At 36.0% G+C, this 72,089-nt stretch overlaps 2 protein-coding genes and 1 non-coding gene across 7 annotated transcripts; 1 reads left to right on the top strand and 2 right to left on the bottom strand.

Annotated features, from left to right (window-relative positions):
• Nucleotides 1-20,620: 20,620 nt before the first annotated feature.
• Nucleotides 20,621-34,410, bottom strand: LOC114261897 (uncharacterized). The gene is made up of 11 exons (XR_014348896.1): nt 33,797-34,410; nt 32,481-32,556; nt 32,199-32,309; nt 31,400-31,516; nt 29,929-30,288; nt 28,270-28,598; nt 26,199-26,298; nt 26,057-26,116; nt 25,299-25,385; nt 24,861-25,001; nt 20,621-21,086 (listed from the first exon to the last, which is right to left on the bottom strand). It is a non-coding gene; the product is annotated as an uncharacterized LOC114261897 (transcript).
• Nucleotides 34,411-50,012: 15,602 nt separating this feature from the next.
• LOC114313724 (auxin canalization protein (DUF828)) lies at nt 50,013-53,637 on the top strand. 2 transcript variants are annotated; one of them, XM_028260128.2, is made up of 7 exons: nt 50,013-50,610; nt 50,970-51,336; nt 51,654-52,026; nt 52,325-52,507; nt 52,922-52,971; nt 53,072-53,129; nt 53,281-53,637. In XM_028260128.2, exons 2-7 carry the CDS (start codon nt 51,085-51,087, stop codon nt 53,520-53,522), a joined length of 1,158 nt encoding a protein of 385 aa, XP_028115929.1. In that variant the 5' UTR covers nt 50,013-50,610; nt 50,970-51,084; the 3' UTR covers nt 53,523-53,637. The 2 variants fall into 2 exon arrangements, with proteins under 2 accessions (XP_028115929.1, XP_028115930.1); XM_028260129.2 differs by having other exon boundaries at nt 50,039-50,610; nt 51,080-51,336.
• LOC114313725 (Formyl transferase) lies at nt 51,452-63,634 on the bottom strand. Of its 4 annotated transcripts, none has more exons than XM_028260130.2 (9): nt 63,102-63,634; nt 62,756-62,868; nt 59,896-60,046; nt 58,823-58,896; nt 58,575-58,734; nt 56,718-56,828; nt 56,547-56,633; nt 54,554-54,740; nt 51,452-52,017 (listed from the first exon to the last, which is right to left on the bottom strand). In XM_028260130.2, the coding sequence occupies exons 1-8, from the start codon at nt 63,249-63,251 to the stop codon at nt 54,594-54,596; spliced, it is 993 nt and encodes a 330-aa protein (XP_028115931.1). In that variant the 5' UTR covers nt 63,252-63,634; the 3' UTR covers nt 51,452-52,017; nt 54,554-54,593. The 4 variants fall into 4 exon arrangements, 3 of the variants coding, with proteins under 3 accessions (XP_028115931.1, XP_028115932.1, XP_082758435.1); XM_028260131.2 differs by having other exon boundaries at nt 56,718-56,816; XR_014348895.1 differs by lacking the exon at nt 51,452-52,017 and adding an exon at nt 56,306-56,449 and having other exon boundaries at nt 54,458-54,740; nt 56,718-56,816.
• Between the last annotated feature and the right edge of the window lie 8,455 nt (nt 63,635-72,089).

Below are 72,089 nucleotides of genomic sequence, written 5' to 3'. Positions count from 1 at the left end.
CCCGATTTCTATGTGTATTATGAATTGTGTAGGGTCAGCTACAAGGGCGAACCAGGCATCTGAATACTGTGAGTAGTAACTTTGTAAAGCTATATTGAGTTTTAAGTATTTTCTGAATGATATAAGATGATCTACTTTTGAAATATTAGTTTTTGTATAAATGAATGGTTGTTTAATGTTTTCGATATGTATGCGGGGCATTCTTAACTTTAAATGACATCTGTTATCTGTTTTGTTACATTCCATTATGGGTCAACTGTATGCCTTTATGGCCGTCCCTTTATGGGTCAACTGTATGCCTATATGGCCGTCTCTTTATGGGTCAACTGTATGCCGTTATGGCCGTCCCTTTATGGGTCAACTGTAAGCCTTTATGGCCGTTCCTTTATGGGTCAACTGTATGCCGTTATGGCCGTCCCTTTATAGGTCAACTGTAAGCCTTTATGGCCGTTCCTTTATGGGTCAACTGTATACCTTTATGGTTGTCCCTTTATGGGTCAACTGTATGCCTTTATGGCCGTCCCTTTATTGGTTAACTATAAGCCTTTATGGTCATCCCTTTATGGATCAACTGTATACCTTTATGGCCGTCCCTTTATAGGTCAACTGCATGCCTTTGTGACTGTCCCTTTATGGGTCAACTATATGCCTTTATGGCCGTCCCTTTATGGGTCAACTGTATGCCTTGTGGCCGTCCCTTTATGGGGCAACTATATGCCTTATTTCTGTCCCTTTATGGGTCAACTGATGTGTAAATATGTATATAAAAGTTTTAAATTTTTCTATCTCATTTAAGTCTGCACAGCTCAATGGATGTTGTATATTTGTTATTTGCTTCCGCCAGCCCCTATTGTTAAATTAAACTGTCTCAAAGGCCTTCGGTAATCTCAAGATTACTGGCCGGTTACGATGCTAAACCCATAGAGACGGGTTTGGGTCTTGACACCATCAGATCGCTATATAGGAACCGGACCAGGAGTTCACGTCATTTACAACAGCCAGAGGACTATACTATTACAAGGTCATGCCCTTTGGCCTAAAGGACGCAGGGGCTACATTCCAACGGATGGTCACTAAAATGTTTGAACTATTATTAGGCAGAACAATAGAAGCTTACATAAATGACATGGTGGTCAAAAGCAGAGATGAGAAGGACTATCTCGGGGACTTAGATGAAATGTTTCAAATTTTGAAGTCCCACAAGTTGCGTTTAAATGCATCTAAGTGCGCATTTGGTGTAGGGTCAGGCAAATTCCTAGGTTTTCTAGTAACCAAACGAGGTATAGAAGCTGATCTCTCTCAGATCAAAGTCATCCAAGATCTTGAAAGGCCCAACACAGTCAAAGAAGTACAACATCTCACTGGCCTAGCAGCCACGCTTAAACGGTTCATAAGTCGGTCGTCAGACAGGTGTCGACCATTCTTCTAAGCAGTGAAGGCCAAATTGAGTGGGGTGATGAGTGTGACCGCACCCTAGAAAGCTTGAAAGTCTACATGACATCTTTTCCATTGTTAGTAACCTCGGTACCAGGAGAAGAGCTCTTTTTGTACTTAGTAGTTTCACAGCATGCAGTCAACGCAGTGTTGGTCAGAACGGATGGAATACAACACCTGCCTATCTTTTATGTTAGCATGACCTTGCTGGGCGCTGAAACAAGGTACCTACTGTTGGAAAAGCTGGCCTTAGCTTTGATGATGACTTCAAGAAAGTTGTCACACTATTTCCATGCCCACACCGTGATTATCCTCTAACGGTTTTCCCCTTAAAAGCCTTGTTTGAGAGGGTAAATTTTTCTAGACGAATCTTGAAATGGGCAGTGGAGTTGGGGTAATTCGATATCAAGTTTCAACCAAGAACCGCAAGAAAAGCCCAAGCTTTGGCAGATTTTGTGGCCGAGTTCACGCCAGGAAGTCATCATGTCTGCCCGATCGATTTGACCGGGGCAACCGAAAGAAAGTGGGAAAGTGCCGTGGGAACTGCACAACCCCCAAAGCAGGACGCCCAGTTGCATAGCAAGCCATACAGGTTTGAGGATAGGGAAGAAGGAACAGATTATGCTATTCTCAGCAGGGACTCACCAAAAAGTAAAGACTTGAGGCAGTCAGACAGTGAAGATCAAACTCCGATAGCGGACATCGACCTGGAAGAAAACATCAGCAACACCCCTGATCCCAAGACATCATCTGATCCCTCTACTTGCTGGAAGCTATTCGTCAGAGAGATGTGGAAACTCTTCGTGGATAGAGCATCCAACAGGCACAGTGCAGGACTTGGCATAGTCTTCATCTCACCAAATGGCCTAACAATTGAACAGGCAGTCAACCTTGGCTTCCCAGCATCCATTAACATAGCAGAGTATGAATCATTGCTAGTAGGTTTAAAATCAGCACTTCACATGAAGGCCACTGAGCTAATGGTGTACAGTGACTCCCAGTTGGTAGTCAACCAGATTTCAGGCTACTATGAGGCAAAAGATGATAGGATAGTTAAGTACCAAGAGTTGGTCAGAAAAGAGATAATGAAGTTCGGAGTAATCCAAATAGAGCAAATCGCCCGAGAGGAAAATAATAGAGCAAACGAGCTGGCCGATTTTGCATCAATGGCAAATACATTTATTCCACACCCATTACTGATCGACTTCCTACCCAGACCAAGTATTGAAGAACCTGAAGCAGCCGAGGCATGTTGTGCCGAACTAGGCCCTTCCTAGATAGACCCCATCATAGAATTTTTAAAAGATGGCATCTTGCCTGAAGAAAAGAAAGAAGCCAACAAAATTAGTGCAAAATCACAGTGATTTTGGCTCTCTCCATCAGTAACATTGTACAAAAAAATCATTCACAAGACCTTACCTAAAGTGTGTCCATCCCAGTAAGGTCGATGCATTTTTGTTTGAAATACATGAAGGCGTCTGTGGAAGCCACCAAGGGGGAAAATCATTGGCCTACAGAGCAATTTCATAAGGATAAGTGCAAGCAAATTCAGAAAAATATGCCAAGAAGTGCGAGAAATGTCAGGAGTTCGCACACCAAATACATCAACCAGCCAGAGAACTTCTACCATTGACCAGCCCGTGGCCCTTTGCAATGGGACCATTTCTAACTACGCCCGGCAACAGAAAGTTCTTTCTCACAACAACAAATTATTTCATAAAGTGGGTAAAGGTAGAAGCACTCGTATCTATAAAAGAGAAAGACGTTAAGAAGTTCGTTTGGCAGAACATCATAACTCAATTCGGCATACCCAAAGCTCTAATATCTGACAACGACACTCAGTTCGATGGAAAAATCTTCAGGGGCTTTTGCGAATAATACAAGATAGAATTCTACTACTCTACACTGACATACCCTTAAACGAATGGCTAGGCTGAAGCTTTCAACAAAGTCGTCTTAGACGGATTGAAGAAGAGGTTGGAAAAAGCAAAAGGCAAGTGGGCTGAGGAGCTTCCTCATGTTTTATGGGCTTAGCGTACCACACCACGGCGATCAACTGGAGAAACGCCTTTTTTCTTGGCCTATGGCATGGAGGCAGTAATCCCGCTAGAAGTAGGTCTCCCCACTATTAGAAGCGAAAATTTTGACCCAAACTTGAATGGTGAGGCCATAACCTTGGAACTCAACCTTGCAGAAGAAAGAAGAGAAAGGGCACTAGTTCACATTGCCTCAAACCAACAAGAGTTATCCAGGAAATATAAAATACAGTGCACCCAAGGCAATTCAAGATTGAAGATTGGGTACTGTGCAAAGTAATGGGCAAAACTTTAGTACCTGGAGATGGCAAGTTAGGACCTAATTGGAAAGGACCATAAATGGGCATATCGCTTGGAAGATATGGACAACAAAACTATTCCCAGGCCATGGAACACGACAAATCTCAAACTATTTTATTTTTAGCTTTTCCTTAAAACACTTGTAATTTATTTTTATTTTTCAAATAAAACAAGTAGGTAGCGTTTGGTAGAGTTTTGTAAATGTGATTTGAGAGTATGAGTTGTATTTTAAGTTTGTGAGTTGTGGAATTATTATTTGAGTGTATAAAATTTATTTGGTTATGGTTTTTAAATAGAGTGTTGAAATGTGTTTTGAAGATGTATTTTGAATTAAGTTTTAAAAGTTTGATGTGACATGTGAAATAAGAAAATTTGTTTGGTGATGTGTTTTGAAAATATTTTTCAAAACTTAATTCAATCTATAATTTATAATCAAGCACACAACTCATATATCGATATCCGTATTTTTTATCAACAGTAATAACCAAACTATTTTTAAAATACTGAAATTAAAAATTGATTTTTTTTCAATTAATTTTTTTTCAGTAATTTTTTTGAATAATTTTTTTTTTCAATTTTTTTTTTTCATTTAAAAATAAATCTATGTCAATTATTTTGTGTCAATTAATTTTTTTATCAATTCATTTTTTACGCCTGTACAAACATCTTGTACAATACGTTTTTTATTTTTTTCTAAAATTTTGTTAGAGTCAACAACTGTTGAGAATACATATTAATAAAAATTAACATAAATACACTAAGCTTAACATTTTAAAATACAAATTATAACGTAAACCTTACAAAACATTATCAATTTTTTTCTCATTTATTACACGTTATTAATTTAGTAATAAAGTCGTAACAGATTGACCATGCATTATTGTACTTCCATAATCAGCACCCGTGAAGCTCATATAATTTGGGTGAATTGGCATGCAAAATGACTATTTTGTCCCTCTTGATTTAAATGAGAAGTTGTTACATAAGAACAAAATGAAAAGGGTAATATAATAATTTCACTTATCTACTACCTACCACCTATTGTATCATAGTTGTGTGTTCAACACTGGGCTAAAGAAAAAGGGACACGATGCAGACGGTGCAGCTGTGTGTTCAGCATACGGATGGACTATTATTAAAAAAATTATTAATATTATAAAAAAATAATAGATAAGAAATAAAAAGTAAAAAATAAAAATAAAAAACAACCCGAACCTTCTGAACCTCAGCCTTTCTATAAAATCAGAATCCTCATTCCTTTAACCACACCATCTTCACCATCTCAGCTCTATCACAAAAGAACATTAATTAAATTCAGTGTATCCGTGTGAAGGAAGAAGGAAGATTTCAATTATAGGTTAGTTTCATCCCAGTTCATATTAGCTTCACATTTCATATTTTATTCACAGTAGCTTCAGATAGTCGAAGATCAGAGTAGCTTCAGATAGTCGAAGATAGTCGGACCAGGACAACCGGGCGGTCATTCGGCCAGTCATCCCATCTCACACCAATTCGCACTCAGTTTCCTATCTGTTGCCGATCAGTTTTCTATCTGTTGCCGATCTGTTCCTGTTTTTCATATCTGTTTCATTTTTCACACCAACATCATATTGTTTTTGATATATTTTCCATACATTTTTCTTAACTCATATGTTTTAATATATATTTTTCATACATTTTTCTTTCACTCTTGCAGTCATCATGCCAAGAACAAAACGAACCAGACCCGAATGTGGTGAATCCTCAAACCCTGTACAACATCAACCACAGCAACAACATTATAACAATCCAAATAATGATTTTTTAACCTATCATCATGAACAAGCCTATTCATATTTTATTAATCGACCAATTGTTACGGGGAGAAATGTAAAACTAGCTTCTCAATATGATCCGCTTTTACTTGGTAAATTAGATACAATGGGATGGTTACCTTTAACTAATTTACCAAATAAGGTATATCCCCGTCTTGTACAATTATTTTATGTTTACTTGACACCTGATGACCAACAAAATGAACCATTCAGTTTGACCTCTTATGTGAAGGGGAAAAGAATCACACTTAGTCTCCGTTCAGTAATAACACAACATAATTTTAATATAACAAAAAATACTTAAAAGTTCAACAAAAAAAAAACATACGAAGATAGAAAAGGAAAGAGGATATCATGGAATGAAAAAAAAGAATAAAAACCAAATAAGGAATAATGAAATCATCAAACAGTTCAGCTAAGGAGATTTGCTAACACAAGCAAAACAGAACTTCTCACTTCACTGCAAAGCGAGGATCATAGCTAGGCGCAAATGGGTAGGAGTGCGCATAAAAAACCTTCGCCATTCCTTATCCTTGAACAGTGTCAGTGCCCTAACATACTGCAACGGTGGTATGTCCCCAAGCTCTAGCAATGCATCTTGACATGGATAAAGGGAATAATCATCACCATCTGCACTTATAGCCTCTATCTCATTTTCTCGTACATGTGAATGTCCTGTTTTTGCTTGTACATAGGATGTGAAAGCTGCGCACACATCATCAAATCCACTTGACCGTGACTTTTTGGAACGACCACTGTCAGTCTGGCTGGTTGTAGGGCCCCTTTTGTGACTTTTGCCCTTTGATGGATCCATGTACTCATCCCCGAATAAGTCAACAAGAATGGCCTCATCAGCATTACTCCCACTAACATCAGGGTTTCAAAATTTATTTAACATGTCATCTTCTTCTTCTGAGTCAAGGGCTCCTTATGTGGATGCACGAGACAAGGCCCCTGTGGCACAACAATTTTCAACAATTTCTGTCATTTCTTGAAAATATTCAAATCCTTTTGTCCTAAACTTCTTCACATTTCTACTAGCCTACAACAATTACAATTAAAGAATTAAGCACTGTATGTATCATGAAATATTTAAAATAAATTTCCAAAATAGTACAGATTAATGAAAACCTTATCCCAAAATTCATCGGGTGCAACAACAGTGCCTATAATGGGATCCCATCCCAGACCAGTCTGTGCCTGGAGTCGCTTAAATGTCTGATAATCAGCTTTCAATCGCTGATATTTTTGGCGCACCTGAATTCCTGTATACCGAAATCCATACATGTTGTGCAACTGATTTGTATAATGGTTCCAATGCCTAATTATCCACGAAGTAGTACGGCCCGTTGTTTGATTTTTTCTAACCTCATCTCTCAACATATTTATTAATTTCGTTTCAATTCTGGGCGTCCACATTTTTGTATCTTGATTGTCATTGGAATTATTTCCATCCATCTATAAACATAATAAATTATATTTAAACTAGTCCGGGGTGCATATACAAGAATAACAGAGCAAAATGGTTTGAAGGAGAACACAGATAAAAAATAAAAAGCAGATGATTTTATTTCAAGGAAAACAATACGTAACAGATTAGTTGAATTTAAATAATAGAAATATAACCACAAGTAATAAAAAAAATCAGGTAACATTGTCTTGAAATAGTTAAAAAAAAAAAACCAGTAGAAGAAGAAGTAAGGAAGAAATAAAGGAAGAAAAGGAAAAGTAGAAGAAGCTGGGGACGAAGGGGAGGATGTGTAGGTCGACCGGCCGGATGACCCAGGGGACGACTGGCCGAGTGTTCCAGGTACTGCCGGCTCAAATTCTCTTCGTGGCAAAGGGTTCAAATAGTTTAGAATTTAAAATACCAACAGATCTGAAATAAAAAATACTCGTCTACAAATTCTGAGAAATCATTGGGAACTGATTTCCACTTCTCTGAAATCATTTGTACATAACAGATGAAGATTTATTTACCAAATTGGTTGAAACAGTTCAGAAAAATCACAAAACATCTAAAACTAAAAAAATACTCGGTTACACTTCTCAGAAAACATTTGAGAACTGATTTCGACTCGTCTGAAATCATTTGTACATAACAGATGAAGAATTTATTTACCAGAATAGTGAGAGTTGAACAGTTATCGCCGGTGATGGAATGTGTATACTGACTGAATGTGCCACTCTTTGCTTGTCGGATTCGACAATAGATTTGATAAATTTGACCTGAAAAAAAAAAATAAAAATAAAATTAGGGATGAATTTTTCAAATCATTTCTCTATAACAAAATATCAACAAATTTGTGAGTTATTTCACATCGCACTCGTCGTTGTTTGGTTGCTCGCAATAAGAATCTTCCACAATGCACAAATTGTAAGGCAGTCGATTTGTGAAAGATGATACGAGTAGGGAGCGCGGGTTGGGTGGATTCATTATTTATCAAATGAGTCTGACTTCTCTGTGAAGCTTACCCGTAAAGAATCTTGAGTACTGATGTTTGATACAGATAAAGAAATATGAGGTTCACGTGAAATTTTCAGAGACGATAAAGAAGGACATAGAAGCTTTTCAGATCAAAGAGAGAAAGAAAGATGTGGTTCACGTGAAATTTTCAAAGACGATGGAGAAGAACATGGAAGCTTTTCAGATCAAAGAGAAAGAAGGCAGAAACGTTGAAAGTGGAGAAGTGAAGTACAAGCTGCTAAACGAGTTTTCAAACTGCAATTTGAATTAACACGCGGAATTGTATTTTGAACTACCTATCCAAACATGAAGCGGGAGTTCACGTGTTGAAACTTAATTTGAAAACACAAACAAACAGAGCCGTAGTTTTTTCCAGCACTATTATTTCTACTGTAAAAGTTGTTCATAGTCATTGCCAACTAGGGGCAATCAACAAATTTGGCAGGTTTGACCAACACTTTTTCTTTCTTTAGCCAAGATAAAGATCTAGGCTGAAAGAAGTTTGGCAGGTTTGACCAAACATCTTTTGTTCTTCAGCCGAGATAAGGATCTAGGCTGAAGGAAGTTTAGCAGGTTTGACCAAACATCTTTTGTTCTTCAGCCGAGATAAGGATCTAGGCTAAAGAAGGTTGGCAGGTTTGACCAAACATCTTTTATTCTTCAGCCGAGATAAAGATCTAGGCTAAAGAAGTTTGGCAGGTTTGACCAACATTTTTCTTGCTTCAGCCGAGATAAGGATCTAGGCTAAAGGAAGTTTGGCAAGTTTGACCAAACATCTTTTGTTCTTCAACCAAGATAAGGATCTAGGCTGAAGAAAGTTTGACAGGTTTGACCAAACATCTTTTGTTCTTCAGCCGAGATAAGGATCTAGGCTGAAAGTTGGCAGGTTTGACCAACACTTTTTCTTTCTTCAGCCAATATAAGGATCTAGGCTGAAGGAAGTTTGGCAGGTTTGACCAAACATTTTTTGTTCTTCAGCCGAGATAAGGATCTAGGCTGAAGGTTGGCAGGCTTGACCAACACTTGGTTAAATACCTGAGGTTATTGTATGGCCGAGATTCTTATATCGGCCAAACAAGGTGGGTAGGATAAGTGAAGGCCTTGTTTGGCCGAGCCAAGATAGGCCTACTAGGCTTAAAGTTAGTGCATTCACCAAACAAAAAGATGAAGGAAGTTAGTGCATTAACCGAACAGAAAGATGTGAAAACAGGAAAGTTTTATTTCAAGTTTCATTTCATTAATAAATAAGTACAAGAGGGGCTTATAGCCCGATTATATTTTCTTAAAAAGAAAAATACAAAGAGAAATCAAGCAAAAAGATCATCAAAGTCAGCATCCAGATCAACCCGAGCTTCGCCACTCGGTAGGCCGGTTTCAGCGAGTGCTCCTAAGGGTAGGTCGGTCACAGGCACCCCCTCAACCGTGCTTGGCACCGGTTGGCTGAGTGGCTCCATCTGAGCTGTCTGAAGACTCTGGAGACCGTGATCACTGATTATAGACAGGGCATTGTTTGGATCAGGGGATTCTTCCTTCTTCCCCCCTTTTGGAAAAGCTTCTGTTGAATAGCATTGGCGTAGTCCGCTATGTAACTTGGAATGAAGTGAGGGGAAGGGTTTTGGAAGATCTCAGTGTCTTGCCCCTGACCGAGCTTCAGAACAGCCACCTTCCATCCACATTTGAAGAAGATGTCTTTAACAACTTCACATTGCAAGACATAGGTGGCCTCTCCTTCTTTGTAGCCGCGGTCGTCAGCATCTTCCATTTTCTTTTTCAACTCGGTGAGCTCAGCATCTTTCTTGTTTTCTAGCTTGGCCAGTTCGCGTAGGTAGCGGTTTTTCCTTTCGGCTAGCGCCTTTTGTTTGTCGACTTCCGCCGTGTTGACTAGCGTGGTAAGTGGTGCATTTTCGGATTCGAGCTCGGCCATTCTTTGCTTGGCCTTATTTAGCTTGGCCGACTTAGCGCTGGCATCCGCCATGGCCGACCGCACTATTTTGTGAAGCTCCAGTACGGGCTTATAGGCAATGTGGTTTTTCTGTAAGGCCTACAGAAGAAGAGGTAGTGATTATGTTAAAACCGAGCAAACAGATGGTTAAAAAATGGAAACAAAGAGAGGGTAGCACTTACAAGCACCATCGACATGGTTACCGAGCGGATGGCCTTTAGCTCGATTAAGTGGTCATGGTGCTCCATATCTGGTGGCAGATACACACTTTTGAAGAGGTTGAAGGCAAGCGTGTGGTCCTTGTCAACAACCACCGAGTCCGTGGTGGGTATAGCACGGTTCTTAGAAGTTATTGTTGGTGCCCATTCTGAAAGGCTTGCTCGGTCGGAGTGCACGGACTCTGGGCTCAGCAGCGTAGCCTCAGGAAGCACAGTGTCTTTCTCGTCAACCAGGCGCTGCGGTTCGGTCAATGAGGTGCGTGCACGCTTGCTCCGCCAAGATGTGGTGACCCTGGCAGTTGGAAGGGCAACCACGGTTTCACGTTGTTGACCGGATGACTCTAGCCCAGTTGGCACTTCACCGGAGGTCTGCTCGGTGATGAGTGCTCGCACAGCCTTCCTTTTTTTCATTTATTGTTCTTCTGTAAGTGGGATTAAGTTGATTTGGGAAAGTGTAGGATCTGGCTCGGGGGAAGGCTCCAAAAGGAAGTCGGTGACTCTTGTTTTCCTCCTTCCACTGTATCGGTAGGTCGATTCGAAAGTTTAAAAGCTTAGCCCAATTATGTTTGTAGTATCGGAATGCGGCGCGAAGGGCGTCCTGATTGGCGTAAGTATAGTGTGATTTGAGTTGCATTAAATCTGCAAACAAGAAAAGCAAGAAACAGGTTAGCACAAGAATAAATAAACTGAAGTGTTCTTACCAGTAGTTTCTTTATTGCAGTTTATATTGTAGCCCGGTATCTGGGTTTCCTGGTCTTCAAAATTACCAGAAACCCAAAGGAAATCCGGTGTGTTTTTTATAATTTTTTCTCGGCCTCTCTTTACTCGAAGGTAGTACACCCAACCATCGTCATTTTGGCCGAGCGAATATTGATGAAATAACTCGGCCAATCCGAGGTTGAGGTCGAGCATGCGGTTTAGCTCGGCGATGCCGTTTATTATTCTGTAAGTATTTGTGGAAAGTTGGGTTGGACACAATCTTGTCTGGCGAAGGAATTCACATACAAGGGGCTGTATGGGGAACCGAAGCCCAGCTTCTACAATTGATATTACTGTGAAAGGGTCAAAGCCCGGTTTGTCCCAAGGCGTGGTGTCTAGCTCGGTTAATGAGAGGTGGACGTCCTCAAGAATATGGTAGTCTCTACGGAATTCAGCCATGGCTCCAGGCGAGTCTACTAGGAGTCGGTATTTACCCATGGAAACTTAAAGAAAGATTTTGTTAAAATGGAAGCGACAGCCTAGCTCGGCATAGGTGTGACTTATGATAGCTCAGTTAAGCAAAAAAGCCCAGTGGCAGAGTGCTAAAGGTGTGTCTGGCCAACCTAGTTGAGTCTACAAAGTGAAAATAAAGTTTTATGCCCAGATAACTAGACCGGGCTAAGTAAACAGGCAGAGTAAAATAAACCTAGCTCGGCTACATCTGGGCTACGGTCAGTTTTCAGCTCGACCGAGAAACGGGACCGACTCAAGGTTTATAACTCGGTCAGAAACAAGCCTAAAAGTCACTAAACAAGTACCTAGTTTGGTTACAGCACGACTTTGGATCAAATATCATGTTTTTCAAATCTAGTTGGTGAGCTTTTAAGCCTGAGTATGAGGTTTTTGGGTTGATGGTATTTGTTCAAACATGATAGTGCATATAAACACACATGTATGGAGATTAAACGCTGAAGGTATAGAAATAAAATACAAATGAACATAAAAAAGAGGTATTAAACAAACTTATGAGTTTGAGCGAGAAAGAAAAATCCAACCAGCAAGAGAGCAAGTGAAGCGGAAGGGACTGGAGCACAGGGGGCATAGAAGCAGGTCTCAGAAGCGCAGAAGGGAAGATGATGAACAGTGAGGGTGTGATTCAAGAAATGGGTTTTGAATAGGCACGAAAACGACGGAACTTTTCAAACGTTTTTTTGATAAATGTGGGATGACTGTCACAGTTTGAAAAATCAATAGACATGTGCCACGTGTCACAACAGGACATGATGTCAGGTACGTGAAGCGACGGGCTGTGACAGGCACAGTACTGAAGACCGAGCTAACCCAGCTCGGTGGGGGTTGAATATATTAATCTCGGTGGTGTTGCTCGTTTTAGTTCGGTTGGCTTGTATGTTTTAGCTCGGTTAGAGAATAATAATCCTAAATCATGCTTTGCAGATAGAATTAAGAGGCAATTGAGAAGGTAATTTATGTGTAAACTTGGGCCGAACTAAGACCAGATGGAAAGTGGACCGAGCTATGGGCCGAGGTAATGGCCTGCATAGCTTTGTCCTTGATCCCGTCAGTTCGGTCAAGGATGTCTGCTAGTAGCCTGGTCTGGGTGCTCTGGACTGAGATATAGGTGGAAGGAGAACTGAACTGGAAGGTGCTCTGGACCAAGGTAACACCGAGCTAAGTAAGCGCGGTTAAAACTGTTGCAAGGCAAGGCAGTGTTAGCTCGATTGTGCTACTACCAGACCGTAGTGGAGCCATCTTACTTGGTTAAGTAGTGAGGAGGGTGTAAAAAGATAAGTATTATCTTTGTGATTCCTAGGAGGACTCTACTAAAGAGAGTTGAAGTTTTACTAGGATTGTGCCAGGCGGAATATATAAAAGCTCATGGCAGGATCTATGTACAGGTATTACAATTTTTACTCTTCAATACACAGAACTTATTGTCAATTGTCTAGTTGCTGACTTAGGCATCGGAGGGGTTTTCGGCACACACCCGCCGACTAGCTCACGTTTGTGTTTTCAGGTAGTAAAGCGACGACGTTTGGAATAGTGCAAACTTGATTAATAGGATTATACGAGAAGATTAAATCGTACTCGTACAGTATGTAAATCATCATTCTCCTGACTTTTTATAAGCCTTATTTGTATTTCAAATTGAAAGTGGATAACTACAAAATTAAAGACAAAGCATTGTTCATAAACAATCCTTCCTGAGTTGTACCAAATAGGACCTTATTGAAGTGTATTTAATTAATTGAAGTCCCTACTTCACTAAAAAAAACTACATTCAAATATTTTTTAATTATTTATTTTGTTAATATTTTGTTCTTTTTAAAGAATTTTAAATAAGTTTTTAGTAAACCAATGATAACTTTTAATAAGTAACATACATAAAATTGATTTAATATATTAAAGCGTAGGTGCTGTTTGGTAACACTTAGTGTGTTTGGTAACGTTTACGTTTTCAGTTTATATTTACAAAAATTTTATAAACTGATTTTTGTTTATTTTTTATTTATTTTTAGAAAAACATAAACTACAAACACGTTTGGTAATTGACAAAATGTTTTAAAAAATTTAAAAATATAAAAAAAAGTGAGAAATAGCAAGTAGTGGCAAGTGGTGGCGGAAGACGGTCGTGGAAAGCGGTGACGGTGGATGGTGGGTAGCTGGTGGTGTTAGGTGGTGGCGGGTGGGCGGTGGTGGTGATGGGTGGGTGGGTGGGTGACGATGGCGGGTGGTGGGCGGTAGCGAGTGGGTGGTGGTGGCGAGTGGTGGGTGGTGGTGGTGGCAGGTGGGTGGCAGGTGGTGGTGGTAGGTGGGTGGGTGACGGTGGCGAGTGGTAGGTGGTAGCGAGTGAGTGGTGGTGGTGGGTGGTGGCAGGTGGGTGGTGAGTGGTGGTGGCGTGTGGTGGTGGCGAGCGGTGGATGGTAGTGGCGGGTGGTGGGTGGATGACTGGTGAATGGTGGGTAGTGGTGGTGGTGGCGGTAGTGGTGGTGGCGGCAAGGGGTGGATGGTGGCGAGTCGGTGGTGGTAATGGTGGTGGGTGGGTGGGTGACGGTGGCGGGTGGTGGGTGGTAACGAGTAGGTGGTGGTGGCAGGTGGGTGGCGAATGGCGGGTGGTGGGTGGTGGCGGGTAGGTGGTGGTGGTGGGTGGGTGGGTAACGGTAGCGGGTGGTAGGTGATAACGAGTGTGTAGTGGTGGTGGGTGGTGGGTGGTGGCGGCAAGTGGGTGGCGGGTAGGTGGTGAGTGGTAGTGGTGGTGGCGGCGGGTGGTGTTGGCAAGTAGGTGGCGGGTGGTGGTGGCAAGTAAGTGGCGGGTGGTGGTGGCGGGTGGATGGCAGGTGGGTGGTGGGTGGTAGTGGTGGTGGTGGCGAGGGATAGATGGTGGTGGCGAGTGGGTGGCAGGTAGCTGGTGGCGGGTGGTGGCTGGTTAGTGGTGGTGGCGGATGATGGGTGGTGAGTGGTGGTGGCAGGTGGTGGTGGGAGGTTGGTGGTGGTGGCGGAAGACGGTAGTGGAAAATGGTGGCGGGTGGTGGCTAGTGTTGAGTAGTAAAAAAAAAAAAATTCAAAATTCAAAACGGAAACATATTTTTTGTGTTTTCATTCTTTAGCCAAATTTATAAACTGAGACCACTGATTTATAAATCAAAAATTTTACCAAACAAGTTTTTATTTGAGTTTTTAAAATTTTTGTAAATATAAACAGAAAACTGAAAACGTAAGTGTTACCAAACAGCATCGTTTTCAGTTTTCTGTTTATATTTACAAAAATTTTAAAAACTCAAATAAAAACTTGTTTGGTAAATTTTTGATTTATAAATCAGTGGTCTCAGTTTATAAATTTGGCCAAAAAATGTAAACTCAAAAAATGTGTTTTTGTTTTGAGTTTTTTTTTTTTACCATCCAACACTAACCACCACCCGCCACCCATTTTCCACCACTGTCTTCCGCCACCACCACCCACCCCCCACCACCACCTACCACCACCACTCACCACTCACCTGCCACCACCAGCCACCACCGGCCACCACCCACCTGCCACCACCCAACTGCCACCCACTCACCACCACCACCCACCCCTCGCCACCACCACCACCACCACCACCCACCAGCCATCCACCCGCCACCACCCACCACCCGCCACTACCATCCACCGCCCGCCACCACCACTCACCACCCACCTGCCACCACTATCCACCACCCGCCACCCACCACCACCAGCTACCAGCCACTTGTCACCCACCCTCCACCACTACCCACCACCCACCACCACCACCACCACCACCACCACTACCCACCCGCCACCCACCCACCTGCCACCACCATCCACCACCTACCACCACCACCACCACTACCCACTCGCTACCACCCACCACCCACCACCGTCACCACCTGCCACCACCTACCACTACCTGCCATCCGCCACCCACCTGCTACCACCACCCACCACCCGCCGCCACCACCACCACTACCACCCACTCACTACCACCCGCCACTGTCACCCACCCACCCACCATGACCACCCGCCACCACCACCCACCCGCCACCACACACCACTATCCGCTATCCGCCACCCACCTGCCACCATCACCCACCCACCCACCACCACCACCCGCCACCACCCATCACCACCCGTCATTTGCCACCCACCTGCCACCACCACCACCACCACTACTACCACCCACTCCCTACCACCCGCCACCGTCACCCACCCACCAACCACCACCACCACCCACCCGTCACCACCCGCCACCACCCGTTACCCACCACCCACCGTCACCACTTTCTACTACCGTCTTCTGCCGCCACTTGCCATTTCTCACTCTTTTTTACGTTTTTAAAATTTTTTAAACATTTTGTCAATTACCAAACGCGTTTGTAGTTTATGTTTTTCTAAAAATAAACAAAAAATAAACAAAAATCAGTTTATAAATTTTTATAAATATAAGCTGAAAACATAAACGTTACCAAACATACCCGTAAAATCTCCCATAAATTATCTGTCTAGTTGCTTTTACTCTTTTGTTTTTTTTGGCACCCTTTTATCTCTTTCATTCCATCCACTTGACGATGACATGAGTCGAAAAAGGATATATCGAGTTTAGAATTTTTAAAATAATGGATATGCAAATTTGTGGAAAGAGCCTGGGTGGCGATGGATGTAGTGGAAGAAAGTTAGGGTAACAGTGAAGATAGTAGAAAAGGGCTAGGGTGACTACTAGAATAGGTGGAAAGGGATGGGAGTCACAATTATTTGCATCAAGCACTATACTTGAATAGGAGACGTTTATCATTTACACCCAATACAATTTCTACTTACACACAAGAATTACACTAGTATTTCACAATTGTTCACATCTAAACTTTGGAGGTTTTGGTGTGGAAATCAAAAGAGATAGTGATAGGTTATTTTACCCCTTAAGCCTCATTTAGGATTAGGTTATTTTAATAATTTTTTAATTTTTTGGCTAAAATATGAGGTAAAAAAAATTAGTATGTTTGAAGTGATTTTTTGACTTTTTACGAAAAGATGTGCAAAAAGTAAAAAGAAAAGAGAATCTTTAACTTTTTAGAATAAGTTATAGGCTTTTTAACTTTTTTAGTAACTTTTTAACTAAAATGTTAACTTGCCAAACGAAGCCTTAATAAAAATATGAATTCGCACCCCCTTCTATATAAAACGAAAAATATATATCCAACCACTTCAAAACCAAAATAATTTCACCTCTTCTCCTTTTAATTATCAAAATAAGAGGAATAATTTTCTGTGTAGTTATGTCTTCATTTTCTTTGTTTTTATTTTCATATTTTTAGAAATAAAAACAAAAAGTCATTCCATTATCTTTCTTTTCCTAACCCTCCTACTACACTTCCTTCCCTTTCCATCTCCATCCATCTAAATATAATATTGATTTTCACAATTTGCATGGCTCAGTATCTATTGCTATACATACATGCATATTTTATTTTCCAATTTTTTTTTTTAATAATAATTGATAAGATTTAAATCATAGCATCCACTCTAATATATGATATGTAGATATTTAAAATAATAAGTTGATAACTTTAAATATTCATTTGAAAACATAATTGGAACTACTAGTAATTGAGCGAAGTCGAGTGATGTTCACTTGAGCAATATGTGTATTTTGCATGACATCAAGGAAATTCTTAGTAAAAGAATAAACAAAAAGCATAGAAATAAGTTTTATGGGGAAAAAAATTGTGTAATTATTCAAGAAAGATATTTTTAGAGTGAGCTTGGCAATTATTATTATTATTATTATTATTATTATTATTTTGTGTTGTCTTTAGTGATTTAAAAAAATAAAATAAGAAAACCTTTTTTTTTTTAAATTCTATTAGATTAGATGCACTTGGAAAGTATAAAAAATAATAATAATAATAAATTGTCCTAATACTTAGGGTGTGTTTGTTTTGAAGGATTAGGGGTCGAGATTGGACTATTAGTCCCACTGACTAATAGTCCATTGTTTGTTTCATTTTTTTTCCTGCGGACTATTAGTCCCACAAATATGGGACTATCATATCCCATGGGAGAGGGTGGGATAGAAACCATTGGATTGGTATCCCATGAGATTATTTTGTAAAATTTTCATTTTACCCTCCATGCTATTACTTAGCAAACAATTAAAAAAGGATAAAATAGTCTTTTGAACATTTATAAATTATTTTTCTAGTGTTGTTAATTTAAAATTATATATTAAATAAAAAATTTTAATTATAAATTATAAATTAAATTTAATTAAAAATAATAAATTATAAATTATGGCCCTATAAATTAAATTTTTTTAGTGTTGTTAAAAAATTAAATTTACATATTAAATTAAATTATTTTTTTAGTGTTGTTAATTTAAAATTATATATTAAATAAAAAATATAAATTATAAATTAAATTTATTTAAAAATAATAAATTATAAATTATGGCCTTATAAATTAAATTTTTTTAGTGGTGTTGAAAATTTAATTTATATATTAAATAAAATTATTTTTAATTATTTATAAATTTAAATTATATATTAAATAAAAAATATAAATTATAAAATATAAATTTAATTTAATTGAAAATAATAAATTAAAATAATTAAAATATTGTGCAAAAAATAAAATAAAACAAATTTTTATTTAATCTAGTTAAAAATAATTAAAATATTAAAACTATGTTTAATATTGCTATTACTTAGTAAATAATTGAAAATGGTAAAATAGTCATTTGAGCATTTATCCTTCTCCATAATATCCCAAACAAACATTGGATAACTAAAAATAATCCAATCCAGAAATCTAATCCCATGACTAAACAAACATAGGATACAAATTTAGTCTAACCAAATAGTCCCAGGACAATGTATTCTAGGACTAATAGTAGGATAGATTACAATCCCCCCTTATCCAGTCCGTCCAAACAAACGCATAGTAGGACCTTCCCCCCCCCCCTAAAAGATTTATATCAACGGAAGGAAAAAAAAAATTTGTAAGAATAAGTCCACTAAAAAAAATAGAAAATGTTGACTTTTATGGGTTTAATATTTTTTTTTAAATTTTTTTATTTCAAAAGCTTTTACTTTTTTTAAATCCTCATTGAGCATATGAATAAGATCATTTCCAACGGTTCATCAAACCCAGCATCAAATTTAAAATTTGGTGAAAAAGTTACTGTTTGATGCTCCAACGGTTGAACCAAATCGATATCAAAATGAGATTTTACCAAACATTTCATCAAACTGAAAACAGGCGAAGCATTTCACCAAATCACTGTTACTGACCGTTGGGGTGATACCAACCGGTCGACCAGCCGGTTGACCAACTGGTCAACCAGTAAAAGATTCAAACAGTTCAAAAAAAAGTTCAAACAGTTCAAAAAAAAATTTCCTGCCGGTCAACCGGCCGGTCGACTAGCCGGTCGACCTCCCAGTCGTCCCGGAAAAAGTTCAGAAAGTTCAACAAAAACGGTTCAGATAATTCAAAAAAAAAAAAATTTCACTCATCGGTCGACCAGCCGGTCGACCACCCGATTGTCCCGGAACAGATTTGGTGAAAGATGAACCGTTGGAGTATCTGGTACCAGATTTGGTGAAATGAGTCATTTTTTACTCAGATTTGATGAAAAATCTGATTCACCGTTGGAGATGCTCTAAGAAAAGTAGAAAAATTTAATAGAAATTTAGAAAAAAAAAAAAAAAAAAATGGGACTTTTTGACGGTTGTTAAACAAAGTCAATATATCACTTCCGATACTGTTGGGAGGACTAGATATACCAATAATGCTTGAGACCACTAAAAGTGGTGCTCTAAAAGCACCACTAGTGATGTGGCAGTGGACGGGACCCACTGCTTGTGTCTTGTGTTTTTTTTTTTTTTTGGTTAAAATGCTTGCCAACTCATTAGTGGTGTTTTAGAGCACCACTTTTAGTGGGATGTATCATTACCCCTAAATATACCTAGTGTAATAACTTGAAGTTTACCATATTTGCATGATAAACTGATTTCAAATAAATTTTAACGCGTTAAAATAATTATATTTATTTTACAGCTCTATGCAACAAAATGCTCTAACAATCCGCACTGGTGTTAAATTAGGGCAACCGTAAAAGTTAAAAACCAAAAATTTAAGCTCAGAATTTACTTAGAAAATTAATAGATGATCCATATTCAATTCTCGAATGATGGGACCTAAATCTTAAAAAATTAATGGATGATGCATATTTTTTGAATAAATTTCTAATAAAAAAATCCGAGGTTGGATTAAACGTGTCAAAGGTTAGAAATGTAGCACTTTTAAGAGAAGCAACTTTTTTTAAGATTAGAACTCATGCCAAAATTTTTGGTTAAAATTTAACTCAACTGACCTTTTAGCTTTGGTTGCCAATTGCTTTCAAAAGTTTGTCTTTTATGTTACCAAACACTCTTGTCGGCTTTCATTTTTTTTTTTTTTTCCGAAGCCATAAGCTATGATCTAATTTTAAAAAGGCCCAAATGGTTTTTAGTGTTTATTATGAAAATAGTCATTTTTATTTCAAAAATTAATTTACAAATAAAATTTTCATACAAAAAACTCATCAAAAATGATGCGACCATGAAAATTTTTAAATTAATTGTTTTGTCTCAAAATTATGTACAAATATTCTATTTATATAATCATTATTCTTTGATTTCTCTCAATTTACCTCAAGAACATGATGTTATTTTAACTTTACCACATCCGTTAAAGCGTTAATGTTTGACACCACATCTCAAATATTAATCACTTTAAGATGGTAAATTGTTTGAATCCATGAGATTTTATATTTGAATCCTCATATTCCACTTTGCACAATATATAAGATAAGAGGGTAATCGTCCATATCTGAGTTCGCAATTCTAAAAGAAGTTCAAAGTGTCTGCCTAAAATCAATTCTCGATTATTAAAATAAAATATTTTAAAAAAATTCTCAAAGCATTACTTTGGCTCTTGTGTTTTGGGTTATATTTCGTTTTGTTGTCACCACAAAAGGAGATACAACAGTAATTTTATTGCATCATGTTGGATTCCCTACCAAAAATTTTCAACCCAAGTAACTATTATCCTTTGATCCTATATGCAATAGACAATAGCTGATTCAATTAAAGCCCATCCACAGAAGTAATTTCAGATCACAGGATCCCACAGAATTGCATCTGAAAACAGCATGATCTAAACAATCAAATGTACAATGAGTAAAATCACTTGCACTTTGAAGTATATGGACATGAATTTTTAGCTCATTTCAAGCAACAGTAAGGGCCAATGACAAGGTAAATTTCATCCCAAGAATTGAGAAGAAAAAAAAGTAATACCCACCATGGATTCTCAGTCAAATCCTTAGAAAACACATACCTGAACCTCATATTGTAAGGTAACCACTCTATGACCTGCGACGCCTTTCTATACGTTCTGCAATCGATGCATTTCTGTATCAAATCATGAAGCTTCTTATCAACATTTTCAGCAACCCAATTGATAAGATCATCCGAGGCGATAGAGGCTTCCTTTGCAAATCTTTCAAGCAACTTTGGAAGAAACACTTTCTTTGACTTCTTAACAACAACATTTGCTTGAAGAAAATCCCTTTTTGCTGCTTCGAGTTCCTCTCTAACATTTGATGCCATGTAGACTTTTAGCTACAAAAATTCAATGAACAATAGATTTCGTCAACTGCTTTAACATTTGTGTGAATTTGAAGGATTATATTTAGATTTAATAGTGAGATGAGATAGTTAAATCATTTAAAGAAGCAGAAAAAGTCTGCCCGTGTGAAGGGGAAAAAAGGAAAATCCAAGTTAGAAGTAGAAATGCAATACTAGCAAAAAGCACTAATCGTCATGCTTTCACCTTCATTTCTACCTGCATCTTTATCACAACTAGATCGATTTGGAGTATGGGATTTTACTTTCAATTGTTTGTTCATATTTACTATCAATTTAACAAGGCTTTTACTATACAATAATGTTGCTATATTTGTGCGAAATTAATCATTAGAAATTCCGCAATAGGTTAATTTTTTGAGGTCCTTGCTTTTCTAACTTCTTGGTTATTATAAAAATAAAAAATAAAAAAAAATTCCACTTTAGTGTATATGGAAAAGAAAAGTGTGCTCTTGCATATTTCATACACTTAAAACTTATTAGTGATGAATTGTTGAATGGCCCCAATCATAGCTTTGTCACTGATTAAAAGTCATTCTAGAGATCAATGTGAAGGAAATATGATCAGAATCACTATAAACAACTTGCTCAACAAATGTCAAATTCAGATCCCATTAATTAGAAACTGCAATAAGGTTTGATCAACAACAAAGATCCCTTTATTGATGATGGAAACCTTACAAGAAGGAAGAAACATCAACAAAAGAGAGGAAAAGTGCAAGCCATCACATGGCATCACCAAACCAAAACCCTGTTGGTGAGGAACCAACAGAGATAACCACTCACCGAACCATCCACTCAGCAGATTAGCCAACAGAGATAACCAACAGAGAAATCACAGCATCAGATTAGCCTCCAGGGAGTGACAGAGTAGCACACCCCTCTGTTACAGAGATAGCCACTTACAGAAGCATACACACAGCAGAATTTTCAGCAGCAGATTAGCCCACAACAGATTAGCCCACTTACAGCATCACACACAGCAGGTTCACAGCAGCAGTCATCAGATTAACACACAGCAGTATACCTACAGCAGCTCCACAGGTTCACAGCAGCAGTCATCAGATTATATACGCCGATTATATCAGACCATACACCCCAAAGCCAGTCCAGAAACCAAACTCAGCAGGCTATAAGCTGAATAGAAACCATGGCCTTCCTCAAATGCATTCCTTAACCTGAGCCAAATTGATGGTTAGATCCAAGACAGAGTACTTGATCTTTTTTACAGCAGCTTTAGCCCATAAAGCAAATCTAATCTTTATCAGCTCACCTAACTCAAATGCACTTGGTTGCACTCCATAGAACAAACATTCATTCCTTAGCTTCCAGATGGACCAAAGTATAATACATGGCAAGGCTCTCCACAATCTCCTAGCTAATCTCTTATACTTCCATCCTATCCACCAATGAAACAATCCATCAATATTCCTTGGCACCACCCATATACACCCCCACCAAATCATTACATCAGACCATACCTGCCATGAGAATGGACAGTGAAGTAAAACATGCACAGCAGATTCATTCTCCACTTTACAAAAAACACATAGCACAGGAGCCTCATTGTTCAGCACACCTATATGTTTTAAGAAGACCCCTGTTTTCACTCTATTCCTCCAGGCTAACCACCCAAAAAATTGAACTTTGGGGGGAATGTCATTATTCCACACAAACTTACATAGTTGGAGAGAAGGGCCCAAGAGGGAATCACTATACCGATAAATATCTGAGGCCTTAAACTTGTCACCAACAGAACCATTCCAAACAGGGCAGTCTTCCTCATTCAGTCCTATAGAAGGGGTCACCAAAAGCACTTCTTCCAACCTGTTTGCCTCAGCCTTTTCCCAATCATATAATGGCCTACGGAAGCAAAAATTCCAAACCCCGGAGCTGAATTTCCTTTCAAAAAAGAAGGACAATGAACCATCTTTTACTGTTGACAAACTAAATAATCTAGGAAATTCATCTTTAAGACAACTACCACCAAGCCACTTATCATACCAGAATTTGATTCTACTCCCCTTACCCGCCTTGATCTGAAATTTCTCCACAAAGAACTCCACAAGAGGTTGATTCAGACTAGCAACCGCAAGAACATCACCCCAGATTCTAGAAAGTCTAGCTGATGAGTTTATAGGTGGGAGCCATTGACCCTCATCAATCATATACTTGCTACATACCATTCTTCTCCAAAGAGCATTTACTTCACTTCCAAATCTCCACCATCATTTAAGGAGTAGACTTGCATTGACATCCTTAATTCTTCTAATTCCCAACCCTCCTTGGTTCAGACTTTTAGTAACTTCAGTCCATTTCACCAAATGAACCTTCCTCTTCAAACATTCCCACCCCAAAGGAAAGAAGCTTCAAGCCTTTCAATCTCTCTAACCACACCACAAGGCATTCTAAACAGAGACAGGTAATAAATCGGGAGGTTAGATAAAACGGACTTAATCAACGTTAATCTACCTGCAAAGGAAAGTAGCCTTCTCTTCCACCCAGTCAACCTAGTCTTTATGGTATCCAAAACTGGCTTCCAAGTAGATTTCCTCCCTGGATTCGCTCCCAACGGCAAACCTAAGAATTTAAACGGTAGTCCTTGTACCTTACAATTCAAGATATCAGCATAAGACACCAATCTTTCCTCCTCCACTCCAACTCCACATACCACACTCTTATGGAAATTTATCCTCATGCCAGAAAGGATTTCAAAGCATCTTAGTATCCGCTTTATAAACACTATTTGATCCAAATCTGCCTCGCAAAAAATTATTGAATCATCCGCAAATTGGAGATGTGAAATCACTACCTCATTAACACCAACTTTTACCCCTCTGATAATGCCTTCCTCTAAAGCTCTGTTCATTAGAATATTCAACCCTTCAGCCACTATATTAAACAGGAAAGGAGATAGGGAATCACCTTGCCTGAGGCCTCGTTGAGGTGAAAATTCCTCTGTAGGTGAGCCATTCACTAGAACCGACAACTTTGTTGTACCGATACACTCCTTCATCCATGAAACCCACTTAGAGCCAAACCCAAAGTTATGAAGCATCGAAGCCAAGAACTCCCAATTAACAGAATCATAAGCTTTCTCAAAATCAAGTTTAATAATCACGCCTTTTTTACTTTATTTTTTCCATCCATCTACAATTTCATTAGCAATAAAGACGCCATCTAAAACACTTCTCCCCCCTAAGAAAGCAGATTGTGTTTCACCAATAATTGTAGGAAGAACTTTCTTAAGTCTAAGAGCCAGAACCTTAGAGAGAATCTTGTACAAACTACCCACCAAGCTAATGGGTCTAAAGTCTGACAACCCAATAGGATTGTCGGTCTTAGGAATGAGAGTGATAAAGGAGCTGTTAATCCCATACGAAAGTTTGCTCCTGGCATGGAAGTCTCTCAGAAACAACAAAACCTCCTGGTGAACTATCTTCCAACATTTCTGAAAAAATAGAAGATTGAAACCATCAGGGCCTGGAGCCTTATCTCCATTACACTCCATAATTGCTGCCCTTACTTCAGCTTCAGAGAAGGTAGCTTCAAGATCCTTTGTCAACTAATGTGAATTGGGACAAATGGGTATACATTGAATCCATCTGTATTAATACTGAAATGGAAAGCATCAGTCATACCTGGACTAACTGATACTGGCGGACAAGGATTAGTTTTAAACTCATAATATATTTTAGCTATAATATGATATGAAAATAAAAGGAAAACGTAATGGAATCAAGGACTTACCACAGGATCAGAGATAGCTCCAGTGCAAAGAGCGAAGCAAACAAGGGATGGCGAATTTGGAAAACTAAATTTCGAGCTGATGACTTGTCTTTCTTCTCCGAATCTTTTCCTCATGGCAGTTGACAGGATGATCTCAAACCACTGTAATTCATTCAAAAAACAGATATAAAACACAAAGAGGAAAACGGAAAGAAAATAAGATAAAATATTATAGCTAAAATACATGAAGTTCACATTTCATGGCCATAGCGTAATCATAAAAATGCTAAATGGGTCAGGACATGGATAAAACAATCTATAAGCTAGCTGGTGTACAAATCAGTGTATGGGAGGTAATTATGGCCATTCAACCTAATTAGTTTTTCGTAGGTGAGGACTAACCAGCATCCAAGAACTGCCACCATATCTATATCTACTTCAAAGGGAGCAAGATAGTACCCGTCCAACTCGAGGTGTACAGAAGCAGAATATTGACTCCTCTATGGTATTTGCACTCACAATGTGGCCATTGATGCTGTAAGCAGCCTGCACTATACAAAAGAAACCCATCAATTTTTCAGATAGTAACATAGAAAAAAAAGTAAACACAAGGATGGACAAAACTTGGATGATAATTCATAGCCCATTGAACCATTTCGAATGAATTCTTTTGTCTTCACAAGCAGAGTCCATGTGGTCCTAAATTACACTACAAGTTCTATATCAAAACCCACCTATTCTTGGAAGCTGTCCTCCAATAAATGTTGTCCATTTCATGGCTTATGAGGCAGGAAGAATAGGGTTTGACATAGAAACTTGATAAAACTGAGAAGTACAACAGACTTTTTTATTTTCATTTTCTTTCGTTCTTTTTCCCCAGGAACCAGAAAATGAAAGTACATAATAAATGATGAGGACTCCAAAGAAAATAACAGCAAAAGACATTCTACATGAAGAGTCAACCAAACGCAACTGCAAAAAAAAAAGAAAAAAAAAAAGGAAGAGGAACTCGTACCAAAATTTATTTGATTATGAGTAAATTTGTTCAAACCTTCTCTCTCTCTCTCTCTCTCTCTCTCTCAATTCATGAAAAAAAATCTTTTCACCCATGGCACTAATATATATATATATATATGTCTGTGTGTGTGTAAATATAGAAGTCTGATATGTCAAAGAAATGAATTTCCAAATGGATACTGAAAGAAGAAGTGCACTACCTTGTGAAACAAAGCTAACCTTCTCAAAGAGCCATGGGTTATGCCGTATGCTAAATATGCCTGCATGAGTCAGAGTGAAGAGATTAAAATCATTTGAGTATAAATAGAGCAAGCAAACTATTTACCAGTTAGTGATCTTTACATGCATGACAAGAGAATTGTACGTGTTGATCCAAAATGCAATCTTGGCATTGGTTTCCATCTGAGCCACATTCACCCTTTCCAGTTGTTCCACAAGAACTCTGATATAAGAAAAGAAGAAATAAATGTTAACAGCCCTCGCTTTGAAAGAGTTCTACTACACTCATAAGTGTCTCTATTTTGGGGGCAGGGAGGGAGAAAGTTAGGGTTTAGAACCATGCCAACATGTCTTTCGCCACTCAACTTAACAAGCATTGGTCTCTTTCAGTAACTTCAACTTGCATTAAATCACTACCCCAATCCTGGCATCCCATCCCCACTAAAAATGGAGGAAAAAAAACAAGGAAAAGATCATATCGACATCTCTCAAGGATGTTGATGGTAGATGGTGGGTGGCTACTCGAAGAAGCCTTATGCCGTATGATGGGCATTGAGATGACACTGGACAATTGGAGGTGGGCTAGGTGATAATTGAGGTGGTCTTGAGAGAGAGAAAGGCAACAATATAGGCCTGGTGTTGGAGAACCAAAATCTCTAAGCCAAAGGGGTTGATTGCTTGGAGACTAAGGTAGAGGAGGCTCACTATTTATAAAGGGGTTAGGCCATAGAGGCCAGTTTACCATGGTGTGCCAAGGGCATGTGCCTGAGTGAGAAGAACAGGTGGTTACTCTGCCAAGCTAGACCTATATCGTCTTGTTTTGACAGGTGTATAGGTGGAGTGAGACAAGTGCCTTGACAAATACTCAGCACTTGCATGAGGTACCCACAACAGTGCTTGGACACCACAATGACTGCAACACTAGCTCTGAAGGGTCCCTAGGGCTTCCTCCCAACCAAGGTTGTTGTAAGAGTTACAACAACAGGCCAATGGAGAAAGGATCAACGGAGAAGCATGCTCAGGTCCACTTAGTTGACAAGGGAGGTCTGAGTGTGATGATGAGTGGAGGTCGATGCACTCAGGTGGAGGGATTGGGGCCGGCCCTGGCCTAAGGCCAGTAAGGCCTGTGCCTTAGGCCCCAAAATTTTGGCTAAAAAATAAGGCCCCCAAATTTAGTAAAATGTTCTAGGCCCAATATTTTTATTTTTATTTTGGTTTTAGGATCAATTTTAAAGGCCTCAAAATATTTTATTTGGTCCATGTATGGTTTAACCCATATTTATTTATAAGTGTAGTTTGATCCATATTTATTAAAATGAAAATATATATTTAAAAAAAAAGTGTTTGGGCCCAAGAAGAACAATACATACAATATATGGGCCCTATTTTTTTTTTTTTTACCTTCTTTATCTATTAGATTTTAGTGGAATAAATAATTTTGCCCTAATTTTTTTACCTAAGTCTTTATTAGTTTTAATTGAATAATTTTTTCCTAATTCTTTTGCCCTAATTTTGTTTCATTAAATTGTTTTGTTTATAATTTTAATGATTATGTGTAAGTAATTTTTTTCGTGGCTACAAACAAATAAAAAAGTTGTAACTTATCGTTTTATTTATAATTTTTTTTTTTCAATGTAAGAGGGGCTTTTTTCAATGTAAGAGGGGCCCCCATTTCCAAAATTCGCCTTAGGCCTCCTAAATCTCAGGGCTGGCCCTGAGGGATCACTCAACTGAGCAAGGTAGGCCAAGCACACCTATGGGCTTCTTGGAGATTGCCCTTGAGTGCTTGGGCTCAAGGCTAAAGTACCATGTATGTTAGCCCCCAAGTGCTTGACCCCAAAGTGGAGCACCAACACATTTGTTGGTCCAGGTGTCACCACCCGATGCTGACACATGAAACCCAAAGCATATGGAGAGTATGATGTGGCAGTGACATGGAGCCAACAATGTGGATCTTTGTATCCACAAAAGGCATTGGAAACTTATATCCTACCCCCAAGTTTTGTATAATCTAAGATCATTGTGGCTTTTTGGGTGATGAAAATGCTTGGTTTCCATTTTTTTCTGTCCTCTGTTTGGAGGAACTTAATATATGCCCAATAGAGAATGAACCAAGTAGATGACAGAAAAATCAACCTTCTCTTGCCTTCTTTCTTTTCTTTTCCCACCTCTTTTTAGTGAGTAATAAACCCACCTGTAGTTGTCAATGGCATAAGATGCACAAGTGAAGTTGTTCTGATCAGTTGATATTGAAGATATTTCAACCATGGATTTGCATGACCAATCCCTGTCGTCACTGATTCCACGTCCGGGGAGTACAACATTGGTGGACGACCTTGAGAGTAAAGGTGACCGGTTTTGTTTTTGTTCTATACTTTCAGAAGCTGAACTACGAAGCCAACAGTAGACAGCAGCCATACACCTGACCATTTCTTCAGACAACTTGCTTGGGCACTAGTAGAGATGATCTTTTAGGGTTCGTAGCACAGAAGTTTTCTCCATTGCTGGTAGCAATTCCTGACCCTATTACAAATAATTAAGATCAGCTAACATAATGAAATGGCACGGCACCATCTAGTGTTGTGGACCAAAAATAAGTTGCAGTAAATAATCATAAACATGAGAAGGGTGTTTTTACATTCCATGGGAAAAATTCATTATGCTTTGTTTTCCCATGTTTAACAAAAGCATCACAACCTATTGCAAGAAAAAAAATGATAATAACTAGATTGGTTGCACTGCACCAGCATTGAATTGAACAAAAAAGTGAGGGACTCTTGATTTGGTGCTCTGCATTTTATGAAAATGGAATTAGAAATGCTACAGTACCTTATGCACACAACAATAACAAGACAAGAAAGAGAAAGCTGATTAATGACCATTTGTAGAGGCTTACAGGACTACACCATGGTTGAACTCAACCAATAACCTAAACTATTGCAATAGATAGTTTAACGATGTAAATATATTTCACAAAATCCCCAAATAATCCAGTAGATATCACAAGAAGATTTCATTTACATTATCAACCAGGAAGAATGTTTCAAATGCTATCCAATACACAATTGAATGATTCTACTTCCTCCTAACACCCAACTATTAAATTGTTAACCAATATCTCATCTAAAAAGCTTAGGGTTTTAGAGAGAAGGGTAATTAATTATTTATATTCTCAACACATCTCTCACGTGTGGCCAAACTCTCCTCCATAAGTAGGCCAAACACATGGAAGCATATAATTATCAGGCAGGCCATGAAGTTCGAGCATAGCATATTTTGATTGCTATACTAAGATAACACATAGTGGATTGCTTGATTCTCTCGAAGATGATGGGCTATAAACTTCATAGTTTACTCCTTAATACTCTTATCCTTTTTTAATTCTTTCCTCGTAACGTTCTCACGGTGTACATATTTTTGACATGATGTAAACCTACAAGTGTATAAATAACATATTATTCATCCCTCTCTACTCACAGTGTGATAGAGATATACATTCCTTTGAATTCAATTTGGTATCCACATACAGCTTTAAGGTGTTGGAATCGTTTCAACCACGCCTCCCAGGCTGAAAAATTCCATAAAATCTTGCTGCTACTGCCAAAAACCCCTATATGGACAAGTAGGACATAAAAACATAATAATGCAAAGATAAGGAATCAAATATAAAATGTTAGAACAAACAATAAAGCCATCGTACATAACACATCACATTTTTAAAAAAAAAATCTTTTATTTATTTATATTTAAGATGAAAAATCAATTTACAGAAGAAAAGAGTCAACTGGATGAGAAACACGCACAACCAAGATGTACACTAAAGAAGAAGAATAAATGGGAAGAAATATCCTACCTTACGATGGTCTGACCAAGTCCTCTCAAATTGGTTGTTGGATTTGGAACTAAGCAATGAGGCATGTCTTGTCTTAGACTGCAACAGTAAGGTTCTTTTCCCCGCGTCATTTGCGGAAGCCAGAGCTTGACAAGGTCTCAAAGGGAACTTTTTTGAGGAACAAAAGGTACTTGAAATTACACTTGGGTGTTTCCTAGATTCATTCTTCACATGGGCTGGCGAAGTCATGCCCGAGCATTGCTCAGAAGGAGGCCGACTAACACAATGTTCAAAAATGCTTCTGTAGAGAGAGAGAACATGCTGCTCGCGATTTGCAACCTCTTCTTCCAGTAGCTCAATCTCTGCTATCAATTCCTTTGTCTAAAATGAACCAGAATCTAGGGGGTTACTTTCCACTTAACTCACAAAATTAGTTGCACAAAAACAAAAATAAAAAAGCCACAATACAAAATTCTATGGGCATAAAAATAAGGAATGAATGCAGTTATGATAGTTGGACTATGAATAACCTGTGGGTGAATTCATATGTAAGCTTCACATTGAGAGAGAGGGTTATAGAACAACAAAATAAATACATTCATTGAAGTAGGAATATCAGTGAAATTAGGAATATATTGTCATTGTGTTTTTCCTATGATTCTTTCTACAAATTTTGGAATTCCAAAACAGTTTTAGGCTCCTTGGTTCTATTGGTTTCCCCCTAAGAAGCACGGATACGGACACGAACACATGACACAACACAAACACGCCGACATGACAATTTTCAAAAAATGCAAAACACAACACTTGGGGGACACGCACAGAATATATAATTTTATATATTTATTATATGTCATATATATGAATATATCATTCTAAGACAATAAATAAATGCAATATAACACTAATTTTTATAAGTTGACCTTATTTTTCTTTTATTATCGTATTCTAAATTATTTTGTTCCAATTTATAATTAGTTCCATATGTGTCTAATCAATGGACACACGTGTTTAAGCAATGGACACGTGTATCCTCCAAGTGAACAAAGAGAGTCCAAGTCTAAATTCTTTTCACAAAAATAAGACACGTTTGGATGAATGTCGGACATATGTCGGGAAAGTGTCCGACACGGATACACACCCTTTTAGAAGTGTCTGTGCTTCGTAGGTTTCTCCTAAATATGTAAATAAAATGCATAATGGTGAGTTGTCAAAAAACCAGTAAGGTTAGAGTTTACACAACACAATGGTGATGAATATTTGTAGGGTGACCAAAGTGATCATAATTACACTGACATCCCCTCAACTATACTGAATATTACTTGACCCCCCTCAATTGTAAAACTGTACATCTGGATGTTAATAAAAATTTCCAGCTATTTTTTGCATCAATGAATTGTATTAACTAATATTAATTATTTCAAATAGCAAAACTGCTGCTCTAGACTCGTTTTTGCGGAAGATCTTCAAATTTTGAGTTATCTCAAGTTACCTGCGCAACAAAATGCCTGTGTCCAGGAGATAAGGTACTAGAAACACGACCCATTGCCCTCTCAAGCACCATCCTCAAAGATTTCTCTTGCTGCAAACGTAATTGCAGCTGCTCAATCTGTAAATTAGTGCATTGTTTGTGAAAGAAAGTTGATACAAGTAGCTTATTAAAAAAAGGAATTTGAAGTATGCAGATTAAGGCCATAGGTGAAACTCAGTGTACGACAATATGCTCAACAGGTCAGTATTTTGTCATCGCTGTGGACAAGAACATTCAAAGAATATCCTTTGTCCACATGCAATCTCTCGCATGACACAAGATTCAATATTGAAAAGATCGTGCTCGGTTAGACTGTGATATTCTTTTTTTACCCAAGGCTTGTAAGTTGTAAAGCAGGTATATTAATATGATTCCGTTGCATTGTATCCAGGGATGACAATATTTCAGACAATTAAACAAGACGGTTCTGGATATTTTCAAAGAGAAATAAAATGATTTGAAAGATCCAAAACCAAAAGTAGTGGACTTTGCTAGCAAAAACATAATGGAGGCTGTCAATCTATATAGATTGCTTCGAGATCTGATTCACAGCCAATATAGCCCCTCTGAGTATATATAATAAAACAATATTGCGTTGATTCTTTTCAATTCTTGGGTGGGAATTCCTATTTTCCTCATTGACCTATGAATATATCTAGCCACAACTTCAAGTACAAAATTTCAAGGGACCAAATAGGAAAGGGTACAATATAATTCGCATAATCCACAATCTCAATTAAATGAAAATTCCCAAGCTTACATCCTTTTCCAAAGAGGCTCGATGACTTGATGCATTATCTGTGTTAGTGTTGATGGAGTACTCGAGAAGGGGACTTTGTGCTCCACAAGTGCTTTCTGACGGTTGCAATTCCTGCTATGTATAGATGTAGTTAGAAATGAGTTCATCTTTCAGATTCAACCTCATCACTAAAATACACATAAAGGTTAAAGAACATAAGTATCTTTAAATTGAAGCATTAGCTTGCATAAGAAACGGGAAGAGAAAATGAAAACAAACATTGCGTAAGATTCAAGGTATTACATGTGATTCGGTGAAATCGTTCTGTATTGGATGTGAAACTCCACCTCTTGGATTATCCAAGTTCCTCTCAGTAGCACTGACAAAGCAAAGAATGAAATGCAAAAAAAAATCTTCAATAGATATGACAGACCTCTATGTTTCAATGCAATATTACAAAACTGCTAGAAGTCCAAAACAGGTCAACTCAGAAACTAAAATATTTTCCATAAGAACTCCAGGTAAACAGTCTTCAATCAAATGGCAGGTGATTGTGTCCAATTCACAGACTTAGAAATGGGAAGCCTCTAGACCACGATTAGAAGGAAAATGCATAAATTGGGAAAACTGACGGCATCTTTTTCAGGAATGTGTTGTGTTCTTTATGCAAATAACTTATTTGGAGAATTATTGCATTCTACTTAATTTGCTTATTAAGGCTAGCTGCCCATACAAAATTAGCTCAACATCTAATCACTCCCTGGTCTCTCCACACCAATCCCAAGTTACTCTACTCACCAAATTCCAAAATCTCTATTCACTTAACTTACATTCAACCTCTTTTTTACATTCAACTTCTTAACTTGCATTCAACCTATCCCAAGTTACTCTTATTTACATTCCAAAATCTTTTCCTTTCTATTAACATTTTTTTTTTTTGGCAAGAGGACAAGAGGGCTTGAGCTCCTAGTATCAAGTTGACAAACCAACTAGATATTACTACACCCAGAAGGTAGGCGGTAACATAAATTCAATGCCAAGTTCCAGTTATTAATTGACAAACACAATGATGCCCAAAACAACTTCAGCTTTTAGAAGAGAATCCTTTTGGTATTCCATAACAACAATCAAACATCAACGTTTAAAAAAGAAAATGATAGCAAACCGACACCTTGTTATTGGCAGTAAATGAAAGCAAAACAAAACATTTTTATTGTACTGATTGCGCAGACGAAAGATTTTGGACAGAAATGGAATCACTATTCTTTGACCTCCCAATGAATAGCCATTCTCCTAAATTTCATTTGTAATGTACATCTCTTTTCTTCTTACCAGACACAACAATGAGTATTATGATAGAATGACCATTCCATTCCAGCCAACTGCCTAAATAATTTACACACATGCAGGGCTCATTCAGAATTTGAAAAATAAAAAACAAATAACTTGCCAAAAAAAGAAAAAGTCTGTTTTTCATCACCTTCTTTGATTAAAGAAAACCCAAACTCTTTCAAGTTCTAGTTTAGCATTTCACTCAATGATTAACCACTATAAACCAACATAAAAAATGAATTTGACCTAAAAATAAAATAAAACACATAAGAAGCTAAGAAGTGCACCTCTTAGAGAGCCTGTGTTTGGCATGGAGATGTGAAGCTGAGCAAGAATCTCCATTTTCTCTCCTACCACTACCAGCTGCCTCTTCATCTTCATCTACAGTGAAACCACCCATTAATCTTTTCTTTCTTTCTTTCTTTCTTTAAATCACACTCTGGAATGTGCAAAAACTCTCACTACCTTCTAATTCACAACTAACATTCGCAAAGCAAGATACAATAACACTTGACAGAGATTATACACATGGGTAATGAGAAAAACATGCATGAAATTTATCAAAAGAGGAATGAGAGAGAGAGTTCTTTAATGGGTTTGTGTGATTTATTGGGATTGTTTCTCTGAAGAATTTGAAAGTGAAGAGAGTCAAGCAGTCCTTGCCTAGAAAAAGAAAAGAAAAAAAAAAAAAAAAATGGGGACCAGTTTAGCTAGCAGGAATTGAATTCTATCGCTTTTGCGTCGTTGAGAGCATTCAATGAGATTGAATTATTACACCCCCTCCATAATACTCTCTCTTTCTCTCTCTCAAAATCTTTTTTCTCTCTAAAAATCTCAGGGAGGGAAGCGGGAGGACTTGAAAGGACGAGACCCTACGAGTGGTTATTATGAAAAATGCCTCGGACCCAGTGGGTGTCACTGAGGTTACTGAGGTTATGAATGGAGGCTTCTCATTGGTAAATTTTTTTTTTTTTTTTTTTTTTTTTTTTTTTTTTTGTGATTTGGACAAATGGGGGGCTGCCACCTCACTGGGGTCGACCCCCAGTGGGGTCTGTAGCAAAGTTGGGTTATTATTGGGTGCTCTCAAGTAGAGCTGTGCAAAATACCGTTTAATTCGTTAAAATCGCATTGATTCGTATTAATTTGTATTGTTCTAATTATTAATTACGGTTTAAACTTTAAAATTTATAATCCGTCAACTAAACGCTCCACTCCGCTATAGTTAATACATATATATTTTTTAATTTCTAATGAAATATCAATGTAAAAATGAGTGTGAGAGAGATTTAAGATATGAATTTTATTAGAAATTAGTGGTTATATATATAAAATATATTATGTAAAATTACTTTGTGTTATATATTTTAAAAATATTATATAAATTAATGTTATATGTTATGCAAATGTATGATAATTAGTTAGAATATTCTTCAATCTGCCAAAAACCGTCCAAACCGCAATCTGTCAATCCGCTAATCCGCTAACCCGCCATTTGATTTGTAATTTTCTTCTCAAACCGCCCGAACCGCACCGCACACACCCCTACTCTCAAGCACGGTACGTGGTATTTCAACATAATTGTGATTAAAAAAGAAAGTAATTAGTATGACACTCGGGAGTATTGAATAGTTTTTTAATCCATGCAGTAGAGTTTCAGATTGGGAACGTTGGATTTGGATTGAACAGGATTCTCTTTCATCTAAGATCATATTAGAGTGTGCTGTTAGATCCGTGGAGACTCATCATAGGTTTTGTTTCATTTTTTCGAGCCGTTCAATATGTATAATTTGTTGATAATTTTATTTTTATAAAAAATCACGTTAATCGAATATCGATAGCTATTTAATTGAATGTGATTTCTGTCAATAGTAAATATAATTTTCAAAATAAATTATTAATAAAAATTTGATCTAATCAAATAGCTATTGATATCGGATTAATGTGATTTTTTACAAAAATAAATTACTCGACAAATTCTATATATTAAACGGTTCGAATTAATAAAACAAGACTTATGGTGATCTCACAAGCCCAATAATACTGTCTGGTTCACAAAATGGTGGACTGCAGACAAGTCTGCCCCATGCGCTGGGATCCTCTAGAGTGATTTGGTGAAGTGATCCTCTAGAGTGATCCTTTTTGGTGCGACACCTATCTCACTAATGAATCCAATGGTTGAGATCAATCTCTCACCAAAACGACGTCGTTTTGGTGACCCAAAAAAAAAAATTTCTGGGTTTTACAGTTCGAACGTGAGAGGACGAGAGAGAGAGAGAGAGAAAAGAGAAAGAGCTGAGGAAGAACTTCACAGCGTCGAAGCACTGAAGCTCATGGAGAGCAGATAATTTTAGATCTGCAAAAATCTACAAATACAAATCATTTTCACATGGCAAAGATAATTTTACATAGCAAAGATTTGCAAATACAAATCAAAGATCTTCATATAGGGATTAAGCTTTGCAAAACCTTAAAGAACAGCTTCGTCGATGTCGATGGCGGCGGCGGTGACCACTTGGTCCCCCACCATTGCTGCCGGTCGCCAGTTTCTCCTTAAACCTCCTCCGGCCAACCATCTTTTCCCCCACCCCTCCGCCTCCATCCATCGCCGGATTGTTCCATTACCAAATCGAACTCAAAATGTATAAGGAAACAAAAAAAAAAGTCTCAAATCCTCAACAAATCTAGATCGAAAAGAGAATATCAATTGAAAAAAGTCATCAAAATTGGAAGATCAATTGATAGTTTACACATAATTTTGAAATTAATTTTATTTTTTTTCTTTGAATCTTGTTTTCAAATATATATATATATATATATATATGCATTTTGACGCCTCTGTCTTTCTTTATGTTCTATCACACAAACACCCATCTATGTGTTCCTTGAAGTTTCTTGAAGAACAGCTTCGCTAGCGAGACGTCGTTGAGCCGCTCGAGAGCTAAAATAAGTGCTTGGGTGCCCAAATCACCTTCCCTATAAGCCTTGAGAGAAAGATAAAGTTGTAGAACTAATCCCAATCCAAGCAAAGCAAGGCCCATATTCTAACACTCCTTCAAACAAATCCCCAAATCTTTCACAAAAAAACCAGCTTCAAAATCCCTATTCAAAATCTTAGTCCCATACAAATCAATCGATTTCGAACCAACAACACCAGTGGAAATCACATCCAAATATAGAGACAATTCGAGTCCAGCCTTGTGAGCATAAATCAAACCCTTCACTTCTTTCTTTTTCACCCTCTCCTCTCTGTGTTTGCACTACTGAAAGTTTGAAACTCATATTTTTTTTGTTGGGTCATCAAAACGACGTCGTTTTGTGAGGGATTAATCTCAGCCATTGGCTTCATTAGTGGGACAGATGTTGCGCCATAAAGGATCACTCTAGAGGATCACTTCACCAAATGACTCTAGAGGATCCCAACAGTTTCGGCATTCAGATCATCCTTAGAAAACTGGTCCCAGTAAAACTCATACTATGACGTGGCAGCATCTATGCCTTTAAATAAAATTAATGGCGTTGATGTGGATATATTATACTATTTTGGAAAGTCTACTGACCTAGATTTACGGATCCTAATTTTTTTTTTTTTTTTTAGTGAGTGATTATATGGTAGAGATTAATTTGTATAATATAAAATTTATATAGGGTCCATATTAGATGTGATTGGAGATTAATTTTTAAATAATTTTTGAATTGATAAGAGTGGATTTGTAATATTACTCTTATATTTTATCCAATTATGTTTGGTCATTTTTTCAATTTGACCTCTAATTTTTTTTTCTTAATTTGCCTTATAATGTTTAATTTAATTTACTTTACAAACTTAAAGAGAAATTTTTTTTCAATTTACTTTCAAAATTAAATAGAAAATGACACATTTGAAATTCTTTACAATTTAAATTATGTGGCAGTTAATATGATATTTTTTTGTCTCATTTTGAACAAAAAATAATTTTAATAATAAATTTGGGAGAAAAAAATTAAAAATCAAAATGAAAAAATAATAATCAAATATAAAAAAGGTAAAGCGTAAATTATCCTTACCTTATTATATGTAAAGAAAATAAAATGATTAAATAAATACAAAAGAACAGTGACTCACCAGCCACCACTACGCGCGCTCTCTCTCTCTCTCATGGGGATCTGGTTAAAGTCCCTTGTAGTAAAATATTAATATATTAATATTGTGTTTGATTAGAAAATTTTAAAAAAAATTTATAAAAAAAAATTTAAAAAAATAGATAAAATGTAAATAAAATAAACTTATATTTTATCTAATTTCATATATTTTTTTCTTTCTAAATTCTTTCCTAAATCCCTCAATCAAACACATAAGAATAACTATAAAAAATTTTAAAAAAATCCAACATATATTACTATTATTAAAATATTAAACTTTAAAATAATATAACTTTTGATTTAGATGTCGATTTTTAATAAAATTAGTATTTTTAAAATTATCTTATCAAGGTGTATCAAATAAGATCCATATTAATTATGAAATTCTTTAAAAAAAATATTACTATCGAAATTGATTTAAACAGTAACATATTATTCTGATTCACAGTGATATGTTACTTTGACAATATCTAAAAGAAAAAAAAAAGATATTTTATTTTATCCCTATTCAATTATTGATTTAAACAGTAACATATTACTCTGATTCACAGTGACATGTTACTCTGACAATATCTAAAAGAAAAAAAAAGAAGATATTTTACTTTATCCCTATTCAATTATGCAATTCCTTCTTAAGGGATTTATGAAGTAAAATAAATTAAACTATCATTTTTACCAAATAAAAATTCAATAGAGGAGTTTTGACTTAATTTTTCCTTCTTTTTTTCTCTCATTCTTTCTCTGTTAAAACACTAAGCCTTCGTTTGGGAAGTGGGTTTGCTTTTTGACTTTTTTGGCCTAGGCTAAAAAGCCTGGTTTGGAAAGGGCTTTTTGACTTTTTGATTTTTTTGACTTTTTTTGTGAGAGAGGAGTGTAATGATTATGAGTTGGATTTGATGTTTTGTTTTGTGGCTAAAATAGTCTATTTTGTTTTTTGTGGCTATTTTAGCTCCTAACCTACCAAAACCAACTTCTCAACTACAAAAGGAGAAATATTACATTAACGGATATTAAAAAAATAATTATAAATCAATGATAAATTTTATAAATTTAAGTAATTAAAATTATAATTTTTTTATGGATATGTAAAATTTTTTTGACTTCCACTTTGGGTGTAATTACCCAAATTACAAATAATACACTTATTAACTACCGACAAGGTTAACACACTATTTTGTCGCTCTATTGAAACAAAATTTTCACCACAAACTAACACTGTTGCTAACATTTGACTCTAGCTTCAGATTATTGTGAAAAGATAGTTAAAAGTCATATTTTAATTTTTAAACTATTTTGAGTGATATTATTTATCACATTTTTTATATATTTTTTTTTTAAAAAAACAGAAGAATAAAAAAAAAAAACCAGTTTTTGTATCTTCCCAAAACAACCCTCCATGTTTGAAGTTGAAGATGCTTCTATTTTCTTTGCGAAAAGATAATTTGTACTTTATAATCGTCCAATTAAAGCTTTACTTGGTGACAATTGTGGGGAGAAAAAATGATGTTATAGATGGGTTTCTTTTTGGAAAGTCTAGCAAGCCGTGGAAGAAGGCTTCTCTTCTCTCCTTTTCTTTCTGTCTCATTCATTTATTATCCATCTTCTTTTGACATTACAGTACAAAGGTGGGCACCAAATATATTCTTTTCTTACCATGAAGAAGATTGATGGATTACCCTTTTTATAAAGGTAATGCTATAGAAAGGATAGATGGATTGAGGTTGTTTGATTTGACATCATTATTATTTTGAAAGGATTTGGCCCTTTTCAGTCAATATTTTGATTGGAAGGTAATGTCTGGACTCATCATGGCTATCATAGACACTATTTTGATAATTTAAATGTTTATTTTGTAGGACTATTTAAGTATATCATTTTAAAAAAAAATGATATAGTAATTGTAACAATTGCATTTATCACAAAAAATGATAATCTATTTAAAAACACACACTTGCTGTAAAAAATAATTTGGCAACGATTATCAAATCAATCTAATTTTTTGTGTGAATAATATATACAAAGTGTTTAACGACATGAATAATTTTGATCATCGAAAGAAGACCCGAGTTCATTTTTTTTTTGGCCAAAGAAAGAAGGAGAATTTTATTAAATACAAGCAGAATAAATAGAGCCCAAGAGCCTAATAACAAGTTCATGAGAAGATAAACACGAGGATAGAAAATATGCTTTCCAAACTCATCAATAGAAAGAGTATGACGCACAATGGCCCCGTTTGATGTAGCTATTAAAATAGCTTATAGATTATAGCTTAACAAATTATAGATTATGACTTTAATCAGAAGTTGTTAATCTGTTTGGTGTAGCTGTTGGATTATAGATTTAAGTTGCTGAGTAGTGTTTGTTAAATAAGCTGTGAAATAGTTTTTTCAATTAATTTTTATTTTTTGTTTGTTTACATTTCTCATAAAAAAAAAATAATAATCTATAGTCCATTTGAGTCTTTTCTATTTTAAAAAAAATAAAAAATAAAAAAATCTAAGAGTATAACCATAAATTAGCATGTCCACAGCAGAAGCTGATAATCAGAAACAATGGGTGAGCAGCTTCTCAGAATCAGCTTTTTTGAGTTAAAATAAGCTGTTAGAATCAGAAGCTGTTTGAAATAAGTTTAACCAAACAGTCCAAAATAATTTTTTCAAAGTTAAAAGCCATAAGTTGGCTCTGAAAAGTTGAAACAAATACCCCCAATATCATAGGCTACTCCATTACAAGTAATATGAAGTTAAAAATCTCTTTTTGAAAAATCTGTTTTTGTATTTTTGGAAGCAAAAGTAATATGAAGTTAAAGAAAAAAAAAAAAACTTTTTTGAAAAAGTAGTTTTAAAATTTTCATAAAACAATTTAAAAGTGCTTTCAAAAAATTGGGGTATTTTTAGAAAATTTTATTTTTCCAAAATAATTTGTCCAACAAGTTTTTCTTGTCAATGTTTGTATTTTTTATATTGATAATTTAAAAAGATAAAAATTGGTATGCTTGGTATTGTTTTATTTTCAGTGTTTTCAAAAACAAATATAATGATAAGTTTGAAAATTCCCGAAATTTTCATATTGTTTTCATGGTCTTCTTCTTCTTTCTAAAGATAGTTTTCAAAAATTTTAAAAACTTAAAATATCTTCTTAAAAAAAAAAAAGTATTTGCATATAATTTTCTTGAAAATAATTTGCCAAACAAGTTTTTGTGTTATTTTTTATTTAACAATGCTGCATCTCCTAATTTATCATCTCTAAATGACCCCTAATAATATAGTATTGAGGTTAGACCTTACATAATGGAATATTTGACAAATCACAATTCAATATTTGTCAAACACATCATTAAAAGTGATTTTTAAGAATGATAAATCACGTGTCTCGAGTATTTTTCTTTTTCATTTTTGAGAAAAAAAAAAGACAAAAAAATGAAAGCCATAGCAAATGTGCACTGCTACAAGTAAAGACTGAAAATTTTGGACACAATAAGTTAAGAAAAATACTTAAAATATTTAATTTATCATCTCTAAAAATTATTATTAATGATGTGTTTGACAAATACTAAATTTTAATTTGTCAAACATTTCATCATTTAAAGTCTAACCTCAATACCACATCATTAAACTATGTTTAGTTTTGGCTTTTTGGCTAAAAAAGTACAAAAAATAAAATTATCTACATAAGTCAATAAGACAAAATATTATATCTAAATCATAATCATTACACATTTTCTCTAACAAAAGTCAAAAAAGCCAAAAATAAAAACCAAACGAGGCTAAAAAGGTCAGGTTAAAATAGCCAAAAAGCTAAGCTATTTTAACTCTTTCCAAATGAAGACTAAAAGTGGTTCAAGGGTAATAAATTAGTTGATACAACATTGTTAAAATGTTAATATGACATGAACTGTATATAAAATTAACAATTAAAATCATTTGTTGACACGAATTTGATTATAATATGACATGATAATAACATAAAAACATATCAAAAAGGTCCAAACAAATAATATGTATATTTTCAATTCTACCCAATGGCCAAACCCAATTAAATTTATCTCATAGGAAAGACTATGGTACACATATAAAAGAAAACGATATAATTTCATATTTTATGAGTCATAATTATAAAATATAAAAAAAATGTCATAATTAAAATTTTAAAATAATATCATAATTAAAGAAAAAAATTGATCATAACTAAAAAAAAATGGTATAACTAAACATATATATGAAATGAAGTGTGTATAATAGAATTCTCGTTATCTATCTCATAAGTGATTAATCCTAATTCCATTCATGATCACCTTTTGCCCGTTTCTCATCTATACTGATGAGGTATCGGTTCCCGGGTGGATGGGTCGGACCGGCCCAGGCTCTTCAGGCTCCGGCTCAAGAAGGAGACTCCGTCAGATGACCTGCATGCAAGTTCAGGGGGAACGGGGTAGTCCCCCAGTGAACCCTCCGGTGCAAGAATTAGTAGAGCAGAGTATGAAAAACTGTATATCGAGAGATCAAGAGAGAGATAACTTCCCCTTTTTCTTTCCTCTTATCCTTGCTTATATCCTTTTGTCATCATTTTTCCTGTCTCCTGTGACGTGCTTTTTTCCGCCGAAAGCCTGTGCCATAGCTCATCTTGTTTAGGGTGATGGAGGCTCTGTTCCGGCGGGGAGTGCTGTTGTAATAAATGCTGTGATGGGTCGCATTAATGGTGATGTGTTGTGATAATAACTCTGCAGATCTTTGTCTGCTGATGTGGCCCGTGTCCCACCTGCCGTGTGCCTAAATGCCGTTGGCCCTTCATGTCTAGGTGGCCTCCAGCTGTTCTGGGCCTTGTCAACCGGGTTGTGCCATTGGCCCCAAGCGATGGGTTCGGGGTGGTTTGCCGTGGGCCGTATGCCATGTGGGCCTATCCATGTCATATACCTTTCCATTTGGTGATCAATTTTCACTGATCATAATCAAACCATGATTATACTTTTTTTTATTAAAATAAAATAAAGAGAGAGCATATGATAGATATAAAAATTGACATATATATGGTTGTGTTCTCATCATGGTGGAAGATATGGAATAAATGGAAGCAAGCTTGGCAGTGGAAAAAAAAAGCTTGGCAGTGGAGTATCCAACAAAACAAGCGATATGGGTTGTTTGTTGCAATTTAAATAAGTTATTTGTAACTTATTTTAGTTTGAGAATTTATGTCAAATTATTGAAAGTCATTTTTTTTTTTAAAATTATTAGGTAAGAATAACTTAAATAAGTTAAAAAGAAAATTGATTATCTGGAAGTTGCGGATGGTGTAGTTTTGACTACTGGTTGTTTGTTGCAATTTAAATAAGTTATTTATAACTTATTTTAATTTGAAAATTTATGTCAAATTATTGAAAGACATTTCTATTTACAATTTATCAGGTAAAAATAACTTAAATAAGTTTTTAAAAAAAATTGATTATCTAAAAATTGTAGATGCATTGTTTTTTCATTTCTGCTTTTTAATTATAACAATGTTACATGTATTAAAACTCTTATTAAAAATTTCATGTGTCCAAAGATCATTGGCTGTCTATGAATCATTATTTAATTCATTTGCACTTTTAATATTAAAAAAAAAATAGTAAGAATGCTAAAAATTATAAAATATTTTTTTTTAATTACTAACTTTTAATTTACAACAAACTGATCTCAACTCACACAGGACAACTGAGCTTGGGTGGGTTTGTTACTTGCTTGGATGCCTAAAGTATCTTATGGGAGCTCTTAGTGTTCCACCAGACTTCATCGTCTGAGTAGTTTGATATAACATCTACCCATAACGAAAGCAACTTTGGCTAATTTGATATAACATCTACCCACAATGAAAGCAACTTTGGCCTTACTGAACTCGAAGAATGGAATAGGTCACACCTTCTTACTCCTTGGTTTGAGTGCAGGGATATGATCGGATAATTATGCTTCTTTGTATCCATATCTTTCACTTCCTGTGGTTCCACACAATTGTTCAAAATTCAACTTTTGAGACGAGAAAGAAATGTTTTGTGAATTCTCTAATTCTGACATAGATGGTCTGTCTTTGATCAAATCACAGCACAATACTAAACAAAATGGATCCATTAAGGGATACAACACCCCGTGCCTCTTATAAGAGAATTGTGTTCTTCTCCATTGCATATTTAAAATGAAGATGTTCCATTACATCATTCAATGGTGAGTGTAATAATCTTTTTTTAATTTAAAATAATTATAAACTTGCATTCATATTTTATAGCCATTAGATATGTAATTGAAATTCTCTATTACATATATGAAATGGAGAGGATCTTCTCTAAAACAAAAATTAAATAATATTTTTTTACTTTTAGAATTCAAGTCATAAATTTAATTAAAGATTTTTTGAAGTATTGCCCTAAACTCTAATCTTTTGAGGTCATAACAATAATAATAATTTAAAAGATTACATTCCTCTATTTATGTGTTCAATGTCACCTATCTGACTATATATCTATCCCCATGTTACCTATCTATCCATATCACTGCTACCACCAACCACAACTGATTGCCACCACCGACCGTTGCCAATCACCTACAGTGATTTTTTCAGAAACCGGAAATCAACGGTCCAATGGTGGTCCAGTGGCAGCGAGTAAAAATGAAAAAAATTATCTTTTAAAAAATAATTTGTCATTTTTACTAAACAATTTCATTAATTATATTTTCATAAATAAAACAAAAATAATTCTTGAATCTAACGCAATACATCCTAAAAGTTCTCAACAATTTATCTTTATTTATTTATTTATTTATTTTTCCTAGTATGGAAGAAATGGTGACGAGTGTAATAACCATGTAGATTTAGGAGTAAAATGGGTTGGATTAGAGTAAATAAATGGACCACATTAGAACAGAACCCATGTGGCGATGCAAAATAATTTAGAGCTCGTTTGGAGAATATTAAAATAGTCATTTTTTTTTTCAGTCACATTATTTTTTTTACACATCTTCTAAAAAAATTTAAAAATATATTTATTTAAATTATCATAAACAATCATATAATTTTTTTAATTTTTTAATCAACCGACGTTTAGAGTCCATCTCACTCACACATAGCTCCATTGAGTCCAGACAGAAGCACACGTGACCCATATTTTTACACAAAAGACATTATTATTGTTACCTTTCTGTATTATTTTCAATTATTATTTTTTTTTGGCAAATTACAAATACCTCCTTCGAGGTTTAGCTAAATTACAAATACCCTCCTGAGATTTCAAAAATTACATCCCACCCCTTGAGGTTTGTATTTTCATAACAATTTACCCCCTGAGATTTATATTTCATTACAAATTATCCCCTAATTTGTTATGTAAATATAACATTCAAGAAAAAATTTGTAATTTCGTAAACTACAAAGAAATATTTATAATTTAATCAAACCTCAAGAGGTATATATAATTTGTCTTTTTTTTTTCAACTTTACTTGCACCAAAGTCCTCTTACTCTCTCCCCACGCACTCACCCAGTCATCACATCAGGAGTGTTTGTCAATTTTAAATAAATTAAAAAAATTAATTATTTAAAATTAAAAAAAATACATTTTACTTTATGATTATTAGGGATGATTTGGCATCTCTTAAATAATTTATCTTTTTATCTTTTTTTTCATCACATCACTTCTTTATTTTTTTATATATATTTTCATAAAAAGACAAAAAATATACTTATTTAGATCATTCCAAATAATTCTTTATTTTTTAACTTTTAATTTGCACGCCACAGCCCGCACGGTTCAATGAATGTGCTATGGCCCAATCACTTTTTCAAACTACCAAAAGTACCCTCCACCGAAAGTCATATTTGAGCCTTGCGCCAAATCCCCCACCAAAAAGCTACTGCCCCCACCCCACGCTCATCACATTTTTTTTAATATATATATATATATTTTTATATAGTTTATAGAAAAAGGCTACAAAGAAATCCACACCTTGAAGCTAACTAAATTCTTGAGTAAATTACACGTCGTCCAAAACTAATATAGATCTTGTAAAGATACAAGAATAACAAATATATATGTACTCTTTATATATATATATATATATACACACGTTAGTGTAAAATAGATGATATCTTCTTCTTCTTTTTTAATCTATAAATGAATTATTAATTCAGTATTATATAAATTAAAATTTAAAAAGAATTCAATGTAATTATACTAAAATTGTGAGATTTGTTGGATTTTTTTTTTTTTTTTTTTTTCAAATACCAAAAGAGGTCAATAAAATTAATCTTAGATTCTCTATGAATTATAGGATTAACCATAATTTTGGGGTTGAGTTTTTTTATTTTGATATTGCGTTCAATTTTTTTAATTATTTTTTATTATCATTTGATGTAGCGTCTTATCTATACATCCATTAGTACATTGCATGGTAAATGCCATATCAAACGACAAATAAGTTCAATATAAATATTGATCATGTCTTGTTTGAAAACATACTATTTTAGTAATTTTTTACAAAAAAATGTGTAGAAAAATAGAAAGAATAATGTGACAACTTATAGTAACTTCCGACTAAAATATATAATTAACCAACGAAGCCTAAGTTCTATATAAATAATATTTTCTTCTAATTCTCGTGAAACTATCTGAGAAACATGATAACGTGACAAATATCAGATGAACTGTAAGAAGGAGAATCATGTTTGGTCGACATCAAGGTATACTTGCTCTATATCATCACTATTATTTCACATGCATGAAATATATATACATATACATATATTTATAAACATGACCATATAATTAATGATTCATATTCCCTTTTGTTGGAGGTAGATCCAATTATCTTAACAATCTAAGCCGTTCATATTGTAGAGAGCCTTGTATATATATTGTTCATAAAAGATTAGATTAATTCAATAATATTAATCACATGATTTTACTAAATTTGTAAAAGTATAACTTTGAAAATACATGTTTATTTTTGAAAGGACAAATTAAATAAAATCATGTGATTATGATGTTCATATCAATTAGATCGTTTTATAAATGATCTATACATAAAAACTTATAAGATGATTTATAGCAGGCCCTACAATCTGGATTGCAAGACAAGTAGTCTAAATTATCAAAATGACACTCATAGTAAGCATTATAATCTAGACTACGACACTTATAATATGAACGATTCAAATAATCAAAATGATGACCATAACAAGATCTACAACCCAAACTATGAAATCAGATAAAATAGTTTGACTACAATTATCATATCAATTTATTTTTTCATAAATAATTTATACATCAAATTATCGAATCAAAACTCATAATGTTGGCTAAAATGTTGGCTTATTTTTCCTACGAAGGAAAATATCATAAATGCGAGCGTGCCAGCAAGGATTGAAAAATCCTTACAGATTAAATTCAAGCCAATTATCAAGCGATTGTGTTGACGGTTCTTTTGCCTCAACGAAGAGGACTTCAAGATTGCCAAGTGTAAAGAAAAGAAAAATTAAAAGAAGAATGGGGAACGGAGAAAGATGATTGAGTGAACAATCAAAGTAATAATTACTTACTTCTACTCCTATGCTTCGAAATGGAAATGCTGAAAATAAATGCTTCGAAATATAAATCTATGTTAAACTACTCCTAAGATAAGGAAAATAACAAGAAATATTGAAATCAAGTGTCTTTGATTATGAATTCTGGATCCTTTACAATGTAGCCATTAATGGCTATTTATAGAGGAAAAAATACAGCAATAACTACTTAGTAACTACCCATTTCTTCCATCTTCATTCTTGTCTTGCCACGTGTCCTTCCACTCATCCACTTTGTCCTCCCACTCATCCACTTTGTCCTTCATATTCTCCATTATCTCTTTAACTTCTTTTAACTTCCAAATGAATAAGAGGATGCCACGTGTCCTGCAATTATATAAATAATAAATAATAATAAAAATTGCAGATTTATGGTGTTAACATTACCCCCCGCGGCCCTTAAAAATGATGTTTACTTGAATTTTTGAAGGGCCGAACCAAGCACATGACTAACCTAAGCAGCAAAGTGCTTCGAATGATGTAACAACACCAATAAAGTGCTTCGAATGAGTATGAAATTATGACTGGATGACTCGAATTATGACTAGTAACAAGCTTCGAAAGTGATATAAAGGACCAAAATCATTCTTCGAAGGTCGATGGAACCGACCAAAGACGAATTACATCCTCAAAAATACTCGACAAAGCTTCGAAGGTTTACAACCACCATTATTATTTCTTCGAAGCTGTTGCTGATACAAGATAGAGTGCTTCGAAGCTTACAAAATTATGGCAAAACGGCTTTCGAAGCAACTTATGGCAAAACGGCTTTCGAAGCTGTTTTTGGCCAACATTGTGGTTATTCAAAACTTATATGTTCTGATTCACACATAATTAATGAAAATATTAATTTTGTGCTTCGAACTAATTATTAATTCTTCGAAGATACCAAAACTGTTGTTCTTCGAGCCAACTTATCATGCCAAAAACAGGCATTATTCGACAACTAATTAATTGTCATTTTACATCTATTTGAAGAGATGTACACATTTCGAAAGTTTTCAAAGCTTTATACAGTTTCGAAGGTGAAGTAATCAACCTTCGAAACAACTCTTGATGTTTCGAATGTATCTTCAAAGCTTTATACAGCTTCGAAGGTGAAGTAATCAACCTTCGGAACAACTCTTGATGCTTCGAATGTATCTTCGATGCTTTGATTGTGTACATACAAACAATTGGCCATCAATTTAAAAAGATAAGCCATTCTCAACCATTTATTTAAATGCACAGGCTTTTTCTAGCCAAGTTCATGCATTTTAAATGGTCATCCCTTGTTCTTAGTGCTTCGAACTCATAAGAACAATTTGTTAATTTTATTAGCCACATCATCATAATTATATTTTGATGTGAACCACAAATCCAAAAAGGATTTTGAACACCAAAAGTCATGGTATAGTGTGACCATGAAAATTTATACTTTTTGACATTTTGAAAAATGTCAAAAATTTTGAATTCATGAACAGTGGCTTGTTCATTATCCTTGACCATGTTTGTTTTAAAAACATGACTTTCGCCGAATTGATTTTCATAATTCTTTGGCAAAGTAGGTTGTTTTTCCATGTTAGCCATTAATGGCTTATGAAAATCCCCCATAAGAATGTTATTTTCATGACTTGACTCTCTAAAAATTGATTTTTGGACCCCCCGAGCCATGTATGAAACATCATTCTTAGCCAAATTTGGCTCAAAAACATGCTCTTTCGTTATGTTAATTTCATAATTTGGCTCTTTAAAAACGGATTCTTGAACCCCCCGAGCCATTGATGAAATCAACTCTTTGCTTTTGCTATTTTTAACCAAGGAAAAATTCTGAAAAAATTCACCAATTCCGGCCATTAAGGCCTCAGTTAAAGACTTGGTAGTGAGAGTTGATAACTCATCATTCCATTGGCGAATTTCCATATCAAGTTGATGAATTTCTCCAATTAAATGGTGTCTTTTTTCTTCCACCAAATAATATTGTAAGGGATGAAAATTTATTGCATCAAGAAAATGGATCTCTTCTTGAAGATCCAAAATTTCTTGTTTACGCCAATAAATTTCATCTAGACTATTCGAAATGGACAAATCCAATTCATTTTCCATTTATTACACTTGACGTCCCACTGGGCGTGCCAAAAAATGTTGGCTAAAATGTTGGCTTATTTTTCCTACGAAGGAAAATATCATAAATGCGAGCGTGCCAGCAAGGATTGAAAAATCCTTACAGATTAAATTCAAGCCAATTATCAAGCGATTGTGTTGACGGTTCTTTTGCCTCAACGAAGAGGACTTCAAGATTGCCAAGTGTAAAGAAAAGAAAAATTAAAAGAAGAATGGGGAACGGAGAAAGATGATTGAGTGAACAATCAAAGTAATAATTACTTACCTCTACTCCTATGCTTCGAAATGGAAATGCTGAAAATAAATGCTTCGAAATATAAATCTATGTTAAACTACTCCTAAGATAAGGAAAATAACAAGAAATATTGAAATCAAGTGTCTTTGATTATGAATTCTGGATCCTTTACAATGTAGCCATTAATGGCTATTTATAGAAGAAAAAATACAGCAATAACTACTTAGTAACTACCCATTTCTTCCATCTTCATTCTTGTCTTGCCATGTGTCATTCCACTCATCCACTTTGTCCTCCCACTCATCCACTTTGTCCTTCATATTCTCCATTATCTTTATAACTTCCTTTAACTTCCAAATGAATAAGAGGATGCCACGTGTCCTGCAATTATATAAATAATAAATAATAATAAAAATTGCAGATTTATGGTGTTAACACATAATGACCCCCACAGTCTAAACTGGACAAAACAAACCTCTCTCCAACAGGAGAGAGAGAGAGAGAGAGAGGATCCTATAATATCAAAAGCGCCAGCTATGAATGTGAATAAACGCGTCATACAAGCAAGGCTGCACGAGTGTAATGAAACAGCGTCCTAGTAACCAGGATCAATGCTTTCTTAAACTAATATATAAACATAATAGGCTTTGTTTGCCTTTGTTTTTTGTTCAAAGGCGGTTTCAATTCTTAGACTCTTTTTGACATTCGTGAATTCAGCTCCACCCTACCATCTTGTCTCTATATATAAACAAGTATTACATATACATTTCAAAAAAAAAAACATATATTACTATTTTTTTATATTTTTTATTGTGTATACAAACTTAAAGGTTCTCACCCAATTTCAGGGTGGGACACCTCCTCAAAGCACAAGACCTTTGATTTGCGTTTTGTGTAAGCCATTATGTCCATCTGTTGTTGCTTGGTCTTGTCTCTCTCCTATGTATATAAAGCTAGAAACCCAAGTTCAAGTTTGTTTCCCAGTTTGTGTTTAGAGGCTCCAAAGGTCATCAGCAAAGTTTTCTCTGTATCTATCTATCTCAAACTGAATACTCCTCAGGTATATTGAGATTTATTTTTTAACACATCTAATCTTTGTAAAGGGTATGGATCTTCTGTTTCAAAATCTTTGTTCTTCTGTATTTAATGTATTCCTAACTGCATCATCAATTTTTGAGATTTTGAGCACATTTGGAATTCTCGAGGCATATAGTTGAAAGTGCATTGAGATGTTTTTGAATTTTTAGCTAGAATTCTCAAGGCACGATCGTACAGCTGAAAGTGTATTGAGACAGGGAATATGAATTTTTGGGACAGAGATCTTGACCTAGAAATAGTTGATTCTGTCATTAATGGGTATTGGGATGTTATTCTTAGAAATATGTTTATTTTTGTTTTTCAATTGATGTGGCAATCCAGGTAAAGGCATCAACTTTTGAAAGGAAACAACACATAAGGGCAAACACGACAACATAGGGGTGGGAAAAAAAAGGAGCTTTTGAATTGATTTGTTGCTTTGTTTGCTATAGTTTTAATGGAGTGGGGTTGGAAGAAGAATTCTTTTCGTTGGGTAGAGAATGTGGAAGAGAATGAAGATCTGAAAATAGTTTCAACCTTATCGTCGATTCCTCAACCACAAACACCAAGGGAACCCATGGAGTTCTTGTCAAGATCTTGGAGCCTCTCTGCTTCGGAGATTTCAAAAGCTCTGGCTCAAAAACAAAAACAGTTTCTTGTTGATAAGAATCCAATTGTAACCCCAGAGACATTTGTCCCACCAACATATGTAAGTTTTCATTAATCATTTTCTACACAATCTCCCTTGTATAGGGTTGTAAAAAAAATTGTTTAGGATTGGCACATTAGGTAAACAAGTCTAAAAACATTTTGACGCTCGTTAATTTTCTAAGCTCAGCTTGATAAGCTTGTTCTCATTACTAATAAAATTTTCAGTAGTCACAAAAGAAGAGAAAAAAAAAAGAAGAAAAGAAATAAGAAATGTCAAGCACAAAACATTTAAACTAGATAGTGATATTTGAAATCTCATGATTGGAAGGTCACTAGAATGCACACCTTTTCTTATTTGTCTGTGCTTTGTTGCAGCCATGCAAGGTCGTGAATTCTTTAAGTGCTCGGAGAACAGGGTCATTCGGTAGGTGGTTCAAGGATTCCAACAATAGCAACCTAAAGAAGAAAGACAAAGCGCGAGTAGAAAATGCACGGATCCACGCTGCCCTCTCTGTTGCTGGACTAGCTGCAGCGTTGGCTGCTGTGGCTGCAGCAGAAAACTCTAAATCTTCAAGCTCAAAAATGAGTTCGGCTTTGGCATCAGCTACAGAGCTCCTTGCATCACATTGCATCGAGATGGCTGAATCAGTTGGGGTTGAGCATGATCGTGTGACTTCGGTTGTCAGATCAGCGGTAGACATTCAAAGCCCAAGCGATATAGTGACTCTCACAGCTGCAGCTGCAACAGGTATTCCATCAGTAGTTTTGCATCTTCTTCTTGTTTCTAAAACTTCATAAAGCAGTTCTATTTCACCCAGCCACGAGTAATGAAGTACTGAAAATTTTGAACATTTATTTCTACAACTTCATAAAGCAGTTCTTTTACAATCTATTTTGAAGAAAGGACCACATGATTTTCCAACACTGAAGAATTTATGCAGATTTGAGTCAATCACTATCCTTCAGTAGTTGATACGAAGTTGTATTATACATTCTTTCGAACATTCATTTTTGACTAATGTCAATTTTTTCACCTCCTAAATAAGCTTTGCGAGGTGAAGCAGCTCTGAAAGCGAGGGTTCCAAAAGAAGCAAAGAAGAACGCCACTATAATTCCATATGATAAGGGTATGGCAGAAGCTCCAAGGGTTCCTTCTTTTCATAGCGAAATGGAACAAGAAAATCCTGCTCCTGCTCATATAGGTGACTTATTGCAACATGCACAAAAAGGTAAAATTCGCTACTCATAGCTTAATCAGGTTATCTAATTCGTTCAGTAATGATATTCCTGTCTCTAAGAGATCACACGTCATTGCAAAGAGGCATCAAATTCAAAATGAAATACCAAAAAATTGTTGTTAAAGTTTTGCCCTGAGATACTGGAACTTAACATACAGATGATCGCAATTTTGAAATATCAAATGTTTTGAAAGGACTAAATGCCGAAAATCTGATTTTGATACTTCAAAATTTATGGGGTTTACCTGATATTGGTAATTCTAACAGAAATATGGATTTTATAGTTTCATCATTTTTAATCTATTAACTCGTTTGTTACATACTCTCTCCGACAGCGCTAGCAATTTTAGGATATGACAATTTTTACTGCTAAATCTAATTTCATTTGCCATTGGAATTTCTCAGGAGTCCTGCGATGGAAGCGTGTGTCTGTCTATGTCAACAAAAAATCTCAGGTAAATGAAATAGCCAAATGAATATGGACATGGAGTGTCACAATTTAGATTGTCTTGTGACAAATTGATGTGTTGTTTTCTCATATGAGTTCACTGACAGGTCATAATTAAGATCAAAAGCAAACACGTAGGAGGAGCCTTTTCCAAGAAGAGCAAATGTAAGCATCAGCCTAAATTTTAAGAGATTGTGAAATGTATATTTGCTTTAAATATTCCAAAATTTCCTCTATTGCAATTTATGTCCTATTTAACGAAATAGATCTAGTGCATATAGTGTTTCTATCTGACATTATTGATGGGTAATACTAGGTGTTGTCTATGGAGTCTGCGATGAGAGTCATGGGACTTCCCCATGGCCATTCAAAAAAGAAAGAGAGAATGTGGAAGCCTATTTTGGGGTCAAAACGGCACAGGGCCTTCTAGAGTTCAAGTGCAATAACAAGATCCATAAGCAGAAGTGGCTAGATGAGATACAAAATCTTCTTCACCAATCCACTTGCGTTGAAGATGCTGACAGCTCCAAGTTTTTAAATATTACAAAGAGTCTTTGATTAGTTTGTAAATATTAATGGTTTATTAGTCAGGGTGCGTCTGATAGTTCAAGAATAGATGAAATGTAACATTACTGAAATAGAAATATTACCACGGCTATACTGCGTTTTCCAAGTACCATTCTCCAGTTACATAAGTGAAAACATCTTTTTACACTCCTAAGAAAGTCCATTCTTTCGAGTTTACCTTCTCAGCCATAAAATTCTACTACAAACACTTCTAAGAATGAAGATCTGGAAAATTGAATGTTTTAAAATGTTTTGGCGATAGAAAAGCATGCTTTTCCATAGATTAAATGGAATTTCCATACAAACAGATCTCTCTATTTCCCTATAGTTTCTCTTCTTTTTTTTCCAACATGTTCTTTCCTGTAGTTTGCTCTTGTTTTGGTTTTTTTTTTTTTTTTTTTTTCTACTTTTGGGCTTCTGTGTGGGGGATGTGGGGTGTTTTTTATTTCAATACCACGGTGGGATGCCAAAACCGTAATCAATATAAAACTACCTTCACCAACTGCAAATATACACTATTTTTTCAAGAACAATTTACTGTTGAAAAACAAATGGAGCCATGAAAACGTCATGATTTCTTCACAAGTGATTTAATACCAAGCGAAGCTAAGAGGTAAACTAAACTAGGCATAGACCTATCCAAAGTTTGAAGAAATGAACCTCAACTTGACGGCATCGTATCCCAATGGCTTGGGAATGCTAACTAAAACTCCCCTAAACCGATTGACTGAGACTTGTTAGTATAGCAGCAGCTAACCTTGTCAAAGTTATTTCAAACTCCATTATATGAACAAAGTTTTCTCTCTACACCTCCGCCAAGAAACTTCTAGAAGAATCAAAGCAAGAAAATGGAACAATTCATGGTCATCTCAATATTTTCTTTAAAATCACTTCAGGACTAGTAAGGTCAAAGTCGGCTTCATAAATTTCATAATGGTAATATGTGCAATTGAAATTTGGTAATAGGTCCACATGGGAAAATTTATATTGAACAATTTGAAAGAATAATGAAATGTACATACAGATTGTGGCTTTCAAATGCCTTTTCTCCTCTACTGTCTCTCAGAAGACTACAGTCTTGTTTTCCTCATAAGGCAGAACCCGCAATTCACAATAAGATTTTATTGCCATTGCAAGGCACTGTTTCTCAAGGTTCTCTGATTTCTGTATGAAGCTCTGCAAATTATCTCTGTGTGAAACTCTCTCAACCTGGATAATGGGAATATAAAAAAAAAATTAAAAAACAAAAATTTTACTTTTTTCAGAAAACATAATAACCCGATGGTTTTAGACTCCCTATGCATTAGATACAGATCACCAAGATTTTGTGATCAGCTGCCAAGCTTATTCCATTGTTTTGATTTTATCATGCATGTTTTCAATGATAAAATTAACCAAGAAATAGTGAAATTCATGTGTATGTGTACACATGCACATGCACATGCATGCAGTTGAAAAACTCAGCCCACACTTCTCCTTAAAACCTAGGTATTAAGGAAAGGAAAACTAGAGTCTTATAACCAGTACAGATGGAGCAACTTCAGATGATGTGGGACGCATTCTGACACACCCTCCTGGACCAGCTCTTCTAGGACAGTTCAGTCCCTGTTTTTTCACTTTCTAGAGTGTAGGCTGAGTTTTTCAATTTGGTATCAGAGCTTGATTGGGCCTGTGATTGGTGTGCCGTTTGTCTAGCTATTGTATGTTGTGGTCCAGGAGGGTGTGTTGGAATGTGTCCCACATTGCCTGAAGTTGCTCCATCTGTACTGGTTATAAGGCTCTAGTCTCCAAGTATTAAGGAGAGGGAAACTAGAGCCTTCTAACCAGTACAGATGGGACAACTTCAGGCAATATGAGACACATTCCAACACATGCATGTGTGTGTGTGTGTTTGTGTGTGTGTGTGTGTGTGAGAGAGAGAGAGAGAGAGAATAAGCTGAAACAAGTGTCCGGCATGCAAGCATGCATAATGTGATCAAGGACAAATCGCAGTAAAGTGTTGGAATAATTAAATATGACTTTAACCCATCTTAAGTTCAGATTGAAATAGCAATTTTAAAAACCAGCAGTTTTATAGAGAATTTTCAAGGCAGCATCCTTTCCCCTTTTTAATGTGTATTGCACAGATCTTTAGAAGTTGCATATCCAACATTTTTGTCAAATTTCAAAAAGGAAGTTACTAGAGCAAGAACAAATTAACTTAGACAGGATCCTCCAGTCTAGATTATAATTCTTTAACAATATTTTGAACTAGGGGGTTTACAGTGCATTATGACAGTTACAAAACAGCTCATAAACCACAATTTTTTTCACCAGCAAATTCTTTTCACCGGACCAACTTAATATATAGGATATGGGATTTTAAATGGCTACCTTTGGTGCTAGAACCGGATGCATGTCGTGACTACAGAGAAAAATACTGTTAAGAGTAAGATAAGTGGGGGTATTGAAATTCGGGCTTAAATTTTATGGGACAGACAGCAGAAAATTCTGAGCCAGGCTTGTGTTTTTGAAAAGTGAAACTGTCCCACCCAGGAAGATCTTACTAGTTGGAAAGACAAGTAATATATGGTCAAAAGACCAGCGAAAAAATGAAGCATGTCAGATAAGTATTCCAATATAAAATAAGCCTTTCTTTTTCCTTCTTATATATATATATATATAACAATAGAAGCCTTCTGTAAACAATTTTGGGCCATCCAAAGCCATTCCTACCTAGTTCCACAAGCTTCTTAGTATGTAACAGATGCCACTCATCCATATTCTTACCCTACCTTGACTATCTCTTATAGAAGGACCCAAGCCAAGTTTTTTTCAGCTTCACATGTTAGTCAATGGGGATTATAAAATAAAAGTTTAAACAGCAGGAAATAAGAGAATTGTTTCCATTGAATACTCTCTCACCCCAACTTGAGATCCTGTTAGCATTCCAAATTCAGATATTTTAGCCTAACAAAATGATTAAATATTTAATGGAAGTGAATTAATTGCAGTAGTCAATAGTAGAATAATCACCATTTGTTCAATAATAGGCCCTGCATCAAGTTCTTCAGTTACAAAGTGACTTGTTGCACCAATTAATTTCACACCAGCATCAAAGGCCTGAGAATATGAGATACCAAATTAAACATATATGAATAAGAATAGGGACACTGAATAATCCATCAAAGAGGAGCAAAATGCAACCTGTTTAGAAGGATTCCCACCCTTGAATGATGGCAAAAGGCCATGATGGATGTTAATTATATCCTTTCCATAACTACTCAAAAAATTTCCTGATAATACCTGCATAAATGACTATTGTTGTTTTCAATCCCAAATAATGGGTGATTTAATCATATCATTGAATTTGTGAGTTATATAAAAATTGGCAAAGCATGGAGAAAAACAGACAATAGCAGGCAATGAATGTTCTCAAATTAATTACCATTGATGAATAGGCTGAAAGAAAAACAGGGAGAATCCCATTTTCTACTGTCACAATACTGAAATTTAACAACCAAAAGGCATATATACACACAATTCACCTTTTAGGAAACGATATAAATGAGGAAACGATATAAATAAGAAAACAACATTAAATCAGTAATTGACACAATCACAGATTATATACATAATATTAAAAATAAAAAAATTCTATGTTCTTTAATTTCTATATTCAACACTCTCCCTCAAGCTGGAATGAAGATATTCAACAATCGCAGCTTGCTAATGGATGACTAGAAGAAGCCAGAAAAAACTCAACGACTAGTCCAAATAAATACTACCGAACAAATCTGGTTGTCCACTAAATAAAAAAATGTCAAAAAGTGCTTAATACATCAACACCACAACCTAGAAAGAAAAAAAAAAAAAAAGACTGAACTGCCCTAGAAGAGCTACCGAAGCAGAGATTGAACTACCCTAGAAGACCTGCCGAAGCATCTATGGCCAGGAAACACCCTAGTCAACAGCCAACAAGACCCTGGTAACAGCCAACAAGACCCTAGTCAGCATCAGAGGCCGAAACTAATGCCGAGAGATAGTTTATGGTCGTGCCAGACCATTGTAGAAACTGGTCGGAACTAATGTCGGAACAGTTTAAGGTCATGCTGCACCATTGTAGGAACTGACCGGAATCAATGTCGAGACAATTTATGGGGTCATGCCGAACCGTTGTAAGAATTAACTGGAATCAATGTCGAGACAGTTTAAAGGGTCATGTCGGACTGTTGTAGAGATTAATCGGAATCAACGTCGGGACAATTTAAAGGGGTCATGCCAGACCGATGTAGAGAACTGGATGTTGAACCAGCAAGCGTGGCACACCCATAACTTATGACGTGGTGCTGAACGATAATGACAACAGATGATTGAGTGCGCTAGGGACGGCTTTGGTGGTGCGCTAGAGGGGGCAACTTTAGTTGTGCGCCAGAGGGGGCGGCTTAGGTGGTGCACCAAGGAGGCGACTTGGGTTGTGCGCCGGAGGGGGCAGCTTAGGTGGTTCATATAATATATCACCATACTCACCATGATATAGATGTAATACCCACTATCAAACTCAAATAGGTTTGAAAATAGAAACCTATTTGAGGTTGAGAGAGAGAGAGAGAGAGAGTGGAACAAAAACATACAAAAAAATGGATTGCGAGTAAAAAAAAAAATATGATAGAGATATTTGGGATAAGAATAAACTAGTGTACAGAGGAAGAGATCACGAAGTGATACTGAAAGAAAATATGGCAGTGACATGGGTTGAGGTTTGGCAAGTGGCCCGCTGGTGAAGCAAAATTACTAGGTACTTAACCTAGCTCTGATACCAAAAAGAATGAAAATATTTATTTGGTTTCCCCACGAATGAGGTAGAGGCCATGTATATATAATAGATTCATGATACAATTTAGGAATCGATATAAATAAGAAAACAATATAAATAAGAAAATAATACTAAATCAATAATTGACACAATCATAAATTATATACATAATACTAAAAATAAAAAGATTTTATGTATTCTAATTTCTATATTCAACAAGAACTTCTTATCATTAGGATTAGATTTACCTGCATATATCTAGCAAGTACTAAAAAATCAGTATCTTGAATCAAATCCAAGATCTCTGCCTCTCTCTTACTCCCATTACTTTTGTGCAAATAATGATACGGGATTCCATGCCTTTCAAGAAATCGAATCACATGGGTGTTTGGTCCTCTATCATGATTACTGTGAAGGAGATGCATTCAAAAATATCAGGCAACATATTTGAATCCAAAAAACCTGGTGAAAATGGGTAGCATTCTTCTATATTCACCTTATTATGCAAGTTATATCCACTGGAAGTCTTCCATCCTGCCATCCATGCAGCAAATCAACCAGACAATGGTCCTGTGCCAACATAATGACAGCTTCAGTAAGAGAAAGTGTACAGGCTGATGCTTAGAATATGCTTCGACAAACACATTAGACTGCCCCATGGCACAAATTAGTCTGGTCCTGTATTCATTTTATGGCTCAGGGTGAGGGAACGACCAAGTACTCAAGATTAGTTGATGAAATATGGTAAAATCAACTCTGTAAGCTGTGTTTTTTCCAGGTTGATTATTGAAGATCATGAACATTTGTTCTTTGAGTGCTCTTTCATAGGGTGTGCTTGGAATCATTTGTGCAGGAAGTGTAACATACAGTGGCCTCATCTCAAACGGGGAGACTTGGCTGCATGGGCTTCAGTGCATCTTAAAGAAAAAGCTATGAACAAGATACCATCCAGATGCATGCCTGCTTCTTCTGTTTACATCCTTCTGAGGGAGAGAAATGCTAGATTTTTTCACAATTATAGGGACTCTAAGTAGATTATTGAAGAAATCTTAATGAATGTTAGGTCTCAGTTGTGCTTATTTATAAGTGTTAGAAACAACCACTCTAGCATGTGGCTGCAGCGAGAATGGAGGTTGCCATTCAATCTTTTCAATCAATGCCAAAGACTTTGTTTGCAGTGTTCTTGAGGTTCATAACGATGTGGGTTGAATGATTTGGTTGCCGGTGATGGACTAATTGATTGTGGGGCTTTGTGGTTTGGCTGCTTGGGTATTTTGTTTTGCCCCCATGTGATATGCCTTTGGATAATGGGTATTGGTTGCTGTAAATTACAAGATCCTGTCCTCATTATCTTCTTGTATTTTTTGTTTATTCTTTGGCCTTGGCTGGCCCCATCTTTGAGGTTTTCATCCTCATTGTAATGCCGGGGGTATGCCCCATGAATGATACAAATATTTCCGATATTTTTCTACAATATTTGCTTACTTTCCCCCCAAAAAAAATAAATTACAAGCTTAAGACCATACACCTAATGCAGAACAAAGTAGCCATCAAAGATTAAAACAACACCTGCTTTGAAGCAAGAACTGCAATCTTGTATTTGGGATCAACAGTGGGCACACGAACAACAGATTTCATCGCATTGAACATTTTTGACAGCTTCAGGAAGTCCTCTTCCATTTTCACCCTTGGCCATTTAGCAGGATCAAAGACAAAATCACTGTCAAGTTGCAGCAGAATTTAGCATTGTTAGATTTTGTTGTACAACACTATCAGATTTTTGTCACATCAAACTAATCACAACAGACTGTGGCAGAGCCAGGAATTTAATATAGTGGGGCACCTATTAATTATAATCTCAAAATTTTTTCTTCTCCAATTAATAACAATAACATAATAATAATTTTTTGAGCTAATATTAAACATAAAAAATTAATATTCATTACAAAAAGTTTTTAATCTTAAACTTTTACAATTGTCCCGACGAGTTTTCATTTTTTGAAAGCTTTCCATGATAGTATCATTGTCAATGCCATCAAAAATATCTCTCTCAATGTAGACAGCCAAGCTATCATTCATCCATTCATCACCCATTTAGAGACACTTACCAAATTAAACACAGAGATACTTAACACATACTGTGAATAAATAACAAAAAATAAAGAATTTCATACACTTTTAGGGTTTTAGAGGTCTTGCCACTTGCCGTTGAAAGCCTTGCCCAACAAATTTTTTTTATAGATTGCCTAGCAAATTTTTTAGATTGTTTCTGTGGTTAGGGTTATGTGTATTCACCCAAAAAAAAAGTTATGTGTGTCAGTGTTTGGTTGGCATTCAAAAAAAAAACAAAAAAACAAAAAAAACAACATAGGTGAGGTAGTGTGTTTGGTTGGAATTAGGAGTGTTGTGAGTCTATGCCTGTGTAAGGCTACATGATTGTGTGTCAATTAAGAACAAAAATAAAAAATAAAAAATTGAAAAGTCAGGGGGGACACGTGACCCCCTTTGTCCCTATGTCTTATTGGAATGTGTCCCACATCGTCTAGAGTTGCCTCATTTGTGCTGGTTATAAGGCTCTAATTTCCCTCTCCTTAATACCTAAGTTATAAGGAGAAGTGTAGGCTGGGCTTTTCAAGTTGGTATCAGAGCTTGGTTGGGCTTATGATTGGTGTGCCGTTTGTCCGACTTCTGTATGTTGTGGTCCAGGAGAGTGTGTTGGAATATGTCCCACATTGCCTGGAGTTGACCCATCTGTGCTAGTTATAAGACTCTAGTTTCCCTCTCCTTAACACCTGGATTTTAAGGAGAAGTATGGGATGGGCTTTTGAACTTAGTTATAAGGCTCTAGTTTCCCTCTCCTTAATACCTGGGATTTAAGGAGAAGTGTGTGTTAGGCTTTTCAACTTGGTATCAGAGCTTGGTTGGGCCTGTGATTGGTGTGCTGTTTGTCCGGCTATTGTATGTTGTGGTCCAGGAGGGTGTGTTGGAATGTGTCCCACATCGTCTATAGTTGTCCCATTTGTGCTAGTTATAAGGTTCTAGTTTCCCTCTGCTTAATACTTAGATTTTAAGGAGAAGTGTGGGTTAGGCTTTTCAACTTGTCCCTCTGCCCCAGACAACAAACTAAAGTGCAATGTCAAATCAGCTGTAGAACGAGAAAATTCTTGTTACCCATCTCCAAGTCAATACCACTTTATGTCCTTGGCTTATTGCAGGGTTCAACATCAGATAATACCTCTTACCCATCTACACATCTTTGAACTAATTGTTTCTCACTTAAGCAAGAAGCATTTGTCTTATTTATCTAATGAAGATTTTGACACTACTCTTGTGTTTGTGTGAGGGAGAACATAGTGTTTGAATAAAGAAGCTATCTAATTGATTAAATGCTCCTCAAGTTTAATCTTTTAAACAAATATACCATAATTAAGACTTAAATTTCCTACTTATTTTTCTTTAAAAACCTAGAATTAGATGCCAAAATGCTTTTGCTAGAAACCATAGTTTTTGAAAGACCATAATGTTGCATTTCTAGTCATGGATTTGGATTTGATTATAGAAAAAGAATAGCCATAAATCTATAGTGGAAAAGTTACATTTTTGTTAGTTAACATTGGATCTTCTATAATTTCTCCTTAAACTTCAATAACAAATGATTAGCCTTTTGCCACCAACCGCAATCATTTTAAACTACACTTTCCCTTTAAACTCGTTATAAATAATGATTCACATAAACAAATAAGAAACAAAGACTATTAAGCTAAGCATCTACTTCTCAATTTTGAAATATGTTCCTTTCCTCTTATTTTTTTGGCGGTCATTTTTCCATCAAAAGATAGAGTCTGGATTTGCTAAGGTTGAAGATCTCAAGTTCATGGTGAAGTTGACCCATTATACGACTAATTTGGACTCACTTCCGTGATCTAAACCATTCATCTCATACAATCAGCTGATAAAATCATCCATGCAAAAAATCAAATGGATCTAACACTGATTGTCATGCGATAAGATCACTTTTATCTATATGACATACATGATTTTAAAATTAGACCGTTCATTTGTTATACTATATATATATGTGTGTGTGTATGTGTGTGTGTGTGTGATTTGATTGTGATTATTTGTCTGATCAAGTCAAATTTTTTCATGCATGTTCTTATCAGCTTGTCATATGAGATGAACAATTCAGATCACTAAATTTGGTACAGATTGGTCTCACAATGCACCAACTTCACCTATAAAGTTGAGATTTTCAACTTTAGCAAATTTGAACTCCAAAATATAGTAGGACATTCACTACAGAAATCAAATAACAAACATTTGAAAATCTAATTCTCTGTTTGTAGTTAAAAAACTGAATTAGAATCAAAATGACATAAAAAACCACAAAATTCGAAAAATATAATTAATCAAGAAATGAGATGAAGACCTTCTGGAATAGAAGACTTGTTTTTTTTGAGGCACAAAGATGTCCGCACCCAATATGTTTCCACCTCTTGAAGCTATACATTCCGATAACTTTGCCACAATGCCCAGCGTATCCTGATTCAAAAAAGAAAAAAATAAATAAATAAATAGAATACAATTGGCATGTCAAGAGCACAAAACAACGAACCCAAAATTCGATCCAAATTTAAATACAGAACCCAAAAATGCAGGAAAGTAGAAAAAAACAAGCCATTCAGAAATTGGACTGAAAGTTGAAGCAGAAAGTAAATCATTATAAATATTATATATGCGCAGAGAGAGAGAGAGAGAGAGAGAGAGGGGTATACTGGGCAATGGAAAACGTGAATCCCATGGATGAGAGCGGGGGAGGAAGAGGAGTCGAGGGAGTCGCCAGCGAATTTGAGTGATTTGAGGGACCTTCGTGTAAATCCAACAACTTGAGGTAAGCTTGTGTTCACTCTTCGCAGGAGGCTCATGTCCTCTCTCTCTCTAGTTTCTCTCTCTACAGGAGTGCCTACTGCCCAGCTTGCTCACCAACCACACTTGGGTACTCCTTTTTATGGATTACGTTTTTCTTCCATTGGGGAGCCATGGGCCTTCCATCTGGACAACAATGCTACGTATACCCACCACCACCCAAAAAAAAAAAAAAAAATCTCACACAATCCCATGCACTTGTGATTTGTTTAGAAAATAAAAGAAAAAAAAATATATATATATATAATTGTCATCATTTTGATGATCATAAAAATCTCCAACTTCAAGGTATTGAGTATTTTTTGTTTGGAAAATGAGTGAGACCCATTTTTAGAAGATCCCTATAATTTTTATAGTGATTCACTTCATTTATAACGTGTAAAGCTCACTCATATATGTTGTGAAGGTTCTTTAACAAAAGGCCTCTATTATTGCTTTTTTTATTTTTTTGATTATATTTTAATCGTCAATCATGATTAAATTTTAAAAAATTATCCAATATGCCCATATGTTTAATGGATGTTTAGTGTCATTTTGAGAACATGGTAAAAAGTCATATTTTTTGATAAAATGTCCAAAAACGTGGCTGTCAAAAACGTCAGAAAAGTCATTTGACAAGTGCCAAAAACGCAGCTGTAAAATTACAAATTAGGGCCTATGAAAAAAAAATAAAAAAAATAAATCTTTTATGTTGGGTAAGGGTATTTTGGTCATTTTAATTTGATTTGACACCATAAATAAATATTAAACTAAAAAGCAAAAAGTCAACTTTTTATCAATTTTCCAAATCACTTTCAAAAAAAACAAAAAACTTGATAAAAAGTCAAAAACTAACTTTTTACCAACTTCTCAAAATAAATGTATTAAGGGACACAGGTTAAATTGTTATGTATTATTTATTTCACTTTTTTTTTGTGTGTGTGTGTGTGTAATACGAACATTTTTTTTTTATAAAATTTTTAACAAAATTCATATAATAATTAATATAAAATATAAATAATCAATGATGATTTTCAAAATTTCATTACTCAAATTTAATCATTTATTGTTATTGTCTAAGGCAAGGATCGGATGTTGGCAAAAAAAAAAAAAATGATATCACTAAAGCCTTGATAGTGGTTATAGGCTTCGTTTCGTTTCGAATTTAGGTCAAGTTTGGCATGATTTAAATAATATAAAAAGTTAAAAAGTCATTATTTTATTTAAATTATATCATCTTATTTAAATCACATCACCTCTTTAATACATCATATCAAACCTAACATAAACTCAACCCATACAAGCCAATAAATCAAAAAGTATATTTTTTTAGAACATTCCAAACTAACCCTTAGATTGGTTTTTAAAATTTTTAAAATTATTTTGATCTTATTTGATAAGTGATTTTTTTATCAAAAAGTTAAAAAGTCACTAAAAAAATTAAAAATCTAACAACTTATACTAAAAAATCAAATATTCTATTTTCTCTTTACTTTTTACACATCTTTTCGTGAAAAATTAAAAAGTTATTCCAAATATATTAATTTTTTTATATCATATTTTAGCCAATAAGCAAAAAAATTACTAAAAAAATTGTTCCCAAACGAGGCATGTCTATAACTAAAAAGTTTCGTTTGAGATAAATTTTTTTGCTTTTTTTTTTTTTATTTTTGTGAGAAAAAAAATTACTATAAATTAAATGTGACATTTTATCTTCTTTTTTTTACTAAAATAATTAATTTTATCCTATATAACTATTTTAGCCCAAACTTAAGGGGTCACTGCTGTGCTCGAAGCACAGCAGTGACTGTGGTGCTTCCGTTTAAGGTGTATTATAATTTTATTTTTATGATCTAAATCGTTTTTTTGTAGGGTTTGTTAAGTATTTCATACCTATTAAAAATCATATTAATCGGATATTAACAACTATATGATCGATAACCAAAAAAATAAATAATAAGTTTTTCTTTTGAGAAATAGCATAAACAATATGCGATTCGATCATATAGTTATTGATATTCGATTAATATGATTTTTGATAGACATGAAGTACTCAACAAATCCTACAATATAAAAGATTTAAATCATAATACACTTCAAATGAAAACACCACAATCACTGCTATGCTTTGAGCACGACAGGGACCCTATTGCTTTCCAAACATAGCCATAGATTGACCCACAAAAATCGTATTGAAGACCGTAAGTGGGCTTAGTAGGTCAAGTCAACCGACACCAAAAACATAAACTTAAACCCTGCCCAACTAGTTTGGCCCGAGTTTCAATACCTAGGGTCAAGTTTAACTCAAAACTCATTCAAGTTAGGCCAAGATAGGATTTGGACCTATTAGGAGTGGGCGCGGGTCGGTTGCGGTCACGGAACTTTTAATCCGTCATTCGTTCGTCAGATTGGCGGATTGGAGAAAATCAATCCGTATCTGTCTGCCAATCTGGCGGATGTGGATTGAGCGAATTGGCGGTTTGGCGAATGGATACAAATCGGTTTGGCGGTTTAAAATTTTATAAATTTTCAACATAATTCAACTTGTGCACTTCTTCAAAAAAAAAAAAAAAAAAGGAGTATTACAGTTAATGACTTAAAAAAATATTACAATCACTGCATGCCTTATCCAAAGTAAGAAAGTTTGAAACTTTAAAATATCACAATCACTACATGTCTCATCCACATACTACAATCACAGTATGCCTCATCTATATAAAGTATTATTTTTAAAATATAAAAACAATTCAAACCACCAAAACTATTAACAGAGTAGTAGTAGAGATTGTATGTCTCTGTATTGTTACATCTATATATGTTTTTGAAAACAAAAACCAACCAGCATATATCATATTTTCTATTTATTATTTTTAGAGATAGATTTAAAAACCCAAAAATATAGATAAATAATATGTTTATTTTTTTCAATTCAAAAAAGATGTTCAAGTTGAAAACTTTTTTTCAACAGAATATTTAAAATCTTTTTCAATTAAAAACACAAACAGAATATTTAAACAAACTGAAAATACAAAGTCTTATAAATTACTAGGGGTGTTCGCGGTTTGGCGATTCGGTTGCGGCCAAAAGAATCTCAAATCCGTCATCCGTCCGCCAGATTGGCGGATTGGAGAAAATCAATATGTAACCGTCCGCTCATCATTACGCATCCGTCCAAAATGCAGCGGATCGGTTCAGGTCGGTCAGTTTTGACGGAACGATATATCCGCTGCTCACCCCTATAACCTATGACTCTTAAGTATCAGTACTTTATAATATTTATTTATTTTATCTCAAATTATATATAAAAAACAAAAACAAACATGGGACAACGGTGAATCCAAAATTAACAACCCCAAAATTGTAGTTGTTAAGCATGTTCTTTTATTTATTTATTCAACCACATATATTTGACTTGTTAGATTGTGAGTATTTTTAATGTTTTATAAGTTCTACTACAAATATAGGAATCAGTCACTAAAAATTTTGCAGAACACATAATAGATAATATATTATAAAGTTTATTATTAAGGTATATTTTTTAAAAATTATACCCATTCATTTACATTATATATAATTCTAAGGTCATTTTTTGTATTTATATATTGTTATTATAATTATTTACTTCTTAATTTATTTTGGCACGATACTTTTATTTAAAAATTGATAATAAAAAATAAAAAATTATATTTATTTTATTTTTCTATCTCATTTTTGGAAAATTAATTATTGGTTCAGGGACATCACGTAACTGTATTCTGACTAATCACAAACCACTATACCTCTTCCTCCTATTCCCCAATCACTCATTTTTACCAATCACAAAACACCTACGGCACCAAATAGCGGTGCCTAAGATCATCTCTAACGGTGATTCAGATTCATCACCATATTTGAATTTGATGAAACAGTACTACTTTTATCTCTCCAACGGTTTCACCAAAATGATATCAAATTGAGAATAAACGAAAACTTTCACCAAAATAAGGAGTTGGAGCAGATTTCACCAAACACTGTGTGTTTATGTTGGAGGTTGGCCCACCAGGCAACCGATCGATTGACCCACCGGTCGTCCTTTGCATACAAAAAATGCAAAGTTGTTGTGACCTTTTTTAGAGAGTAGAGAGAGATGCAGAGCTTCAAAATCGTGGTAGCAACAGCAGCGGCTCCTTTACCCAATTCTGATATGTACTCCTCTCATTTCTATATAAGGTTCTTTCTGTATCTATCTTTCTATATCAACTAAATAAGGTAGGGTTTTGATTTTGGAATTTTTGAGGTGTTTGTTAATGCTAATCTTGTGAAATAAACAGATACGAAGAATTTTTCCCAAACCAGACTCGTTTTGCTAATATTGGAGATCTTCAACATTCACCTGCTGGGTTTCGACACCAACAATACTTTTTCCTCTCTCTCTCTCTCTCTCTCTCTCTCTCTCTCTCTCTCTCTAACTACTTAATAATAGTTTTGTTATATTTCTTGGGTAGGCTCCATATACATTATGAAGACAAGCAATGTTGCTGCTGTTATCTCTAATAACTTCCATTTAGGTGAACTCACCTCCTTGGTACTATGGATTAATGTGTTTTTATATGAGTTATTGGAAGGAAATCATTATTGGAGGCAACAAAAAATGAAAAATATTTAACGGATGGGGAAAAAATGGGGAACAAATTAGGAAACAGAAATTGAGGGTGGAAAAAAAAATTTAGTCGCCTTGTCCGATTGACCGACCGAACGTCCCCAGTATTTTGGTGCAAGTTACAGTGCAATCATTGGAGCGGCTCATATTAGATCAAGGAACTTGCCTCTTTTTTTTTTACTCAGATTTGGTGAAAAAAATGGTGAATCATTGGAGATGCTCTAAGAGCATCTCCAATGCTTCATCAAATCTGTACGGGAAAGAAATAAACCTTCTCGTATAATCCTGTTGATCAAGTCTGCGCTCCTCTGTACGTCGTCGCTTTATCACCTGAAAACACAAACGTGAGCTAACCGGCGGGTGTGTGCCGGAAACCTCTCCGATGCCTAAGTCAGTAAGCTTGACAAATAGACAAAAGCTCTGTGTATTCAGAAAGCAAAGTTGTGTGTTACCTCTCCAAAGGTGATATTTGTGAGCTTTTATAGGTTTCGTGTGGCACAATCCTAATAGGACTTCTACTCCTCCATGCAGAGTCCTCCTAGGGTTCATACTCCTGAAAGATAATGCTTATCCTTCAACACCCCCCTCACTGCTTAAACCAAGTGAGATGGTTCTTCTATGGCCGGGCTACCACGACCGAAGTAAAATGTCCATGCTATGCTAGCAACCACATGGCCGAGATTCAACTAGCCTGGTCTTTTACTCCGCAGTTTGTACCTCGGTTTCCCTGTCGAGACCGAGATAAATTAAGAGTGAGGCTTGCTTTCTCTTCATCATGCCTTGGTTCCAAATAGTGCGGCCGAGCTATCCACGCCTATGGTAACCGAGATAACTCCGCAAGATTATGACCGAGTTAACTCTGTGCGACGACCGAGCTTACCTTAGGACCGGCGTAACTTCAAGATTCTCCTAGACCGGTCTAACTTTTCGGCCTTAGGACCGGACTAGCTTCGAAATATTCACTCGACCGGAGTAACTTACATGGCCATTTTACTCGGCCCTTTGTATTGCGGCCCGAAACGGCCCATTTACCCAGCTCGGCCTAATTTTCCATACAAATTACCCTCACAATTGCCCCTTAATTCCATCTGCGAAGCATGATAGGGATTACCTGACTTCCAGCCTAGCTAAGATTCCTCTTCTGTTCCAGCCGAACTAAATTCATACCGGGCCGCACTTGTTCGGTCAGAACGTCCCTTCAATCACAGCTACTGAATCGATTCTTATTCTAATGACATGTGGCTGGTCCTGATTGGCCCTCTGCAACTGTCTCGCCGCCCTCGTACTTCGCAAAATTTGAACAGTTCCCGCCCTTCCACTTTCAGCCTTTTCACAAAACAATCTCTTTATTTTTTGGATTCATCACTGCATTTTTTATTTCCCTCATTCTCTCTTTCAAGCTCCATTGCTCTCCAACTTTCGCAACTGTGAAGCTTGCTTCGTGTTCCTCTTTTACTGCCGTTGCTTCCATTTCCAGGTCTTCTACTTCAATCTGGTAAGCAAATCCACCTTTCTTGCTCTGTTTGTTTTCGTATTTGTTCAATCCATATTTTGTTTTGTATGCTTTTTTGAAAACACTTTTTCTGTTTAGCCTTCGTCTTTTCTGCAAAAGCATGTAATAGAACTACTCAACTTCACGAAACCTACAGGACATCGCTTTTGATCCTCAACCCCAACATAACCGAATTAAAAAGTTGTTTGTGGCTGGTGCCTGCATAGCCAGGCTACCCACCGGACTAACACTCAAGTCAAACCACCTTCTGATTTACTTTAACTGAGATAAATGAACCGAATTAAGTTTGAACAAAGCAAACTGGAAGCCTTTGCCTTCAACCGAGCTAAGTCTTCGGGGCAAAGCCAGCTTTCCTAGTTTTTAAACCGAACTAAGAAAGCTACCCCTCTAGGTTTGACCGAAGTAACAAAACCCGTAGTTCAAACTGTTTAAAACCAGTCCCACACACAAACCGATCTATCGAACCCCTTGCTCAATCCGAGTTACCAAGCACTTTGCTAAATCGAGATAAACCGCGTAGCATCCCCCATAGGCCGAAGTAGAACTTCTTTATCTTTACTTTGATTTTGTAGCACGGTCAGCGATCTGTGCTTAACACCTTTGTTTTTCACTTTGCAGACCTAGGTTGCCCAGGCACTCCTCTGCGTGCTCAACCGAGCTACTGAGCACAATTTTTTGACCGAACTAACTTATTCATAAATTATATAGTAAATGGGAAAGTATAGGTTTCTAGTAAATACTCCGGGCGGTCTAGCCGAATTCCGAAAAGATTACAATATACCTGACGACGTCCACTTAATTTTAGCCGAAAAAGATGTCATACCCTGGGGGAATGAAGGCTTTGTCCCCTTCACCCTCTTGTCCATAATTGAAAGCGGACTACGATTTCCAGTCCAACCCTTAATTTGCGAGTTTCTTAGGCAAACCAGACTATGCCCAACCCAACTATCCACCAATTCATACCGTATAATAATGGGAATAGCCGAACTAAACCGCCAAGCCGGTCTCAACCTCGGTCTCGCCGAAATCTTTCATCAATACTCCATTGGCTCAAAGGAAGATGGCTGGGTATACTATCTTAGAATACGCCGTCGTCGTGAGAAAATAATAAAAAACACATCGGATAAAGACTTGAATGACGATGATTTTTTCTGGGTGTCTGGGAACTTTGAGGATCACCAAACGCAGATTCCTGGCCGAAGCATTAATTGGAAAAAAGGAGAACCCGGTATATTTACTTCGGTTTTCTTGCGTGTTTTACTATATTTCGGTTTTTCAATCTTTCAGCCGAACTAACAGTTGTCATCTTTCGCAGATTCTGCCCACCTCCATTCTCTATACAGTTACCCAAATCTAGCGACCTTGCGCGCCGCACTACGGTATCCAGAACGTAGTTGGGCCAAGCTGCTAAAGTTTGAACCGACCTATAGATACAGCGGCCGCCGAAAAGCGAGAGTGACCGACTTTTTGCTAGAGGAGGCCCCAGAACCGGACCCAACCTTGCCAGAAATCAGACTAATCCCACTGACCGCTAAAGAAGAAATGGCCAAGAGAAACAGAGTCAGGGCCCTCTTGACCAAGACCAACCGACCCGAGGTACCATAAACCGGTCAGACGACTGAGACCGTGGTAGCCCTTCCATCCCAACAGCCATCCTCATCTCGGGCGAACAAGCGTGCCCGGACTAGCCAAACCGAGCAACGACTTGTTGACGAGGATGAGGCCATTCTTCCGCCCAGCCCTCGACCAAGCCCTCAACCGGAGTACTCTGACCGAGCTGACTCCTCCAAATGGGCTCCAAGTTTTACCTTTCAAAATCGAGATATTCAGGAAACTGACTCGGTTGTTGCTGAGAAGGATCACTTGATGGCTTTCAATCTAGCCAAGAGTGTTTGCCTTCCAAAAGACATGGAGCACCACAACAAACAACTAAACACCGAGCTAAAGGCCATCCGATCATTAACAAAATCAATGATCCTGGTAAGTGACTCTCTCTTTTCTTTGTCTAACTTGGGAAAACTGTCAGTCCGACTAAAGAGAGTCACTACTCTTTTGCAGGCCATTCAAAAGAACAACATTGCACATAAGAAAGTGCTGGAGCTCCGCAAGACTACCAGGCAGGCCATGGCAGATGCCGAAGCAAAGACAGCCGAGCTGGAGCAAGCCAAGAAGCAGATAGCCGAGCTACAGTCCGAGAACGGTCGCTTGACCGGACTTGTTAGCTCGGCTGAAGCAGAAAAACAAAAAATTGTAGCAACGGTGAAAGACAAATACTTGCGCGAGTTGGCCAAACTTGAAGGCAAAAAGAAAGCCGAAATAGCTGAGCTTGAGAAGAAGCTGGGGGAAGCTGAAAGCCGAGGTTTCAAAGAAGGTGAAGCCTTATATATCCAGCAGTGCGAAGTTGCGAAGGACCTTTTATTCAAATGTGGCTGGAGGGGTGCTGTGGAGCAGCTCGGTAGTGGTCCTGACACCGAGGTCTACAATGCTCCACAGTATTTCATACCGGACTCACTGGCGGAGTATGCTGCCGACCTTCAAAAGCAATTTCTTGAGGAGTCTGATGATGAAGAAAATGAGCAAACTAAAACTCCGGTTGTCAACGAGCGAACAAATGATCAATCAGCTCGGTTAGAGCTAACGGCGGAAGACTTCACAACCGAAACCGTGCTTCCGATAGAGACTGGGCTTCAGACTGAAACTGCTTTA

The sequence above is a fragment of the Camellia sinensis genome, chromosome 13 (assembly GCF_055761805.1).
Source record: "Camellia sinensis isolate YWXY chromosome 13, ASM5576180v1, whole genome shotgun sequence".
NCBI classification, from domain to species: Eukaryota; Viridiplantae; Streptophyta; class Magnoliopsida; order Ericales; family Theaceae; genus Camellia; species Camellia sinensis.
The sequence above is the reverse complement of the archived record's forward strand: the minus strand, read 5'-3'. Positions and strand labels throughout refer to the sequence as shown.

Excerpts from the sequence above, each read along its gene's own strand:
- LOC114313724 (XM_028260128.2), top strand. The coding sequence starts at position 51,085 with ATGGAGTGGGGTTGGAAGAAGAATTCTTTTCGTTGGGTAGAGAATGTG. Across the intron at positions 52,508-52,921 it reads ATTGCAACATGCACAAAAAG|GAGTCCTGCGATGGAAGCGT; the intron begins GTAAAATTCGCT and ends GGAATTTCTCAG. Across the intron at positions 52,972-53,071 it reads ATGTCAACAAAAAATCTCAG|GTCATAATTAAGATCAAAAG; the intron begins GTAAATGAAATA and ends GTTCACTGACAG.
- LOC114313725 (XM_028260130.2), bottom strand. The coding sequence starts at position 63,251 with ATGAGCCTCCTGCGAAGAGTGAACACAAGCTTACCTCAAGTTGTTGGA. Across the intron at positions 62,869-63,101 it reads TTCACGTTTTCCATTGCCCA|GATACGCTGGGCATTGTGGC; the intron begins GTATACCCCTCT and ends TTTTTGAATCAG. Across the intron at positions 58,735-58,822 it reads GATATAACTTGCATAATAAG|TAATCATGATAGAGGACCAA; the intron begins GTGAATATAGAA and ends TCTCCTTCACAG.